This window comes from Rhinolophus sinicus, chromosome 14 (genome assembly GCF_057876585.1).
Source record: "Rhinolophus sinicus isolate RSI-liver-muscle chromosome 14, RSI-T2T, whole genome shotgun sequence".
NCBI classification, from domain to species: Eukaryota; Metazoa; Chordata; class Mammalia; order Chiroptera; family Rhinolophidae; genus Rhinolophus; species Rhinolophus sinicus.
Window position 1 is genome coordinate 72,674,719 of NC_142514.1, and position 72,089 is coordinate 72,746,807.

The following is a 72,089-nucleotide window of genomic DNA, read 5'->3' on the forward strand; positions in this document are numbered from 1 at the left end:
TCCAGATAACTGACCTCTATGGTCTTAAATCTATTCTTGTGTTAATTCTGACATTCCACCAAAAATAAAATATAAGATCCACATAATGAGTGTCTTGAATGTGACACTTTCCCTAAACATCACACAGATGCACGCAAACACACACACACACACAAGCGAAATCCATTACTGAATGAAGTTGTCCCCTTAATCAGCTCTTTCTCTCATTTCTATTTCTATCTCTATCTTTAATTTTTAGATTCAACATTTAATTCTGTGGAAATTATGCATAGAAAAACACTGAAAGTAGATATATACAACGTTAGAATGCACAATGTTAATATCGGCTGTCTGATAAACAATGTACTACAGGCCATTTTAATCTTTTTCTTAATGCTTCTATGAGTTTTCCAAATTTTTTACAATTTGTAAACTATTTTTATAACATATCATTATTTAATGAGAATATGTTGTGGGTGTTATTCTTATCCAAGTGGGAAGGAAGGTAAAACCTGCATTTCATGCAACAGTGACAACTTCTTAAGGCTCTTTGAAATCTTAGGTTTCAGTGAGAGTTCTCAATTTTTTATTTTATTTTACTTTTTCCTCAGCTTAAGATTTTATCTTAGAGATATCTAAACAATGCTTCCAAGACCGATCAGTGCTCTCTAGCTGCTTTCAGGAAGGTCAAGTTTCAGTACAAATTTCACTTACAAAATTTGTACAGATTGAGACACACGTGCTATTCTCTTATAACTAAAATTCTCAACTACTTTTAAAAATAAACCAACTCCATTTTCAGTATGCCAGCATGTTGGACCAAATTGAAAATCCATAGTCACAATAATTAAATTACATAAATTGTTTTTTAAAAAATGCATTTATTGATCCAAAAATTGAAAATGGAAAACTTTGGTTCAGCAGTTTAGCTGAATTTTAAAATGATAAAAATATGTCTGATATCTAATCCATATGAACATTACTTCACTCAGGAAGCTGAGTATCATCTTTTAAAGTATTTATAATATTCATTAAGGTGAAAGGGAAAGGGGAGATAGAAAATCTTTGAACATCTAAGAGTTCAAACAATTTTTTTAACCTTGTAATATTATTTATTAATGAATTTAGGATTAATTGATAGGCCTGTACACTGGTGAAGCCAAGTAAGCTACATCTATTTCTTTCTTTCTTTTTTCTAACTTATTTAAGGGAGAATATTGTAAGAAATCCTTCATCATCCTCCCTTTGTCCTAACACGTGCAGCAATGTTCTTTTGTTAAAATTTTCCCTTTAGGGAAGCTCTCAAATTTCATTTCAGATGGATATATATATATATATATATATATATATATATTCACTATATATATATTTTTCATATATATACATATACATTTCACATATATGTATTCATGTATATACATATATATTCACTTTATGTATATATATTCAGGTGTATAAAACATTTGAGAGAGTAAGGACAGGGTGCATCTAGTATAATTTTCCTTTAGAATATCATTGGCTAAAAGCCACGTGTTGAGTTACAGAACCAGGACATTGCCCCTGCATCTAAGACACTGTACCACTCCTGCAGAAATGTTCACTCCAACTGCATCTGTTTAAAAACAAAAGGGGGAGACACAGATGATGTAAAATCATGAGAAGAATCGAGATATATAGCTAAGGAGGTGAACAAGCTCATCTGCTCTATTCATATTACAGGCTGTAACATCCCACTTAAGGCAGATGGTCCACGTAGCCACCAATAGAGTCTTTGTGTGTCAGCTTTCTTACAGGAATGTTCCATCTCAGACAATCACAGAAGAGTGGCTGTTCTGTGATTTCTCTTTCTAACCTAATGTTACATGAGATCATGTGATGCTGACCAAGGGAATCACTGGCAAGTTCATTACATATATAAAATATTCAATGTTCTATTATTCTATATATTTTTTCTCTAACTACTAAGTTAAATTAATAACTAGTAAAGGTAGATGAAGCTGCTGGATTTTTATTTTTTTTTACCAGAGATTCATGAAATAAGGGTATTTTTTTCTAAAGTGTTTAAATGCACGAGTTAAAAACAGTGAAAGTGATATGCCAGAAGGTGATATTCTGGTGCTACTGTAAAGTACGCGTGTCCTTGAACTGGACTGTTGTTTTACTACTGTGTGGAAGAAAAATCACCAGGCACACTTAGAAATGAATTGCTCTGTCAGGCTGCTGTGTCAGGATGATCTAGACATTATGCATATCTTTCTTTCCTTTTTAAAAGGAAAAAAAAAAAAAAACATGAAAAGATTGTTCTCTACCATAAGGGAGAGATTTGGGTCACTAAGTTCCTGCCTGGGTATTCTAGCCCGGATTTCATAAGCTTTTCTTCAGACACTGAGGGAATGACATACTTCAGTAGTGTTGGAGCGAATCTTAGAGGTGGGCCCTGCATCGTCTTATCTGCTCTGATAGCAGTCCTCACTCCAAATCTGCCTTAGCAATTTTTCCTCTAGAATAGATGCTAACATTATGTCATGTTGATGGGAGTTACACAGGTCCTGATACCTTCTTACTATGAATTCCAACATTTATAAGAGTGGGGAGTCACATTTCTTCATTTTGTCAGCAAACTGCTGCTAAATGGCACCTTCCATCACTCTGTGTGGGGTGTGTATGTGTGTGTTTGTGTGTGTGTCTGTGTCTGTGTGTATGCACACACACATATCCCCACCTCCTCCTGGAGTGGTTCCCAATAAAAATATAAAAATATAAACTTTGCTGTCTTTGTTTTCACACATTCCTTCTAACAAATCTTACATCCAACATATAGAAAACAGCATAGAAATAACACATTGTTATATTGAGGAAAAAGCACAGAAGAATGTGGATCTCTGAAGGTGTTTTTTAAATATAAGAAAAATAAATAGAAATAGAAAGCAATAATTCTTCTTCATAATATCAAGAGGATAGGATTTGAAATAGTGTGTGACTCCAAATGAACTCTTTTAATTATTTGTCCTCCACAAATCATTATCGGAGCACGTTTGTCCTTTGAGTTGACAAGAAATCCGTCGCCAAAGCAAATAATGTCGGGAAGAGATTGGTACCTTACAAACTTTTGTAGTTATTTATTTATTTTTTAAGTTCATGATTTAGTACCTGTGAAAGTAGGAGGCTGCTATCCTAGCAAGTTCCAAGATTGATTTCTTCAAGTTCATCCTTGCCAGCCTTATTTGACATGTACAAACACAATCAATATAGTTATACCACAGGTAATCACTCATTAGAAGGACTCCATCCATTTCAAGCGCTATGTGTATCAATTTATCATTTCATTTTCATGCATGTCAGAATGGTGTGTTTTCCTTTCAGTGGCATCATTTGAATAGACAAGGTTAATACCAACTTAATTTTACTTTAATGTTAATTTAAATGAAATACTTTGATAAACATGAAGCTCTGGATATAGTCTACTGAGGAGATTCAATCACAAATTGTCTCACAACAGAACTGTGCTTTCGATGGATGGTTGTTCATACTATTTTATTTGTTCTCCTCCCTTTTGTGTGGTGTGGCAGCAGACTAATATGGGGCCTGAGGCATATTGATGAAACCGATATTCACCACGGAACTGAATTTTCTTTTGGTCAAAGCTTGTTGCAAGGGATGCCAATTTTATTACCCAGCACTTTTAATCACCTGTCTTTGCATAATATAATCAGGGAAATAGAGAATGTGAATTGTTATTCCTATTGCCTCTTCGTTTCCTTCTCTGTGAAACTCCTGGCATTATTCAAGAAGCAGTCTGAGTATGATTAGCTCTAAGGCCTTCACTGGGAATACCAGGAGATCTCCTCACTTCTCTGTGGCCCCAGAGCACTTTCTCTGGATTCCTCCTACTATGTATATCACTTACTATATCATGTTACTAGGATTATCCATTCAAGTGTCTATATTCCTGTCTAGACTCTGGTCTGCCTATTCCACAATAGCTGAGCTATAGGCACATCTCTTTTAGGTACATGCAAAGCTTAGCGGGCACATAAAAAACAAACAAAAAAAACCACTCTATTGATATTAATACTCATTCATAATTTATGTTTAATACGTTTGTATCCTGTGATGAACATGTATTGTTTTTCTCTTCTATTATTTTTCTTGTGTCCCTATGTTCTACTCATCAAATACAGCATTTGTTTTCAAGATCGGGATCATGGGTCATCACTTATGGAAACTTTTGTAGTAATTTCGGAGGTACTTTCAAAATAAGTTAGCTTACTTAGAGCTGATGTCAACCTGTGAAGATGGGACCTATAATCCGTGTTAGGAAAAAGCCAGAGAATGATGACAGAATGTAATAGTAGATAGTTTCCTTACATATTGTGTTTCTTATTTACTCCCCCAACTCCATGTGAGTGAAGCTTTTTTCTATTCATTGCTAATTCCTCAATACCTAGACAATCCCTGGGCATAGTAACTGCTCAATAAATATTTGTTGAATAATATTATATATTATTTATTTACTCATAATATACACATGAGTGAATAAATATTGCTATATGTTCATTAAATCAAATCTCAGCTAGGCCTTCTATACTTTCTTGATTAATATTCCTGCCTTTTCTCTCAGGCTGTTCTAAACCTTAACCACTCTGAGCAAGTCTTTCCCTTCCCTCACCTCCCTCCAGCTGATACCCTGGGAAACACCTTCACAGACAACAAAAAGGTCTTCAGGCAAGAACTCTCTCACCTTCTTACCTCCACACATTATGAGAGCACTGTAACTTCATCTTCTCACCACCCCTTCAAGGCTGGTCCTTCCAACTGTTATCTTGATATTACACTCCTCTCCAGTTTCTCCTGAACCTTTTCTCATTCAGTATTCAATCTCCCCTATTACATTAATCCATTTCCTTCTGGATTTTTTCTCAAATGCTGAACATGATGAAGTCACTTTTATTGTCCAAAGAGTATTTCTCTTGTTGGTATCAGCCTCCCTCTCTTCCTTCACAGACAAGACTCTTCTGCATTTATCCTTATTCTCTCCACATGTTTCAATCTCATATGTTTCTCCCATTCATTTATTTGGTTTCCATCTCACCAACGCCTTTCTATTGATAATCTATGACCTCTGAGCTGCTAAAACCAATGGACACTTTCAATTCCTATCTTTAGTTTTTGCGAAGTCTTGGGTTCTTTGGACCTTTTCCTAGATTTTAGAACACGTTTTTTCTTTCATGATTCTGCTCTCTCTGGTTCTACCTCTCTCTTTCTGACCATTATTCTTCCCCCTTTACATGCCCTTTAAAATGATAGTGCTTTCAACATTAGTCCTTGGTTCTCTATTGTTTTTTATTAAATTATTTTTTAATATGCCTCCTTGACAAGCTTATCTAGGACAGTGATTTGGTTGCCGCATAAATGCTAATGACTTCTAAATCTAACTCTGATGATGTACTTTACTTCTAAGTTATGAATCTCAAGTTATAAATTTTCCAAAAGTGAATTCATTATTTTCCCTGAAATCTGTTTAATTCTAAAATTTCATGTCCATTTTAAATGAGTGCTACTATCAACACAGTAACCTAAACCCGTTAAATCTTTCTCCCTTTTTTATGATCTATATATTAATTTGTCTCAAATTAATTTGATTCTTAATTTGTCTCAAATCATACTACTAAATAATTATTTTTCTTTCTTTTTCTCTCCATTTGTACTTCTACTGCTCTCTTGTAAGCCTTTATCATCTTTGGTCTAGACTATTTCAAAGTTAACATGAGGGGCACCTTTAAATCTGGCTTTCTTTCTCTCTCTCTTTTTTTTTTTTTTGCTATTCATCTAATCTTTATATTACTGCTGTAATTTTAGCGTTAATACAAAAAACTTAATATTATACACCCCTGATTTAATCTTTCAGTGCCTTTTTACCACCACAGAATAAATATTAAATTCCGTGGCCTACCTAATAAAACTGAAAGATCTAGCTTGTTCCCACCAGCTGCATTGCTTAGGAGTCACTGTTACAGCTTCTCTCCCCTCCTTCACTGCTATCCCAGTTCCAATCATACTACATCATTTGAAGACCCCTAACCATGTCATAGCTTCATGACTTTAAAAGTATTTTTGGTTAGTCTAGAAATCTCTTTACTTGCCAGTCCCTCTTTCATCTGATAAACTATTCTTTACTTTTTAAGACTCAACTGTCAACTCTGTTATACCTCTCTGACTCCTATCCAAGCATAACTGATGACTTAATTCTTTAAATATCTACTGTGACTTGTACATCAACTTAAACTCCTTGAACCAATGACTATTATATTTTATGTGCATATTTCTAGCGTCTTACAAAGAACACATAGTAACTGAATGGTAAATATTATTGGAATACACTTAAAATGACCTATATTATATTATGAGTCATGCCTTATTTATTTTCATGTATGATTACTCATTAGAAATATTAATTAGTGATTAGTATTAATTAGTAATCAGTATATTAGTCTGACTTCCTTGACTTGCTCTTCATTTTTGTATTATAAAAATCTGTCTTTAAGAAAATTTTCTTCTGGTAAGGACAGTTAATGTGAGATCTACCCTCTTAGATTTGTAATGTACAATAAAGTATCGATATATATAGGTACAATGCTATAAAGAAGATCTCTAGAACTTAGCGGCAATAGAAATGTTATGCTCATTGATTAGCAACGCCCACTTCCCCCTTCTCCCAGCCTCTAGCAAGCACAATTCTCTTCTTTGCTTCCATGCGTTTGATTATTTTAGATAATCCATATAAATAGAATCATGCAGCAGTATTTGTTCTTTGGTTACTGTCTTATTTTATTTAGCATAATGTCCTCCAGGTTTATTCATGTTGTCACATATTCCTGGATTTACTTCTTTTTAAAAAATCATGATCTCAGAGAAATGTTAGTTTTTCCATATTCATTCCAGTACTATGCAGAATAGCCAAAATATGGAAACACCTTAAATGTCCTTTAACAGACAAATGGATTAAAAAATGTATTAAATGGATTAAATAAATACAAAGGATATAATTCAGCCTTAAAGAAGAAAATCTTGCAATATAAAAATCGTATAAAAGGAAACACCATGAAAACTATGGCTTTGGATATATAAAATTATATTTTTAGGTGTTAGATAACTTGCTGTTCCTCTAGACAAAAATGAGCTCTTAGAAATTATAAATAAACCAATGTAATTGAAATGAATAAGGTCTAAAAGAACTAGCAATACACAGATTTACTTTTTGATACAGTTCAAAAGACATAAAAGTGAGAGCATAAGGGAAATTGGCAAACATCTTTCTATTGGCTAAACTCATAGTGTTTGAAAATAGCTGTGGGTATTTTGACAAACACCCTGCAGTCCACTTTACCCATCCTTGGTTTGATTTATTGTAATACACACCTGAAAGCTGGGACCCCCCAGGTCTGTGATCATTTATATTGCTATTATATGAAATTAAACTGGTGGAAAGCTCTGAAAGAAGAGTTCCTAATAACCTAGCTTTACCTATATATGGCAAAACAATATTCTGCAAATAATCCCCTAAGACTTCCAGAATAGTGAGGGCATATTTAAATAAATTACAGGGCATAGTCAAAATTCTCCAGGCTTATATTCTGTTCACTACTTAAGTAGTGAGAGAAATCTTGATACCAAATACATTATTTCCCTGACATAATAATAATATTTTTCTCATATTTTACCTAAAGATTCAACCATATATACTGCTGGAACAGTGCTACCACACTAATCTAGTGTACTTTTCTTGATAGAAAAACAATAGGGACATATTGTGTCCTCATCAAAATGTCAGGAAGTTGGGGTCATATTCCTACTTCTTCTACTTATTCATTATGTTCTCTTCTGTCACCTCACACACATTGCGATGAAATGAAACCTGTTTCTAATATTCCAAGGTCTCAAGTTGCAGGTGAGGTGGAGAGCAAATGTATTTGTTGGACATATGATAGGGCTATCAAAAATATATGCAGCAGTTATGTAAACTGTGAAACATAAGTCAAGTTCATTTCGCTATAGTATAAAAATGTAATGGTTTTCATGAGGATGAAAAAGAAAACTATGAGAAATTTTGCGTATTACTCAACTAATAATATCTCAATTTTGTGTCTCTTTCTTGTCCTCTTGAAACTATTTGTTGATCATAAAAAATGTATAGTTTAACATTATTTAGCTCACACAATTTTTAGCAGCATTGAAATTTAGTGGTTCAGAAAATATGACTTACAGTGAAAGCATCATGTGTGTGAGTTCTACTCCACACCTGCTTTTGTATGTTTATGGACAAGTTACAATCTGAACTTAAAGTCTGTTGAAGCTGAAAACGCCTGTAATAAAAATGCCAGCCTCGTAAGTATTGTATGTGGCAGTGAATGTAAAGTGTTTAATACATTGCAAAATTCATGGTAATTGTAACATTATCTTCAGGTTATTGTTATCCTAGAGAAACAGTTGTAAAGATAATTAATACCACCATTCTTTAAGGGACAAATTCAGGGCAGAGATAATTCCGGTTTTTACACCAGGTTGTATATACAGATGTTCCTTTGTTACAGCCAAACTTCCATAATCCGTTCATGAGAGAGCAGCAATACAAATGTAAGAATCCTAAGAGTTCTTCAGTAGACTTTCAAAAGGACTTGAATTTGCAAGGCTTTAACATGAGAGAAACAACTTTTGTGGATTTGCACAAATAGTGGAGATAAAATTAAGAGGGTCAGGATTTCCTTCTGAGCCCGTGGAGATGGAGCTTGCGATGCACAGTTTAGTAACAGTAGCACTTGGAAATTGGTTCTGGACAAAGGGACTCAAACTCCAGGATAATCTGTTATTAGGAAGTGGGAGAAAGTTGAGTAGAAGAGAGGCAGAAAATTCACTTACTTGAAGAATCATCTTTGTATTCAGTTTAGAGAGTTACTTAAACAAATTCAGTTATAGAAGAACTGGAGGCAAAAAAACTCCCAGTGCAGGGAAGGGACTAATAGATTCAGTAAAGAGTAGTTTCCTTGCAGCCGTTCTCCTCCCCCAAAGGCAGAAAACCAGTTGATCCAGGGTTTCTCTGAAGACCCACCAGCCTTCCTGCTTCCATGTATGCACATTGGTCATATTATTGCCTAGAATATCTGTTTGCTTCCTATCTCACAGGGATAGGGAAAGAATTACCGGTATGAATTTTGTCAAGCAAGCCAAGATCCCTGGAGATATGCAACATAAATATCTTATGACTGTATACATTATTCCTTCAACTTGTTTTTGACCTGGTAAATGGGAGAAAAAGATATATGCAAAAGATATATCTTGCAAACTTATTGATAATTCTTTTAAAATAAAGTGAGATTTCATTGACTGCATTCTCTGGATTTTGAGAAAAGCAAATGTTTCTAACAATTGGTTTTTACCTTTCATGTGTCCTCATCAGTGCTTTTTATGTGATATACATATTCTTACTACATATGCCCATATCTAATATATCTAATTTAATCATTGGAAATAGCCATCACAACCTTTCTGCATCAACATTATTTTTTTGTTCAAGCACATGTGTTCACTCCCTACCATCATATAGTCTCCTATCTCTTGTAAGATGTATATATATATATGTATATGTATATATATATATATATATATATATATATATATATATATATATATATAATAAAATAAGCTTATTTTATATAAATAAAATAAGCCCTATAAATTCCTACCGGTTCTTACTTAAATAAACCATTATATTTTTCTTCAGCAAAAGAACACATTTCATGCCCAGCTAATTGAGCCAATAAAATACCATTAACCTGAGTTAAAGAACAATGGCAGCAACATATTTTAATAAGATGAGCAGACTGCTCACCAGTAGGCCAGCTCCTTCCTAATGTATGCACTCCACCCAGATTCCTTCCGAAGAGGCTTACAGGAAGACGTGCTTCTGCATATCTGTGTTCAGCTGTTCTGTTTCTGAGGAAGGGAAACTTTCTGTAGCAGTATGCTGAGGGTATTTTTCCCCTCAGAGCACCAATGAATTATTTAGTACTTGATTTGTCCAAGAGAAGCTTGGCTACACTACAGTTACAGAGTTATGCTGTAGAAATAGAATATTGTTTAAGGAATTATTGGTGCAAAAAAAGGCAACTAAAGCAGAAGGCACAGTTGGTTTTCCAAATATACATACATAGCACTCACATTTATCATAATTCAAGAGCTTTATGGGGAAATTTCTAGCATGTTTTGCCTTTATAAAACTGTCTTTATGTTCTGTGTGCATCTGTTGGCTGGCTTTCTCCCAACCCCCTTCTCTGTAATCTTCTGTATTAATTTTTTTAATGGTCTCCTTTTGTCACTTATGCTCAAGTTAAGCAGGATATTTCTTTTACATCATCTATTTCCTAGTACTTCTCAGTATCATAGAGCATGGAATTATCTGGATAAGATGCAGTCAATAGCATTTTTACTTATCTTAATATTTTCTAGAACTTTATCATTACTTTTTTTTTAATACATCATTTCTTACCCCTCCCCCCATGTCTTTTTAAAACTGGCAATTTTCATTATTCAACCTTCTTGTATGCTTAGATCCCAATATAGACAGCCTTTGCTTTGCATGGTTGTAGTATGCACAGATTTCAGTCACCCTGTTTTAGTTAAATAACATCGGGGCCCCAGTAAGACATTCAGATTTCAGCTACCACGGTATATTAACTGTGAGTAATTGGATAAAGTACAAACTTCGCTGCTGGCTCTTCAGCCCACAAATCACCACATAGATAACAGATGAGCATCATAACTAATGATCAATTACGTCACTTCTTTCAAAGACTGTTGATGATTGGTCCTGTACAGCTGCTGTTCAGGTCACACACAGACAGCAAAGCATGTAGTTGTGTTTCTATTTCTTGCCACCTGGTGCTACAACCAAGTGACTATGTGCATCAATAGATACTTGAAGTTGGGGATTGGCCAACAGAGATGCAAGTGCAGCAAGGAGACGAAGCATGGTGACATTGGGAGTACAATTTTGCATTGAACATAAATGGAGGTCTAGAAGAAATCACTGACTTTAGGAATGTTGACCGTGCTTTCCTGGACTCTAGATTAGCTGCCTAGACCATAGATATGCAACCAGAGAAACTTCGTGAAGGCAAACTTACTGACATAAATAAGAAAAGTGGTTGTGGTAAAGAAGATGAAGATGTCCCAGAACAAATGACACTTATATAAAACTTCATACAAAAGGAATTCTCAGAGCTATTTCATATCATTGTCAGAGCAAAAAATAAAATATTGAAAGCTGATGGAAACTTAGAAAGCAGTGTGACAATTCACTCAGGCATAGAATATGTTCTTACTCCTGAATTCTTACTATAATTTATATCATGAGGACAAAAACAAGTGCTGTTCAAATGGATCTTGATAAGTGCTTTACAAAGAGCAAAAGCACCCATTTTCAATGTTTCTAGTGTTTGAAATTATGATGTACTAAATAAATATTAGTTTTATTATTTTTATTCCTCTATACACTGATGGCTGACATGAAGAGTTTTTAATGGTTTGACACAATTTTAAAGGTTACAGAACAATTGTATTTTTTTTTTCATTGCTTGCACAGTCATTTTTACAGTGCAACACTACTGTGCATAGTAAGGAGTGCCTATCCTTAAAAGTTGAAGATACAGTCATGATAACGATCCATTCTAAGAAATGTGTCACTAGGAAATTTTGTTATTGTGCGAGCATCATAGAGCACCCTGACACATGCCTAGATCGTAGAGCCTACTACACACCTAGGAGATGTGGTGTAGCCTATTGCTCCTAGGTTACAAGCCTGTACAGCAGGTTACTATACAAAGCAACATAGTGAAATAAGCAGAGGAGAAAATGATGCAATCAACAGACGTGGGAAACATGAGATGTCTGAGGTTGCTGCCTGCATAACATGGAATACTGTTTTACAGCAAATTATTGTTATAAGCAGAAAGCATACACTCTAAAATAATAATGCAAAGGATAGTATAATAAACACATAAACCAGTAGCAGAGTCATTTAACATTATTATCAAGCATCATGTGCTGTCCATAGTTGTGTGTGCTGTACTTCTATGTGAATGGCAGCACTGTGTTTTTGTGTACAGCAGCATCACCACAAATAAGTGAGGACTGTGTTGCACAACGACGTTACAATGGCTACGGCATCACTAGGCGATGGGAGTTTTTCCGCTGCCTTATAATCTTGCAGGCCCACCATTGTGAATGTGGTCCTTCACTGATCAAATGTCATTACACACACTGCATAGGAAAATTGTAGTTCTGTCTGTGAAGCCTCTTAGATCAAGAGCTTTATTAAGTATTTGTAATACTTAATGTATCTTAACGTCACACTATATACTTAATGGCGCACTGACTGAAACAAATCAGGAGTACGCTGTTCTGAGGACATTTTATAAACATGTTCTACGTAACTGATGTTCCAGAGAATTCAAATCAAGAAAGTCACTCACTGTCCAGGTGCCAAAAATCGTGACCTCAATCGAGAGTAGAATGCTTCCATTCATTTTTCATGTTCTTTAGTTGTAACGAATGATATTTTGTTGTGTCGGTTTTATTTTTTTTAATTTGGGAAAAATTACCTATTAATTCCTAAAGATCCTCCAGGTTTAATTTATGAATTACATCCCTCTTTTTTCATACTTTTTAAAAAATATTGTTTAAAATTTTTAAAACATATTAAAATTAATAAATAAAGTAAATAAACAGCCAAATGAAGAATGCTTCTACAATTTATATTTTTTGCAGTATTGCTATTGGGATCATTTTTTCATTAGGCTGTTTATTCTTTATAAAGCTTTTAGGTGCAAAGTTTTCTTATGCAGTTCAGGACAAAGGATACCAAAACAAAAACATTTTTTTTTTCTATGAACAGGTGTTTACCTCTGTATCTGTATTAGTTTCCTATTGTTACTCTAATTAATTACCACAAATTTAATAGCTTGAAACAACATAAAGATACTATCTTACAATTTTGGAAGTCAGCAGTTCTATAACTAAGGTGTCAGCAGTCCTCCATTGTTTCTGAAAAATCTAGGGAGCATCCATTTGCTTGCCTTGTCTAATGTCTTCAGCAGGGGTGTCCAAACTTTTTTCAACGTTTTTTACCAAGGGTCATATGCGGTAAGATACACAAACAGCCAGGCCACTCACTTGATGTGAAGTACGTATTGCCTCACCTGGTTTATTTAAGTAAACTAAATGTATTTTTGGAATTTGCTGCGGGCCAATAAAAAATGGATTGCGGGCCGCAGTTGGCCCGTGGGCCGCAGTTTGGACACCCCTGATCTAGAGGCTTCTTCCTAGTCCTTGCAAACCAGAATGAGCAACAGGGTATGGAATCCTCACACTGCCATTGTTCTGTTTTTCTGAAGCTGGGAAAGGTCCCCACTTTTAAGGACTCTTGTGATTAGATTGGGCCCATCCAGATAATGCCCATATCAAGATCTTAATCTTAATAATTGCAAGGTTCTTTTTGTCATGTAAGGTTCCAAGAATTAGAACATGGGCAGTTTTGGAGGCCATGGTCCCACCCGCCACAGAATGTGGCAATGAGAATAAGAAAACACTTACACTTCTCCTGACTTGATTTCTATAAAACTCAGAGCTACAAAATATACTCATTTGTCATAATTTCAAAGTATGCTTTTCCTTCTTGGCCTTTTCTCAGCCACTACCCCTTGACTATCTATGTTCTGATTTTATTGTGTGAAGGTCCTAATTGTACCTTTTACTACAGACTAGGAATCGTTTTATTTTTTCCTTCACTAACAAAAGAATTAAACAAAAATATTTGCACTGTCTACTTAATACTTCAACTTTTTAATTTGCCAAGTAGTGATAAAAGAGAACAACAGCATATCAATTTTAACGCACACAAAAAAATGGAGAATGGACATGATCATAGAATAAAAGACATGTCTTTCAAAGAAAATAAAATGTAAATATAATATTTAGCTATCTATATATTCATATCTCTAGTTTCATTAAAATTAAAATGCACATAAATAAGATTACATTTTCATTTTGCATTTGTGTATTTTTTTTCTTCATGTGAATACATTGACTTCATATACATTGAATGACAACTGAAGTGGAGATTGACCAATCTATTTTGGCGTCTTACATTTTTTTCTGTTTCACATAGATAAACTGATGAAAATGGAAGCAATGCACTTCTATATCACTGAATTTGGAATATTTGTTCTTTAAATAAACATTTAGTTGATATTTTCCTTAAATTTTCTGGATATTTTGGTATTATGTAGATACCACTTTATGAATGTTAAAAATTAGAAATTACATGAGGATACAATCATATTTCCTTACAATGAGATCACTTTTATGGCATAGTAAAGAGCCCAAACCAGTACTCCTTTGCTGAGGTGACTACAAAGGTATTAAAAATGATCAATTTTTTCTCTGCCAATTATGATCTCCACACCCCCACGCCCCCCCCCCCCTTTTTTTTTTTGAGCCACAGGCTGCTCCCTGCCCTCACTTTGAATTCTGGTTCCCAGGAATAGGAACATGGAGAGATTGAGTCAGTTAGTTGATTGCACTAAAGCTGGGACCTCACATAGGGACTGGGTTGGAGTTGTTTTCTGTTGCATGTATGAAGTAGCAGAAAAATCTAGACTCCTAAGGAAGAGAGGAATGAAGAAATGCTCAGAGGAAACCAGTGGTGATAAAACAGGTGACTAAAGTGAGAGAGAGAATCAACTGGGCTAATTTGCTTCCAGTGCCTGGTAAAACCCACTTTCATATTTTTGACCTTGAGTTCCATGTGGTCTTTCTAATAAACTCCTATTTTAGATAGAGCAAGGATTTATTTTTTTCTTTTTGTCATTTGCAACCCAAGTTCTTTCTAAAATGTTAGTTATTCCACGTGAATTCTCCTGCTGTACAAATTATAAAATAAAGTAGTTTAATGAATATGTTGGAGTCAATTAGGCATGTCTGATGTAACAAATATTTAATGAGTGCCTGTTGTGAATCATATTCAGAACTGAATCTATAAAGATGAATAAGATGTGGTTTCTATCCATGAAGTTTTTCTCTTTTTTTCCCCTAAGTGAATGAACATAGGTCCTGGATTGGGTCAGACAAAAGAAACTCCTTTAGTGGTCATTTCTTATAGCTGATAAACTTTCAGTATTCAATAACACTGCATATCCGTATTAATAAAGCTTGGATGTACTACGGCAATTTTTATGATCATTCAGAGATGTCCAATTTTAATTCAACTTTTTATTTAAATAAAGTGGAGTGAGCATAGTAAAGGAGTGATGGAAATGTGGTAAGTCCAATCAGAAGGATTTCTCCTTGAGGAGGATTTACAAGAGTTCCATGAAATCCGGTTATACTTAGCTTTGAGAAATACAGAAAATATATTTGAAGGGAGGGCCATTGGAAATAATTATGCTGTTTTCTCTGTCTCTGATGCCAAAACCCTTTTTGAACTATTGCACATTGGTTAGGAGCTGAAGCTCCTGAGACAGACCTACAGGTTTTGAATTTTGGTCCTACCATTTTATCAATGAATGGTTCAAGCTAACTTATTATTTGGTCCTGATTGCTCATTTGAAAAAAGGGAGGGGGTATAATAATATCCAGTTACATAGTCATTTTGCAAATTTAATAAGGTAAAAAAAAACATAATACCCTTAAAATAGTACCTGGTATATATTAGGGGTTGAATACATAACAGCTATTATTACTGTTTTAAAATACATACCAGAAACACATAGCATAGTTGTACACATGCAAACACACTCAGCCCAAGTAGAGAGAATCATGGGAGTCTAGGCTCATTATATAATTTAGGGCCTAAGAGTTAAGAAGTGCTACAAATTATAAATGTATGTATACTGAGGAAATTATGTCCAGTATCTTGGAGTTAAGTTAATGATGCAAACCATCCCTCAAAAAAAAAATAAAACCACATTATTTTTATTGTTTCTTTACCCAGCTTTGCTATTCAGTAAAAATCAATTTCATTGTTATTCATTTGAACATTCATTTTCTTCAGTACAATAATTAATGGCAAAGGGATGTCTATGGCTTACCTTTTTTTCAACCTTAAAAAAAAAAGAAAAGGTGATTGGGATACAGAGAGTAAATACAGATTTATTTCTGACAATAGTAGTTTAGCTAGAAAAGTTATATGCTAAGTTATTCCTTCCATGGGAAAGTTATAAAAATATAACTGAATTTATTTGATGGATTGAGGTTAAGTGAATGTGATATAAATATTTATAAAACACAATTGTATTATATACATAATATATGTATATATCTATACATATATATTCATATGTATAATGGAAAATGTACTGAGGAATAAATTTTGCACACAAATAATGCTGAAAAGTTTAAGCACCTCCTTCACAAAAGTTAGAAAATAAGAAGACCAGAAAATACACTGAAAAATCAGAGATAAACAAGTCTAACATGTGCTATAGGATTATTCAATGTATTTCCTTAATGAGAAGGGTTGGGATATTTCAACTATTAATTATCTATAAAAATGATAATTCTTATAATGATCAATACAATATTATACCATTAACATGTTTTATTGTCCAAGGAAACACATCCCTAGTGTTATCTTAACTTTCCCTCCTTGTATTAATCAAGTGTTGATGACCATGACTTCAGGCCTGAAAATATTATGGTAAAAAACCTTGGCAGAGGGAAAGCCAGATCGTACGTGTGTAGGATTATTTATCATGCTGTCACTGAACCCCAGGGAAGTGCAGTTCCAGCTAATTTATTACAATGTTGTTTTCATTTCTACTGGGCATGGGAAGGACGTACACTGAGGCCATTGCGCTAGATCTGCACTAGAGCAGTATCAGTGAAAATGCTACTTCCCTTGCACATTTTTATGGCACCTATTTTTCCCTGACTCTGCTCTCTTTCCCATAACATTTAAAAGCATTCATTAAACTCAGTTGAAGCCAAGGGCTATATATGTGTGGAGAGAACAGAGAGTGGAAGGTGAGGAGGTTGAAACAAATGAATGCTGCCCCAAAACTCTATGCATGTTACTTGCAAATGTGCTTGTTTAAGCCTCTAATGCCTTATGTAGGGTGATGCGATAAACAAGAACTCCAAAAGATGTGGCTCTCTATGAAGACGAGAGAAGATGGAAAGTGATATTGAACTACTAGAATTGCTAACTCTTTCTTTTTCTAACATAAATGTACATACAAGATCAAATTGAGGTAGTGAAGAATGATGGGTTGAAAGTCACAGAGCCTAAATAAGTGAAGAATTTGATTTAATCTCATGCAAACATTATATATGAGATGTCTCATTTCTTTTCCTCTCAAACAGTCAGAAAGTAGCTCATGTCAAATATTAATTTAGGATTTAGACTCCACAAATAAATGACAAACTAAGATCAGTTGTGGCTATTTCCTGAAAGGTGTCACACACACACACATACACACACCCACACACAGTGTGCCAAAAAAGGTATACAAGTGGACACTTTGGCCAATGTTGCTCAAGCAGTAGTTTGCCATAATCAGAAGTGTCTAGACGCTGATGGTAACCACTTTGAGCACCTCTTGTAATTGCAGAAGTCAAACGTGACTTGTATTCATCTTTTGTTATCAGTACATATTAATACAGTTTTTTCCTTTCGTAAAAGGTGTATACATTTTTTTGGAACCCTCTGTATTTATTTGTGTGTATACTTACACATACAGATGCAAAGAGAAATGCATACTGAATAACTAGCTCAGTTGTACTAAAAGGAAAGCACAAAAATATTTCTTATCCCCACAAGTGTAGTAGTATATAGCTTATGTCAGTACGTTCCCACTTTAGTACCTATGTACTGCTATAGACTTTGTCCAAATGAATGAGCATTTATTTCCATGAGAGAGTGATGTTTTTGTGCAAACAAAAATACAACTTCTAAGAACTTGAAATACTATTAATAATACATGCTGTGTGAATGTAAGACATATTTGTATATTTAGAAGTTGCTTTCACATCTGCTATTCTATTTAATATGTTTAACGATGTCTTGAAACATAGTAAAGTGGCTCATCTTTAGCAGCTAAAGTAATGGATAACAAAGTTAAATGGCCATTTAACTCGTCAGAGTCACAACTAGAACCCAGGACTAAGGTTACTAAATTGTGTATTATACAGATATAACAGGAAAGTTGGATCTATGCAGATGTTTGTGCAAATACGTGTCTCTGTGATGATTCACACCATTCAGCCAGCCCCTTGATCCCAGTATAAAGTCCAAGGTCTTAGACAAAGGAATGATACCCCTCTCGGACCTTCAGCTCGATCCACCATTACTCAGAATCCAGCAGAACTAAACACTTGTAGTTTATCCCACATAATTACTCTTCACAGATCTTTAAGTACACCTCTTCTTGGAAAACTTTGTCTTGCTTTTTTCCTTGTCTCACCTATTTACCTATCACTTAATCACTTTGCACGTCCTACATCCCATTCTCTAGTAATTGTCCCTAATGCCCATAACTGGACTTTATTGCTTACCCTCCACTAATCTCTCATAGTTGCTTTTCATTCATATATCTTTCTATTTCTCAGTATTATTCTAAAATTAGCTGTTAATGGGTATATCACCTGCACAAGACAGTGACCTCAAAGAAGGCAGAGAAGATATTCATTTTCTTATACTTTTAGCACATGTGCTAAGTGCCCTAGCATATATTAAAAATAGCTAGTGAATGTATCTATAATTTAATAAACAGTGGTTTTTCAAATGCAATTATTTAGCTGGTTAGAAGGCATACACTAAGAGATTCAGTGTACTTAGGGGCCAGTAATCATCCAAGACAGTAACCTAACTACAGCTATGTTTCTTCTTTACTAGGATGTATCGGTCAAGTCAATCACATTTTTATGGAGCCTCTCCTAAGTAGCAAACATGGTTCTAGGTTCTGGAGAGTTAGGTGACAATGTACATGAATGAGAAACAAATATTACAACTAGAAAAGAAATCCCCGTATCTCACATTTTACTGATAGTTGATAAGTAACATTAGCATAGTAAATCAAGAGAGAATATTCAGCATTAGAAAAAAATTAATATTCCTCTGAAAATATCAGGGTCTAATCTTTTTTATTACAGTATTAAAGAGTTGCTATAACCCTTTCACTACTTACTGAGTTCTCTTTCATTTTAGTATTCAAGTTCAGGAAATCTATGAAATAAAAGTCTTGGGAAATTATTTTGATAATTTATCCAATTATAACATAGTCTTTCTCCAATATACTCATTGATTAAAGGCATACAAATAAATGGGTGAATAGATGCATATGTATTTTACCTAGGATTACTATCCTATTTAACCATAATATAAAAACAAAAATAACTATAAATAAAATTATCAAAATTTTACGTAGGCTACCAAATATACACCATGATTCCCAAAGATTGTTAGTTATCTAAGTCATAGAATATTGAAGATTATAACTTCTTCACCAAGTATTTTCCTAACATATACATTCTAACCAAGTTTATTCATTTCTATGCAAGGGCACTATAAAGTTAAAAAAATACATTTGAAATTTTAAATGAATTTCAAAATAATTCCACGTGTTATCTTTTTCCCCCTGCTTTTTAAAAATTCTCCAAATTAAGCATATCAATTTCCTTAAGTGAGGTTTTTCATTATCTCCTTTTTCTTGACAAATTTATCTTCTGCTGAAAGCCTCAATGGACTATGTTGTAAAAATATTTAGAAAATGCTTGAAAAACCCAATAGAGGCCTAATGAAATAAAGAGAATCTTGTTTGCACAAATGCCATTGTACTGGACTCCTGTTCTGCCTTCGAAATCCTCTCTGCTCCATTTGTTAATCCCAGCATTTGTTGCCAAAACCAGTCTCATGCGAGCTCTAACCAGCTTCACACAGGTGCAGTTAGCTAGTACCTCAGGCCAGCATTGTATTTTTCTTGTTTCCTTCCCCAGGACTTCTGTAAGACATGGTAGGAAATCACCAGCAACCATTCTGCATTCATGTGTGAGCAATCTACAAGGTCAGGGATGTTAATGTCCATGGGTCAATCTTGGCCAATGGGATAGATGGGTTACTATATCAATATTTTCTTCTTCTATCCTTGGGGTAGACAGTTCTTAGGTATATTTAATAATGCTTCTCAGAAATTCCTGGAGAGTAGCATAATTACAAATGTTCTCATCTCTGGAGGACTGGGAGATGCAAAGGGTGGGAGATGAAGCATTGTTGTAACAATGGTTCTCCAAGTGTTATTCCTGAAACAAGCAGCATCACCGGATACCTTGTTACAAAGGCAAATTATTGTGCCCCACACAAGACCTATAAAATCAGAAATTCTGGGGGATGCAGTCCAGCCATTTGTATTTTAATAAGTCCCCCAAGTAATTCAGATGCACAGTAAAGTTTTCAAAGCACTAAGTTATATGATAGCTGTGGCACTTCAACAGTATGGGGGTATTCATAAATAGAAGGATTGTGAAGCTAGTAGTCTTTTGTTATTGTTTTGGAAACCCTGAAAAAAGAAAATGATAAGTCAAGTTTAGTTAAATATCATGTTTCTAAACCAGATTATTTTCACAGTGGCATTTTTGTAAACTCCCAGTCTCATGTACCCAAGGAGCTGACTGCAGAAAATAAAGCCCATGATCTAATTGTTAAGTGTGGGAGATCTTGTAAAGTAACTGAAACTGTCGCTTCATAGAGAGAAACTATTTTAAAAATCAGAGCTTTAATAAGAAAGGAATGTGACCCGGGGATCTGGAATGGCCATATTTAAGTGAAAGTCTGAGAATCTTTTACACACACACAGTTATGCTGGTAAATATACATATATGCATCTACATATGAATGCATATGTTTACTATGTATAAAAAGATGACAGATGATTGATAGATAGATAGATAGATAGATAGATAGATAGATAGATTCCAACAAGAAAATTTGATTTTATAAATTATAAATTATTTTAAAATAGAGAATTATATTTTTTCCTTGGAGGATTCTTAGCATGCCATGAATGCCACCAAGCTCAAATTCCTGAGGCACTGATTCCATCTTCTACTTACTGTGTAAGTTAAAGATGCTATTTTTGTCACTCTATTATCTACAGAAGCATCCATTTTCACCTCTATTTGGAAGAATAGAGACCTCAATCAGATAAGAGAACCCTAGACCTAGACCCCAGCAGAGATAGACTGTTATTTTCCTGTTCCTCTTCTAACATTTCTAAATCAAGTATATTAGTAAAGACAGAGACCTATGATGGGCTCAGGAAAAAGGAGAAGATCATCCTGCTCCGGCTATGCTGTCTAAAATGGTAACCGTAGCCACGTGTGCGTACTGAACACTTGAAATGTAACTAGACCAAATTGAGATGTGTTGTACGCGGAAAATACACATCAAATTTCAAAGACAGTAAAAAAATAATGTGAAATGTCTTGTTAATAATTTTATTTTGATTACACATTGAAATGATTTATGTTGGACATATTGAGTGAAAATATATTACTAAATCTAATTTCATTTGAAATTTTTATATGGATATTTGAAAAATTTTAAATTATATCTGTGGATCACAATATATTTCTTTTGTATAATATTCATTTTGTATAATATTCATGCAGATGATTTCCAAATATTTGGAAATTAAGCAAAATTACTTCTAAGTTATGGTCAAGAAAGAAATCACAAGAGATATTCAAAACTATTTCAAACGGACTGAATACAACATAAAGTAGTAGGGTAATAAATCAATGGTTTGAAGGAAATTTTAGCAGTAAGTATATTTATGAGAAAAGAAGAAAGATGTAAAAACAATGATGTCGGGTTTTACCTTAAGGAGTGAGAAATAATACAAATATTCGGAAGCAACAGGAAAATTTCCCAAGTCATTTTTATGAAATTTGTATAACTGTGAAACAAAGCCTGACAATGACAATTCAGGCAAAGAAAAGAATTTCAGTTTCAGATCAGAAACTCTCATGATACAGATGCAAATTTCTATAGAAATAATAGCAAAGTAAATCCTCTGATACTTAAAAAAAGAATATATAATGACCAGTGGGGTTTAACCCAGAAATGTATGGTTAGTTTAACATTAGAAAAATAAATTGATGTAATTCACCATAGGAGCAGAATGAAAGAGAAAAATCCTATGATTATCTCAACGATGCTGGCAAAAGCCCTTGACAAAATCCAACACCCATTAATAATAAAACCTCTCAGCAGACTAGAAAACTAGGGCAACTTCCTTAATGTAATGAAAGGCATTTATGAAAAACTTACAGCTAATTTCATAATAGTGAAACATTGAAAGCGTTTTCCCAAAATTGGTAATAAGAAAAGATGATTACTCTCAGACCTAAATAATGGAGATAAATACTATATACATGCATCTGGAGACTTAGGATTTTCAATATATCCTTTCTTCCCATATTTCCTTAGAGATCCAATGCTTTTCCAATCAAAATTTCAGCCTGCTTTTGGCAGAAACTTATAAGCTGATTCTAAAATTTACATAAAAATGTATACAATCTAGAATAGCTAAAACCATTTTTCTTTTTTTATTTTAATTAAAGTTTATTGGGGTGACAATTGTTATAATAGTAAAGTTATACTGGTTTCAGGTGTACAATTCTGTAATACATCATCTATATATAGATCACATTTTGTGTTCACCCAGAGACAGCTCTCCCTCCATCACCATATATCTGATACCTCTCACCCTCATCCACCATCCCCCTCACCCCCTACTCTCTGGTAACCACTATACTTATTGTCTGTGTCTATGAGTTTTTGTTTCTTCATTTGTTTGTCTTATTCCTTTGTTGTTTTCCGTTTTATATACCACATATCAGTGAAATCATAAGGTACTCGACTTTTTCTGTCTTACTGATTTCGCTTAGCATTATAATTTCAAGATCCATCCATGCTGTCGCAAATGGCACTATTTCATCTTTTCTTATGACAGAATAGTATTCCATTATGTATATACACCAGATCTTTTTTAACCAATCATCCATCGAAGGACACTTTGGTTGTTTCTATGTTTTGGCCACCATAAATAAAGCTGCAATGAACATTGGAGCACATATATCTTTATGGATAAATGTTTTCAGATTTTTTTGGTAGATAACAAAGAGAGGAATTGCTGGGTCATATGATAATTCTACCATGTTTTCCTGAAAATAAGACCTAGTTGGACCATCAGCTCGAATGCGTCTTTTGAAACAAAAATTAACATAAGACCCGGTATTATATTATATTATATTATATTATATTATATTATATTATATTATATTTATTATATTATATTATTATATTATATTAGACCTGGTCTTATAGTAAAATAAGAAAAATAAGACTGGGTCTTATAATAATTTTTGCTCCAAAAGACGCATTAGAGCTGATGGTCTGTCTAGGTCTTATTTCAGGGAAACATGGTATTTTTAATTTTTTGAGGAATCTCCACACTGCTTTCCATAGCGGCTACCCAGTCTGCATTCCCACCAAGTGTATGAAGGTTCCTTTTTCTCCACAGCCTCTGCAACACTTGTTATTATTCATCTTGTTGATGGTAGCCATTCTAACTGGTATGAGGTGATTATGTCTTTTTGGTTTTTATTTGCATTTCTCCAATGATTAGTGATGTTGAGCATTTTTTCATATGTCTATTGGCTATTTTTATGTCCCCTTTGGAGAAATGTCTATTCAGGTCTTCTGCCCATTTTTTAACTGGATTGTTTGGGGTTTTTTTTTGTTATTGTTTTGTATGAGGTCCTTATATATTTTGGATGTTAGCCTCTTATCACAGGGGTTGTTTGCAAATATCTTCTCCCATTTGGTTGGTTGCCTCTTTATTTTGTCAATGATTTCTTTTGCTATGCAGAAGCTTTTTAGTTTGATATAGTCCCATTCATTTATTTCAGCTTTTACTTCCCTTGCCTTTGAAGTCAAATTGATAAAATCTTTGAACCCAAGGTCCCTAAATTTAGTACCTATGTTTTCTTCTATGTAGTTTGTTTTTTCAGGTCTTATGTTGAGGTCTTTCATCCATTTTGAGTTAATTACCGAAAGCAATATACAGATTTAATGCAATCCCCATTAAAATCCCAATGACATTTTTTAAAGAAATAGAACAAAAAATCATTAGGTGTGTATGGAACCCCAAAAGACCCGAATAGCCAAAGCAGTCCTAAGAAAAAAGAACAATGCTGGAGGTATTCTACTCTCTGACTTCAGCTTGTACTACAAGGTAACAATAATAAAAACAGTATGATATTGGCAGAAAAACAGACACATAGACTAATGGAATAGAATTGAGAATCCAGAAATAAACTCACATGAATATGGACAGCTAATTTGCAAAAAAGGAGCCAAAAACATGTAATGGAGAAAAGACAGCCTCTTCAATAAATGGTAGTAGGAGAACTGGAAAGCCACGTGCAAAAGAATGAAACTAGACTGCTATCTGTCATCATGTGCTAAAATCATTTTTTAAAAGAACAAAACTGAAGGGTTTACATACCTAAATCTAAAACTTAATGCAATGCAACAGTAATCATGAGAGTGTGATAATAGAGTAAGCATAGACAAATAGATAAATGTAACAAAACTACAGATCACAAATACACCTACAGAAGTAAATTATATCCATAGCTCCAATTCAATTTAGTGGGGATTTTTTTTCTTTTTTTTTCAAACAAATGGTGCTGGAACACTGGATGTTTTGATGACAGACAAAAACTATGACCACTATATCACTTTATACACAAATTTAATTCAAGAAGAATCATGTCTTACCTCAAAGCTGAACAATATAAATCTTCTAGAAGGAAATGTAGGAAAATATCTTCACAGTATTGGAATAAATAAATATTTTTATAGGATGCAAAAAGTAAAAAAATGAAAAAGACAGAAAAGAAAAAAACGGTATATTGAACTTCATCACAATCAAATTTTTCTAGTCACAGAAAGGGATTACAGACTAGAAAAAATAGTGTGTGTTTTAATGTTTAAATGTTTAAAACAAAACTCCTACAGATCAACGATAAGAAAACAAGCGACCTATGGTTACCAAAAAACACCCACATCTTAATCCCTGAAATCTGTGAATATGTTACTTTACAAGGCAAAGGGAATTTACTGGTGTGATTAAATTAACTGTTTTGTAATGAAAATAGTTATCTGGATTATCTGGGTGGGCCAATCTAATCAGCAGGGTTCTTAAAATCTGAAAATCTTTTTAGTGCTGAGTTCAGAGAAAAAGGGAAATGTGACTTCAAAGAATGGATATAGGGATGTAATATTTCTGCCTTTGAAGATGGAGGAAGGGGCCATGGGTCAAGGAATGTGAGCAACCTCTGGAAGCTGAAAACAGTGAAGGGATTCACCCCTAGAGACTCCAGAAGGAACACAACCCCGTAGCACTTTGATTTTAGCCCATAGACACCTGCGTCAAATTTCTAACCTACAGAGCTAATAAGTAAAGCTAAAAAATTTGCATTGTTTTAAACCACTAAGTTTGTAGTAATTTGTTATAGTAGCAACAGGAAATTAATACACAACCCAATAAAGCGCAAAGTCTTCAACAGATACTTCTAAGAGATAAAAGAATGACCGATAAGCACTGATGGTGAAAACAGTGGTATATTCCAACAAGCACTCAAAAGGTGCTTGACTTCATTATTCTTTAAGGAAATGCAAACTAAACCCAGAATGACGTACCATTCTTCTCCCACTAGAATGGGTAGTATTACAAAACAAAATAGGTAATATACAATATTTATGCTATGGATTGAATGTTGGTGTTCCACCAAAATACACTGAAGCCCTAATCTTCAGTATGATAGTATTTGGAGGTGGAGACTTTGGGAGGCAATTAAGTCAGGAAGGTGGAGCCCTCATGAATGGGATTAGTGCCCTTATAAGAATAGATGGGAGACCCATAATCTCTTCCTCTGCCATGTGAGGATACAGAAAGGTGTCAGTCTGCAAACCAGAAAGAGAACTCTAACCAGAAACCAGATCAACTGGCACCTTGATCTTGGACTTCCTAGCCTACAAAATTTTGAGAAATAATAGTTTGTTGTCTAAGCTACTCAGTCTGTGGTATTTTAGATAGTAGCAGTTTATGCTAAGATAATGGGCAAGGATGTGGAGCAACTAGTGGGGCTATGAAATGGCACCATCATATGTAGAACTTCTCAACAATATTGTGGTAAAGTTGAATACATACTCTACAGCCCAGAAATTCCATTCCTAGGTATTTACTCCAAAGAAATGTAAACATATGTCCACAAAACAACTTGTACAAGGATTTTCATAGTAACCTTATTCATAACTCCTACAAACTAGACAACACAATGCCGTCGTAAGGGACTAGATAAACAGTGGTATATTCCAACAAAAAAAAACAACATTAACCAACAATAAAATAAATGTACATCTGATATACATAACAACATGGAAGAACTTCAGAAACATTATGTTGAGTGAAAGAAGTCATATAACAGAGTATAAATTTATATTTGATTTCTATTGTTATAAATCTGACTGACTTAAATTTAAGTTACATTAACTACCAATCTAATGTGATGGAAATCAGAAAGTAGTTGCCTTGAATTTAGGGAGAACTGATAAAAAGGAGACTTTAGAAAATCTCCTAGGGTGATAGTAAAAATAGTCATATCTTGTTTAGCATGATGGTTTCACTTGTATATAAAACAGTCAACACTCTTGGAACTGAACACTTAAGGTCTGTGCATTTCATTTTATGTAAATCATGCTTCAGTACTCTATTCTTGCTCAGGTATATTTGGACAGCACATTACCTCACTCCTCTGCTGCAACCCTCTCACTCTCTGTCTGGTAGCTCCTCTGAAATGATGAGGTGGACACTTCAGGAACTTGCTCTGCTCTTAGCGGTGAAACTCAGAAGTGAAGTGATGGGAGTGGCCGTTTGAACATCATCATCCAATGAGGAACAGGGTTTCATTCTCTCAGCAGAGAGAGCTGAGATCCATTCGGTTGGTGTCCTCAGAAGCTTCTGTTGGGATTGGGTGACTAATGCAAAAACTCACCCAGGTGTTGTTTTCCCCTGGTAATCTTTTATTTCACTCTCTGCTTCCTTAGAACATATTCTCTTAAAAACTAACTAAATGCAAGATTTTGTCTTCTGCTCTGCTTGGGGAGAAGCCAGGATAAGATGTCCTTATGTTAAATGCACCTCCCTCTCCCTGGTAATACATGTATTTTGTCTTAATACTGACTCTTATAGCTATAGTATTTTAAATAAAATGGTTGCCTGTATAGTATATTTATGTATAATAACTATGCATGTATTTCATATACATATATAGTGTAGTTATTACATATGTGTGTGTGTATATATATATATATATATATATATATGCACACACACACATATATATATATATTATATGGTGCCAAAAAATGTATACACATTTTAAGAAAGGGAAAAACTATTAAAATTGTAATACTCAATTTATACCAATAACAAAAGATGAATACAGTTAATCTTTGACTTCTGCAATTATAATAGGTGCTCAAAGTGGTTACCATCAGCGTAATATTAATACTGTTTTTCGTTTCTTAAAATGTGTATACATTTTTTGGTACCCTCTGTATATATCATATAATCATAATCAGAAACACTAACAGTTTTTTAAAGGTTAACTTTAATTCAGCATGCTTTATATTTTAGTTTGTTAGAGTAACTGCAGAAATGATTGTTTTGTCTCATGGAATTCCTTGCAAACTGGTAAATATCTCCTATCACATTATAATGTTTAGGTCCTGATTTGTTATAATATATACTTTGCCCATTCCATTAATATTTACATATTTAAATCAATAGTACAGTTTACACCTTCAGATACCTTAGCTATAATGTCTATCAGTTTAGAACTCAAGAGTTTTAAACTTGAAAGCTTCTTCATGGCTAAACTTTACAAAAACGCATTCAAGTGATATTTCCGTCCTGCAGGCCAGGCTGGTATAATGCCAACTTGATGAAGTAGAACAGTGTATTTTCATTTTTATCTTTTTTAAACCTTTACATCCCTGAAGATGTCACCTCCCCATTGAGGGCAGTTCCAAATCAGCTGGGGTTAATATTTCCTCACTGTTGTATAATTGAAAGAAGAAAGGTTTTGGCTATGAGAAAGAGGGATGGTTCTCTGCCTCACCCCCTGCCGGACATAGATCTGCTGACTAAATCTCTTAACTACTCTGTGCTTTGGTTTCCTCGTGGGAGTAAATTGTACTTCCTGAAAATGTCATAGCAATATTTCTGGTCCTTCATTCTCTTCCAGAACCTTGCCACTCCCCTTCCCCTTCTCCTGCTTGCAAGTGGGCAGGTTTCTGACTTTTTCAATAGATAGAGCATGGCACAAAAAAAGCCTATGTGACTTCCACAGCTGGCTTAGAAAAGGGAATATAGCTTCCTGTTGGCTTGTTTGCCCTTGAAATCTAGCCACTATGCTGAGAGGAAGCCTACACTAGCTTGTGTATAGAAGTCAGATGGAGAGGCCCACAAGGAAAGTGTGCTCCTAGCCCATAGTTGGCATCAACAGCCAGACATTGAGTGAATGAGCCTTCCGACGATTCTAGTTCCAGCCTTCAAGTTTTCCAGTGTGGCCCCAGAATACATCATGGAGCAGAGGATGTTATCTCTGCTGTATCTTGTCTGAGCTCCTGACCCACACAAGCCACAAGCATAAGAAACGGTTACTATGTGTCACTAACTTTGGGGTTGATTTACTATGCAACCACAGTAACTGGAAGAGATTTTGGTGCCTGAAGGTACCAAGGGGCCTGCCATTACAAAACCTAAAAATGTGGCAGTGATTTTGGGACCAAGTGGAAACCTGAAGTTGGAAGGGCTTTGGAAAGTCTGCCTGTCTTCCTACTCACAGCCCACAATAAAAACTAAGAACTCACAAGAGTCTGTGGTTATGATCATGTCTTGAAGTACGTCCTGATTTGATGAGAAATAGGAAGTTTGGGCATTATGTATTGGTTACTGGGAAAATACCATTCTCCTTGACAGCATTCGTGTTAGGTTTCCACTTTAATGTATTTTCCATTCTGTTCTCTCATTTGTCGGCTTTTGGTACAGAAGTATAGTATTTAACAAAGACAGGAGAAAGCATATTAATGCTCTAAACTAATTCTTATTTTGGAAAAATGAACATGATATTTTGAATGCTTTCTCAAATGATAAGAGATCTGTCCCCATATGAGATTCTACCACTTTCCCAATAAATATTTCTATTTCCTTTTTGTTCTCTTACTCGTATCCTTTAAACAAATCTACTTCAATGCCAGAGTTTACAGTAAGAAAATAGCTGACAGGGATACAATATAATTTATCAGCTTCACCATTTTCTGCAGTTAAATGCTTCATTTTTCTTTCTATCTAGGTAGTAACTAAGCTTGACTGTTCCATCTGTTAGAATTGAAGAAGCAATGGATACAAAACTCCCACAAGATTCCCAGTTCCTGGATCCTATCTTGGTGAAGGGCTAGCTGAAAGGACATTATTATGATGTTAGCAATAACTCAAGTTTGTGAGGTCTGTCTCTTGTTTTATCACCCTCTTTTGTTTTGATTTTTCTCTTCCATCCTTCTCTCTGTCTCTGAAGTAAAAATACAATTGTGTACAGGTAAAAATAAAATGGTTCAAAAATCACGTGAATAATGCCTCCTGTCTTTCAACTAAATGCAACAATAGCCTAGAGAGATTTATCATTGCACTTTGTAAAACCCTTCTGGTTCATTTATTTATTTAGTTTTATTATGCCTACCCCACCCCCTCACCCTCTTTACACTCTGTGGCTGCTGGTCCCTGTTTATCAGGGGTTACATTTTCATTCATTCACGAAAAGGTGACACCACATCCATTTTAAGTGACAGCTACCAAATAGGCTAGTCTAGCCTGATTAAGTACACAGGGAATTTCTTTTCTTTTTCCTTAAAAAATAATTATTCACATAGACTGGGGGGAGGGAGGTATAGGAACATATTAGTCTTTTACTTGGAACAGTTAATATTTAGTTAACTTTCAAGGAATATTGATTGGGGAAATTCTATATTTCTGCAAATATTTTCTTAATTGTCTGAAAAGTGAGAGTTGCATTTATTAAGGCAATCATTCAGTAAACAAAGATAACAATGAGCTATTTGCAGGGTTATAATCTTACCCTTAAATAAAACATGAACAGATCATTGGTCATGCTAAACCCAATAATCTATGAATCAGTCAAATGAAGATTCAGAATTAACAGGGTATATAGACTGGGTAAATATATATTTGTATATATTTTGTGTATATTGTATTATACATTATATAATGCCCAAACTTCTGTCTTCCTATTTCCCATCAAATCAGGGAGCACTTCAAAACATGATAACCACAGACTCTTGTGAATTCTTGCTTATTTTTCTGGGCTGTGAGTAGATAAAAGCAGGACAGTCTCTTTAAGGCCCTTCTAATTTCAGGATTCCTCTTGGTCTCAAAATCACCACCACATTTTATATACTGGCAAGTAACTGGGGGTACCAAAAAAAAGTACACTTTTTAAGAGATGTTATCTATGTATTACTGTTCAAAGTTGGATTGAATTGCAGTAGCAATGTGTAGTATGACATTCACTCAAAAGATGGCATTAATGAAATGAATGCTAATATCATTCATTATATTACGATTTGAATACAGTTTTTTCCTTTCTTAAAAATGTGCATCCTTTTTTTGGCACCCTCTCTGTATATTCTAATTCAAACAGATATAAAGAGCATAAGCACAATGATTGCTTAGGTCCTTAAAAAGTAGAATACTAGGACTTCCTCCTCATATAGAATTATAGTAATCAACTAATGATGCTAAAAAAGCCAAATTAAAATATAGCCTTACTTTCTTGCATTTAATGATTAAATTTTGTTTTAAAAACTCAAAATTGAAAAATGATAAATGTCAGCTAGAGAATGGCTGCATCTTTCAGCCATTCTGGCTGTTCTTACCTGAAGTGTCCAAAGAGTCATGGAGTCATACTCAGTTTAAAGGAGTTAGGCCTGTTTTCAAAAGCCAGAAGAGAATTAAAAAATGAAACTGGAATCAATGATTAGTGGTCTTGCTTCCATCACTTCCATCCTGGTGCTATGTGTGCAGCTGTGCGCTACAATGCCCTTGGCAACCCACAGCTCTGCAGAGGCCCCTGCAGTGCCCCAGAAGTGGGTGTGACAGAAGCAGGTCTTTTAGTTCATACTCATAGGCCTGACTGTTACCTCCCAAAGGTGATACTGTGGTAGGGTAGCTGAGCTCTGAGTGGGTACCAGCTGCAGACACACACTGCTGTTATCAGGCCTTCTCCTTGAAATGACAGAACCTGTTAGAAAACTCAGATGGTGCTGCTCTCCTCACAGTGACTTCTTCTCTGGGGACTTCCTTGTTCTTTCCTGACCCATATTTCAGTCAAGGCTATTTCAACCCATTCACCAAATCTCAGAGTCAGTTTTAAAGCCTTACACCTAGAAGGTTTCCTGAATACAAGAAAAAATTCCCTCATGGCTGCTGAGAACTATGTTAGGTAAGGATAGTTAGGAGTGATAACATTGGCTGAGCTTCAGAAAAGTTTCATGAGGGTAAAAGACACTTTCTACATTTGTATTTTTGTTATTTAAAAGGATCATTCAAAGATTTAGAATGAGTCAAAGAAGTTTTGCGCCTGGGTGCTCTTCTATTTACAATGCTAAACAGAGAAGCACTTGGCAGGATTTTGAAATTTCACCTTGCCATGAGAACTATTTTATTGGCCTTGTGGAGGTTTTGTTTCATTTTTAAATTTTGTTCGTCAAGAGCCACAACATGCGGTATAGACAGGTGCTCCTCTTCTTATAGACTCTGAATTCACACTTAAAAAAATAAAAAATCAATATATGAGATAGGGTATACAACTATATACACAGTGTGAATCAAATATAAAAATAAATAATTAGGAAAAAAAGAATGAAAAAATACACTAAATATTAGTAGCACCCATTTATCAATTGTGAGATAATGCATTAATCTTCCTTATTATTTTCAGAAATGAATGTATTATATTTATAATTAGAGAAAAATACTAATAATTTGGAAATCAACACACAAAAGGATAATTGTAAGTTTTCTTTATTGTTTTGTTTTTGAAAGCAGTAGTGATATATATATATATATATATATATATATATATATACACATATATTTCAAATTTATGAAATTCATTGGTCTAAAATATAGAACTTGTATTTTTTTTGCTCTATGGTGTAACTGTTGTAGAAGACTATCTTTGAAAATAGAAGAAAATTTGTATGTTAATAAAAAATAATGGTAGTTGCTCTTCACACATTTCTTCTCAAATATTCTTAACTTGTATTTACCCTCAGCTTATGTCAAACTTCTTAAATTTATATTTTCAGCCTGTAAGTCTTTGGATGGCAACATGTTTTAAGTTTTTTATTTTTTAACTATGTAAAATTTTACTGGCTCTAAAACTACCTCCCTTGCTGTGCTGCAAATGTTTTTAGTATTCTTGGATTTGGTCACTTACCATAATGTTTCATGCTGCTATTATATTTTCACTTAGTCTCTCACTTTCATTTTTCTGTGTAATTATATATTGTTCAAATACCTTCATGATTTTATTTGCTCTCTCTGCGACAATTTAAACATCTCCTGAAGGAGTGCTGATCAGATCTGTGTACGAAGAGGTTGTCCATTGTATTTTCCTTACTTTTTCAAATTTTGATAAGAGAATGCATTTAGTGTTATTTCTAATGCTTCTCTTAAAAATGCTTCAATGATTGTTTCCCAGATGCGTCCTGTCCGTCGAGCATCTATAAACTGAAATGACAGCCTGTAATGCATTGTGATGGCAGGTAGGTGGGTGGGCAGAGCCAGGGCCATAAGTAGAAAGCTGGCAGAGGCAGTGGCTCTGGCAGCTTGGGACTGAGTGCCAGTAGTAGAATCCCCATGATTCTTTAGAGGATGTTCACGTTTTCTTCTTTCATTTCCTTGGCAGTCACAGTGCACTTGCAGAGTAACATTGGTGTTACAGCAGTGGCATTTGATAAGAACTTGATCCTATATAGAAACTTTTCTTGGACTAGAAAATACAAATCCAAGCGATAGGTATCTGAAGGACCTGTTGATATTGTCCCAGTGTATCGGCAAGAGCTGGATGGGGGTCTCTTTTAAGCTTAAGCAAATGTACGGTAAAGTAGACATGGTGATGTTCCCTAACTTCATATTTGAAGATACCTATTTTGAAATCATGAAAAAACCCAAGTCTTGAAGAAATTCTACACAATTAATCTGGTAATTTGTCCCATATTAGTTATACAACTTGTCAGAAGTATCAGAATAAACATACATTTTACAACTGTCAAATGTCCCTTTAATTCTGATTCCAAATACATTATTCAATGATGTTGGGAAAAAAACAAACAAACAAACAAAAAAACCAAAAAAACCCAGAAAAGGTTTATAAATGGCCTTGACATTATAGCTCTACTGACCAGATGACCCCCTCTGCTTTCATTTTCTATCCAAATAAAAATAAGTAAATAAAATAAACAATCTGGACAGGACTTGAGCAAGTGAGAAACACAGAAAAACAATTCAGGTAATTTTTTAGTGATTTCAATGTGTTAATAATATTTTCCCACTGATAGATGCTTAATTTTTCATTAGAACTGGTCCATAAACAATGTAGCTCTGTTTCCCAAGGCTTTACCTAGTTCCATCTTTGTCTATATGTCAACAACTAAAAGTGTTTGTTGGCCTCAATATTTTAGGTTATCCTAGAGTTGATAATTTTATGAAGAAATTAAGAGTTTTATATTTAATCGTTTTATTTGGTGTGCATGTGTATGTTTCTGTTAAACTGCGGCATATGGATTATCTAACTTTGTAACCTGAACTTTCTTTTGATAAAGACAACTACCAATTATCAGCTGATGCTAAAACCATTGGGTAAATTATGTTGAATTCTGCCTATTCACTGAGTTTAAAAATATCACTCACCCATTGGTTACTTATGAGAAATTGAATGGGTACCTTTATAATGAATGGGCTTTGTACTGCCATCTTAACCAAATAATCAAATTTAGCATCACTAATAATGAAATAAAACTTAAATACCATTTTATGTGAAACAATTAAACAATAATACAACATCCCCTATGTGGTATTTTTGCTAAAACAAACAAAAAAAATGAAACAAAGAAAGTTATTATAAATGTAATCAGTCATGAGGAAATAGTTAAATAAAGGCAGACTATGGGACAGTCTACATACAAATTAGCCTGAACTCTTCAAAAAATTCATGTCGTGGACCAACATAATGGATTAAACTAGTTATAATTAAATTAATTTTAAAGGTCACATGTGTTTTAAGTGTGTTGTGATTATGTAGAAAAATGTTCTTATTTTCAAGAAATGCATGATAAAGTATTTAAAGGTGAAATGTTATGGTGTCTACAAATTACGTCCAAATGGCTGACTGCCACCTTTATTAACAACCTAAGGTATTAAAACATACAGATAGAATGAAAGCAGTAATAGCAAAATATTAGTGAAATAATTAGTGAAAACAGTGAAGGGTAGATGAATGTTCACTGTGTTGTACGAGTATTTCAACTTTTCATTTAGTAGATGCTGAGTAATATCTCCTACCCATTGCTGAAAGATTTGAAAACAAATGAACTTAAGCCAGCTCAGAGAAACTTATTTCCTTCCAGGGTTTCTCAGGGAGCTGTATGTGCAATTCATTCATAGTCAGGTGTCTATTAATGGCTTTACATTGTTTAGGGAGTAAGTACGGAATGGATATGGCAGTAAGACATCTGGAAGTGAAATTTGTGGCATATGTGAGTATAAAAGTATGAATATAAATGTGCATGGATGGATAAGAGAGAGAATATATATATACATATATCAGTATATGATGTTTATAGCTTTAGTAAATTTGGAAGGAGCTATTTATAATTAAGAGAGCACATCGAATAGCTTTAGCTCATCCATAAGAGTGTGCACATTCTTACTTATATATGACTTCCAAAGCCACGAGAATGATAGGACGATCAATACCACTCTAGCTGATTATAAGAGTCTGGAAAGATTAGGTTGAACATTTTCACAGACTAAATGACAATATAACAAATCAAAAACATAGAGGTCAAATAAAAGGCAACCTAATTCCCATATCTTTGTGGATAGTGTTGAGATCATTTCTCAGGCATGACATAGAACTAAGAAACACAGATGCTTGCTTGCATATTTCACCTCTTTATGCCACCGGTAGCTATTGTCCTCATTATGTCACACCCTGTCTAAGACCAGTGAACGAAAAGCTAATTTTCCAACTAACTTCCTGTTTTAATTTATTTTATGTTTAAAAGCCTTGATGTTACAAAGTACCAGCACAGAAATTAAAATCAACTTGAAATTTCTTTGGATAAAGAGAGAATCATGACTTGACCATCTGTTAAATATATTCGAACAGGTCTGGTGGAATATTGCATTTGCTCTTGTCTTTCTTTATAGCTTTATCAGCTTTAAAGGTCAATTGTGATGGTGTTTATTAAAGAAAAGGACAAGGGAATTTGCTTCACCTTTAAATCTTTCACATACACTGCATTAAACTATCTTCTCAAGACATATAACCCATTAAAGCAAATCTGGCCATATTTGTGGGTTATAAAACATGTATAATTTTTCCTCATTGCAGAGGGATTGTTTTATTTTTAATCACTACAAGTTAAATGAAAATATATGTATAATTAAACATTGAGAAAAGTATTAAGTACATGTATCTTGAATCTGTTTAAATCATTAACACTCAATGATATTATTCTTAAAGGACTGGTTAGCCAAGATAAATACTTCAAAATTTTGCAGATATTAAATATCATTCAATCAAGTTCAATAACAAACATAGGAAATGATAACATTAGTTGATATTTTGATTATACCGTGTGTGCCAGAAAATAAGACCTAACCTGAAAATAAGCCCTAGAATGATTTTTCAGGATGACATCCCCTGAACATAAGCCCTAATGCATCTTTTGGAGCAAACCTTAATATAACACCCGGTCTTATTTTCGGGGAAACACAGTATATTTTTTATTAAAAAATATTCATCCTAATTACTGTTACCCTTCAAAGCAGAAAAACAAATCATTTCAATTTATTGAATGCCTTCTATGTTCTAATACTAGATGCTTTTCTAAGTCAATTACCTTTGAACCTAAAGAAAACTTTAAAATTTAAGTGCATATTTTGTGTTGTACAAAGCCTTTCCAGAAATTATTATTATTTTTCTTTTGGAATCGAGGTGAATGTGTTGATAAAGGAGACTGAGAAGCAATGCCCAGATACATAAGCAAACATTGAGGAGAAAGTGTCATAAGGAATGTAAAAAATACAGGAAGCATTCCAGAAGTCAAAAAGGTCAATTGGGTCAAATGCTGCTTAGGGAATAAGATAACTGTGGCATAGATCCATTGGATTCACTTTTAAAAAGAGAGAGAGAGAGAGAGAGAGAGAGAGAGAGAGAGAGAGAGAGAGAGACAGAGACACAGAGACACAGAGAGAGAGACAGAGAGAGAAAAGAAGGAAGGAAGGAAGGAAGGAAGGAAGGAAGGAAGGAAGGAAGGAAGGAAGGAAGGAAGGAAGGAAAGAAGGAAGAAAATCATAAGTGGCCCTTTTGGAGGAATGGCGAGGACAGCAGCCAGACTAGAATGGCTTGAGGAATAAGGACCAGGAGACAGAGCTTGTTTCAATACTGAGAACTTCCTACCTTTCAGAACTGTCTTACAATGAAATAGACTACTTAGGAGATAATGTGTTTCATGTTAAAAGAAACGTTAAATGTGAGTTTCAATTTCTAGGATGTTATGTCATGGATTTAAACACTTGTTGGGAGGTTAGGAAGAAGAATGTGCTATATTCAATATCTGAATTCTTTGGGGGAAGCAGCCACTTTATGGGAGCTAGAGAAGATTTAGGAATTACGTTTACATTTCTATATATTTCCATATAGGCATCTTATTCTTTAAATGGTAAATTGGCTGTTACAGATTTGAGGACCTCCTGTGAGATTAAGCCAACTAAACTTTCAGGTAATTAGAAGGCAAAAAGGAATAAAAAATATCTGAGAAATCATAACAGAAACATCATCCCTTCAAAAGTATTGGGAAAAAATGATATTTTGATTGATAAGAGATATCCCTCCAAATATAATATGGAATAATAGTGCTTTCTATATAAAGTAAATCAAATTAGGGAGAATAACAAACAGAGGAAGCAGGAAAAACCTTTGGCCTGAAGAAATTAAGATATATCAGTAAATAAATAAGGTATTTAAAGTTATAAAATTAAATATATGTCTATGTAACCAAAAGATGGCTGTAACAGCTCGAAGTTGGAAAGCGAAAGTGTTAAGGTTATTCTGAACAATCTCACAATAGGAGAGATCCTATGTGAAACCAAAATATGTAGAGTACCTTGTCCAAGTCTCCCCGTATCACAGATGGCACCTATTGCTAATAGGTGCATGATTACAGGATTAACTCAACAACTATTTACAAATATCTATTATGTCCATGACATTATTCTGGGCACCAGGGAAATAGTGAGCAGACAGAAGTCCCTGACTTAATGGAGCCAGTATTCTAATATAAGAGACCAGCAATGCCAGGAGTGTGAATAAAATGGATAGTATGCTAGAGAGTGATAAACACCAAGGAGAAAAAGTAAAAATAAATGGTGATATGAAGTGTCAGAAGACAGAACCAAACATTCTCTCCTTGTAAATAATTTCAGTGCCAAGCAATGCCATATATAAGGGTAGGATACACAGCTTTAGCCTACCAGAGCTTCTATTTATTAGTCCTTCTGTAAACTTCCCCAATTAGAAATACAATACATTTCTTGAAGATGTGCACATTATGGAAGCCCAGGCTTGTGTTTCCTCTTCGGTTTCATACTTCCAACTACATTTCTATGCCCAATATCTTCTTATAGTGAAATTTTGAAGTGTGGATGAAGCAGATGCGTATGAGAAGGCAAAACTATGCAAATGTTGCTTGCTGAACATATAGTTGGAAGAAAGAGATCTGGGTGAACTAAATATTTAATATATAGTCTGAGTATATCAGGCTACGATGGCCAGATATACTCATTTCACAACAGAAATAATGGTGTCCATGACACAAGAGTAAGATTAATCTTGATTTAGGTTTTCCTCTGTCTGAGACAGTCATGAATTCATTTTGAGACTTTTTTCCATGCTACCGCCGACGGACCACCCTGTTTTGATGAACAGTTCCTGTATTTGTACATGGTAACGTCTCATTGGTCTGAACACTTGGCTCAAACTAACTGTGCTTTTGCTTTTACATTTTAATTGAGGGTAAATTGTTTTCTGTTTTCTAAGTTCTTCGGGAACAGGATGACTTTCATGTATGAACAAATAGCTTAAGCTAATAATCTTTGGCCTGTCTGAAGTCTTTAGAAAGTTCATCCTGTAATGCCCAAAGAGCAATGATGCCAGCTTCTATCCCATATATTTTGAAAGCCCATTCTTTTACCAAGTCTTCATGAGAAGTAATACTGTGAACTCTCAAAGTCCATGCTGGTGGTCAATTGTCACCTTAGTCTCCTAATCTGTGAAATCATTTCATTTGGCACCCTTGTGGATAAACTCTTCCATATTTCTGCCATTTGCTCCACCAGAAATTGCTTCACCCCAAGCATGGACATTACTAGTCTTTTAATTCTGCAAAGTATAATTTTCACTAAGCTATCTATAAGGCCACTTTAAAGACGGCTTGGGAATAAGAATAGTAAACTATAGGGAGTGATTATAACTGCTTGGATCTGTCTTCTGGGTCTAGCTAGGGGAAGAGGCAATCCTGCTGGCCACCACTCAAAGCCAACCTCCCTCCTTTCCTGCCCAAAATGATTGATATGAGATTAGCTATTCCCCTCAGGTGGAATTATTCATTCCAAAACAAAGAGCTCGGAGATGGCCTTCAAACAGAAACACATGTATATTTCCAAATGTCTGCCCTGTTCTGTTTAAATTACACCACAGACCTGATGCCAACACTTCAAAACATTTTGTGTTATGCTAAATCCTGTGTAGTTTCATCATTTTACAATTTTCCTCCGAGGTGAGATTGAAAAAAAGTTCAAGTCATCAGGATTTTTACGTACTGTAGATTCATTTCAATTCCACCACATAATTCTTCAAAACAGGGTAAATTTTTTTCTTTAGCTTCCTTTGCTGTCACTTTCTTACAGTTGGCAGGCTGTCAGGTTGCTTTGACCCTTTCATGTTGTTAACCTAAAAGTGTTGCTTGGGGTCAGTCCTATACTAACAAGAAGTCTACCCTCTACCTGTGAGCATCCCCATCTCTCGCTGTCCAAATATTCCAATCCATGGCTCTGGAAATTAAATTTGTTTAAGGGGAATCACAAGTTATTAGGAAAACCATAGACAGTGAAGTGCCCATATGCTTCAAGCACCACTATCAAAAATGCATGTGCTGTATGCCTGCAAGATGGAATATAATTTAATCTTTCTTTAAAAGGCAAGGCAAGGAAAATATTTTAATATCATTAAACTTTAGTGGTGGGAAAAAATCATGATTCCCTGAAATGTTACATAATGTTTTGTGTAAATTGGGGAGATTTACCAGAAAGGTACTGTAGTAATTTGGAGTCTACATACTCATAGATTCTTCTAATTCTAATTTGTCCTTTCCTGGTAGTCAGCAAGATACTAATGCTTTGCTTGAGTACTCAAAGAGGTGATTTCTTTTCAGTAAATTAAATCAATTTCCATTTGTTCTTGGTCTAGGAAATTTTATTTTCTCTTGTCTTTATTCAATTTTCAATTCCTTCTTCCCAGAGCATAAATCAATGTCTTCCTTTGATTATATGGCAGGTATTCCTATTTCTTTTGTATTATTGCAGAGCCAAAAAAAAAAAAAAAAAAAAAAAATACCTCATAATGTTAAAAGTCATTCCAAACTTTGAAGCTATAGTGGAGAAAAGTAATCAATATCAGGGCATTTCTAACTCTATGGAAAATACCAAAAGCTTAATAATCAAGGAGATGAATACTTTAGAGAAATAATTAGAGATCCTTGATGAGGTTTACCATTTCAGCATGATATTATGGAACAGATATAGCATAAACCAAAAAGAAAATAATTACTCATGTTTAAACTCTCAGAAGAACTTAGGTCATAGTGATGATATCATTAAAATTCTATTATTTTTTTCTGTACAAATCTATCTGCCTTGGCTTAGATTTAGAATTGGCACTGTATTAGTTTGTGTGGCTTACACCGAATTCTAAGATCAAAATGTAGGCAGGGTTGGTTTGTGCTGAGGCCTCTCTCCTTGTTTTATAGATGGCCATTTTCCCCATCACGTATCTTCATGTGGTTGCCCCTCAGAATACATGTCCTAATATCCTCTTCTTATAAGAATGAGAGTCATATTGAATTAGGACCCACCCTAGAGACCTAATTTTAATTCCATTACCATTGTAAATACTCTATCTCCAAATACAGTCACACTCTGAGGTACTGAGTGTTCAGACTTTAACGTACGAATTTTGGGGGTCACAATTCAGCCCACAATTGCTACAATGATCCCTAAAAGAGTATGTTGTGTGGTCTGGCAGAGATCGTAAAGACATTTTGCCAAGAAACCAAACACAGAAATGAAATTCAGGTTCATCTTTTGCATCTTCCCTGATGAAAGGTAAACACATAGACAATAGGAATGCGAACTTGTAACTATATGTATCAAAACACTGGTGAATAAGAGAAAACTTGAGTTTTAAACTTCTCTGCTTACTCTATATCAAGTGACTGAATTCTCTCTCCAGCCCTCTACTCTCTTATACTCTCCCACTAACAGTATCATTATCTAGAATTATTTGCATGACCATTAGGAACATTAAGCCTTGAAGTTTGTTGTATTATTGAAAAGAGCGATTTATTTTTACCAATTAAATCAATAGCCAATCAATTCCATGTACATTATTATTTAATTATAATTTAATTTCCTCATGATGAATAAACACATATTTATCTTTCTTAAAGGTTTTTACCTGGTGCAAAACTAATGGATTAAAAAATAACAAAATTTGTTTTAAATTGTTGTTTAGAGCTCATGATTAAATGAATTTTTAAAATCAGAATTTATTTATACTACTTGACATGTGCATGTAGTACTAGAAAAAACTAGGGTAATAACTTCTTGTCAGAGCCTTCTGTGTGTGGGCATTAGGAATTGACATATTTAATTCAGGTGACCGAGAGTAGTGATAAGAGGGACCAAGAACTAAAATGTTTGGACATGGACTTCAGTACTTTGAAAGCCACTTTAAAATCCTCTCAAATAAATTTATAATTGCAGCTTTTAACTGCGACCCTCAGAGGCAACAGCACTAAAGCACTTCACATTCGATGCAATGGCATTAGTGGAAAGTCTAACAATGCAATGAATAATTGCTAAACTCCAGTCTATTCAGTTGGAAAGCATATTACATGTTTATGTAACATCAAATATCCACATGTTTAAGAAAATCTATTGAGAACTTAATTAATGGTCAATAATGTAATTGATTGTCACTCCAGTTTGTGACAGAGTTTTCGGTATTTAGCATTATACAAAAATATAGATGACAGATATTTTCAATCAGCATTTTTTTTTATCAGCAATTCCACTTTAAACTCACTCTTCTTTTTTAGTTTATTTCTGCAGTTGACCTTGAGTTTCTTTGTGCTTGATTTTTGTTTTTTGTTTTTTTTAAAAGATAACTTAAAAAGGAGAGAAACACAAACTAAGGTCTAAGAAAATCTCCAAAGTATTTGATTCTATATCTTTACCAAATCATGAAAGTCAAGGACAATTATGACTTAATTCATTTTAATCTTTATAGAGTATGCTTTATATAGTTGTTGAAGTTAAAAAATACAGTAATCAACATTTTTCTTATAAAACATGCTGTTAAGATGCCAAGATATTTTAAAAGAAAGATAATTTCAGTAGAACTCTCATTTCGATGAAGGACAGTGTCAAACTTTAAAGAAAAGAAAGTAAACAGAGTAAACCAAATGGTTCTCAGCTTTCACAGCTCAATTATTAGACCTGCTTGAATGAAATAAACATGTCAGATCAAGACATTTGTTTTCTCCCAATTTATGTAGATGAGCACCTGGTAAACTAATAACAGTTTTACAGTGCAGATTCTCACAAATATTCCATTTAAAAGCTTTTTAAAATGTTATTTTTAAATATTATGTTAAAAGCATACATATACATATATAAATATATATATAAAAGATATATAGGTATATACACTCATATATGTATATGCATAAATATATATGTATATATACATGAATATATATCTGGATATATAAATATAAGAGGTATACATAAATAATATATTTATATATCTATAAATACATATACGTAACAAATCAGAAATGATAGATCTGATGTAAAATATAAAGAACCATATAACCACTCCTTTTAAGTGGCCTATTTAAAGAAAAAAATGCAGTATTTTCTGAGAGTACCTATTTCCTATAACCATATAGCATCCAGAATATTGTTTTATACATTTCAATACATATAATATACAACTGTTTACTTTTAATTTGAACAGGTGGGCATGCATATTTTGTAAAATGATGGATATGTTGTGTTTTTTTTTCTTAAAATTTTTCTGACTAAACAAAAAAGAAATGGCTTTTATCTCTTATATAAATGGATTTAGTTTATTTTGGTAGTTTTTTGCAGAAAAAAAGGACTCTGAGGTCTATAGCCGTCCTTTTTATAGCTTTCTCAAAAAACAGAATTAAAATATGGAGCAGTATGTAATAATTAAACACAATGTACAAGGTGTTGTTCAAGGTATTAAAAAAAATACTGAAAGAAAATCAAGTAACTATGTAATACATAATACAAAACATTCCATTTTAAATAAGCTATGCCATGCAACAAATGAGTTATGAATTTACTAGAAGATAGATATTATCAGGGTCTTCTTGTAAAACTTTAATGTTAATAAATTATATCCTATTATTTTATTCTCCATATCATAGTCAAGAAACACAGTTCAGCAGTTAAGAAAGTAATTTCAAAATAAAGGTAATTCTTCATTGTTTTTCAACAATATCGAAGGAAACATATAGACCACGACAATATCTAGTATCTTTTCCCATCTCTTCTGTTTTCCTCACAAACTGCCTTGTGATTTTCACTATTAATCATGTACATATTGACTAGAAGTGCATCATCTTTCAGGACCTGCCCTGGAAAGTAAAAATTTATACTATTCTGTCTTTCTCAAAACTATCTTCCTACCTAAGCAAATGACTCTTTTTCTTTCTATCTCTGTTCTTCTCTTCTCCTCTACCTACGATAGGGTCAAGAAAGGGAAATGAGAATGTGTGACCTGCATACAGGAAGGGAGATGGGGCCTAATAATGTAACACGGGAAGAGTAATCCAATGAAAATATCTGCTGTTGCTGGTGGTCTTTCTTTAATAACAACAACAACAAAGGAGGCTGGATGTCTTTTGAGTACCAGAATCAAGAAATTCCATATAGGCAACACCACCTGTTTTCAGATAACCAAACTGATTAAGGAGAAGACAGGATTCATTTATAATTTCTTTACTATTACATATTTTTTCAGAGACCAGGAAACAGTTTGACTTATGGGCCTAGTTGATGTATTTTGTCAAGAAACTTCTCAAAGCAAAGCGTGGGAGACTGGTCACATTTCAGAGTGAGGTTTCTTTTATTCTGATGAACAGGCCTGGATATCTTTTTACTTCAACTGTATTAGTCATCTTAGATAAGAAAGGACTATGATTGTATCCTTATGTCTCTGAAAATAAATGGATTATGACCGGGCATGATGTCTTTGCTGTAAGTGCTCTTGAATTTCTAAAACTTTGTTTATATTCAATATTTATTATTGATGACTATTTGAATGATTAGGATTATTATGTTACTGCATTATATTTACAAATGTCATTGACTCTGGGTAGTGAATGCACAATGTGATATATATATATATATATATATATATATATATATATATATATATATATATATATATATGATGTATTACAGAATTGTACACCTGAATTCTCTGTAACTTTACTAATAATTGTCACCCCAGTAAACTTTAAAAAAAGAAAAAGGAGATGTCAGGATATAGTTTAAAACCCTCTCCCATTTGGTCACCTAAATGGATTTTGGAAATTTCAGCTGTCCAAATACGCAATAACAGAATTGTGCAACAACCAAACTTGAAACTACATTGTACATTGTATATGAACATAAGAAATCACTTATTGGTAACTTGATATCTGAATTTCAACAGATGGTTAAAATTAACCTAACATGTTCTTGATGGATTAAAACTTTAATATTATTTCTTAAGAAGGAGAATCAAGAAGGCTACACTATGAGAAACATTACTGTTTAAAATGAAGGAAAAGAAAATAGTACCCTATAGTTCTATTAAGGAATCTGAATGAATGAATAAATGAGAGAGGATACATAAATAAAGGGATTGATGCAATTTAGAGTTTGTCTTCTCCAGCAAGAAGTGATAATCAAGTGATATTCATAATTATTTAACAGTCCTCTGTACTTAAAATAAATATTCACTACAGCTTAAAGAGATAAGATAATTGTTCAAAATTTTACTCCTTTCTTTTTCTACTCCATCCCTTCTATTACTTCCCGATTTCACTCACTCCCCACGTCAAAGCTGAGTTTTTAGTAGATCTTTAGATTTGTCCAATTAATTTAATAACAGAATAAATGGAAAGTAACATTTATTCCAAAATGGATGGGGATAAAGAAAAAACAGAAAAATTAACTTGATCTGATAATATAATATATGTATTTTTTCTTTTTAATTAAAGGCAAATATTGGAAATTAAGAAGCAACATATTTTGGGTTAAGGTAATGCTTAGATATATTATTTGATTTTCTTTTTTATCTCCCTCCCCCTTTTAAAAATAAACTATTCAGATCAGCATACAGGAGACAAACAAAACAAAATGATCTGCTTAGATTTTGGATACTATGTGAATTTCTGGAGTGTTAAAAATGGTTCACAGTGGAGTGAGTAGTAGGAAAGTTTATTAAAAGAAAATATATTCTGAATATAATGTATAACATAATGTTGGTAGGATGTAACATTCAGGGTTACCTGTGATGAAAATGGGACTTCCTCATTATGGTCTATTCTGGCAAAAGAACTAGGAGTTCATTATGAAGCAATAAGAATTTGAGATTAAGTTAGAACGGGTTTAATTGGAGTCCCACTATTCTTATAACAGCAATGAACTGCTGAGTCTGTAGCAGGTAATATGTATGATATGCTTCTAAATATCAGTGATTCCATATTCAGCAGAACAATAATGAAAGTCTGATATCTGAAATAAAAGCTTTCTCTTGAATATTGGTCTGTACTATGTTAATAGCCATGATCATATTATTACTGTCTATATGGTCTTCAGTATTGAAAAAGTCAGTTGATCCTAGAGGTACTGGAAATTGAAAAGTACCTAAGAAGGGTAGGGAAAGGAATAGCATTTAATACTGCTGCTTCATAAATCATTAATCTGTGTATTAGGATTCCATCACGAAAGTTTGCCTGAAACCATATTATGAAGTAGCAATTGTTGCCTTTGGCTTCATCTCATCCTCTCTTCTTTACTTCTAGTGTATATTTTGTTTTCATCTACTAGACCCACAAATAAGCAGTGAGTCTGATAGTCCTTCCTCATAATAAGTAGCTAGCAACAACAGAATCCCTCAAGACCCACCTTCCCTCATTGTCACATTCCCAGAGAGAGGTGTTATCTCATTGAGTTCTGTGAGAGAGAGCAACCTTAACAGATGAAAGATTTTCATACAGTATAAGGGAGACTTCATGAAATAATGTTACGTTGGCAACCATGAACTCTAGCTAGGCTATGAGCAGGACAAATAAATAACACAACATTATTCTACAAGGGCTAATTTACATTAGGTAAAATTCAAATCAGACTTAGTTTCTTCTTTCCAAACAGCTTAGACTTTCATCTCTGTTTCAACTTTACTTACCCCAAATGCAAATCAAGTCAAATCTAAACATTTGCTTTTTGGAAGTGAGAAACATATGTCAGTTCATGGCTTCTATGCACACTAGTTGTGGATTACGCTATCCAAGAACCTCAACAGTCATTTTAAATTCAGTGTCCTTTTGGTCAATTATATCCCCCCCAAACTTGTCACAACCAACTAACATGAAACAAAGTGATTGTTCCTCTAGGGAGACAACAATCAGGCTGGTGATACTGGTGATTTGGGCCACTCTTTAAAGTCCAGAGAGTGCTCTGGTTTTAGCATTAGACACTAATTCAGTTTGTTTGACTGTAAGAGTTGATCCTCCAGGCATAAAAGGATGTTTAGTCATCAAACAAACAGGATTACTGTATCTTGGACTTCTGCCACTGGAAACCATTAGCGGGGTGTGTAGTGGGAGGAGGGAGTGGAGGTACAGATGGGGAAAGTTGGGTTACTGTCCTTCAGAGACCTATTTCAATGAAATCGACTTAAACTTGCTAACACACTTTGAACACTCACCATTCTCTTTGTCCTCTAGCCATTCTATACAGTCTGAGTTTACATAAAATTGGAAGGAGGCCTAGAGTTGGTCCAAGCAACATCCCACCCAAGGCAGGCATCTTTTCCATAAAATATTTATGACAAATCACTACCATAGACTCACATTTAAAAATAAAAAAATCTGATTTTGAGAAAAAAAAATCACTTCTCAGTATGTTTTACCTCTTGCAGATAGTTTGCCCTCTGGAGCGATGAAGGTCAATACATTAAACCCCAATTTATTTTCGTCTGATCTGGCAGATGATGCAAAACAAGCATTACATCCTCTCAGTTCCCCTTTTCTAAGTTTAACATGCAGGGCTTTGTTATTTCCAGTTCTTTTGCATGAGCCAAATAGCTGAACCTCACCTATCTGGGCAGATTGCGTTTGGAATGGGGCTGATTGCGTTTGGAAATTCAGTGTCCTGGAGAAATACTGTAAAGCCTGTGACTGAGAAGGTGGTTGAGAGGATTGTGGTAAGGTTTGAACCATACTCACTGGTTTCAAAGTCAAATATTTTGACACCATTACATGTACTCTTTAGCACATATGACCCATTATTCAAAAGGACTACTTCCCAAAACTGTACCTAAAAGGTAAATTAAGACTTATTTGTGAGTAGCACTATCAAAGAAAAATAAAGCTTCCAAAATAATCTGTGAATGAATCAAACATTGAAATTCCTGATGCGGTTTCTTCCATTGCCCAAGATATCACAATCCTCTCTCTGATCCCTCAGGATGTTTTCACTTTTATTTTGAGATGTTTTTGGTAGCAGCTGTGCCCTGAAGCCCTCTTCACTTGAAGTGATAATAATATGGTTTCCCAGATTTAATTAGAATCCATGCAGAGAGATAGGAAGCTACGGAAGTATAATGTGTTTGTTGAAACATGTGAATTTGTAGGGAGGGAAATGGCAAGCCTGTGTTATATCACCAAATTAAATAATTAAAACTGTTTCCCCCATACATACATCCTACTTTCTTTATGGCTAATAATTATAACAATGCACTTATATATAGGCAGGGATATTATTAGGTAATGCCTGCAATTTGAAGTGACCTCATCAGCCACCCGGGGTGAAGCATAATTGCCCCATTTCTGTGCATTATCAGATAGCAGACAATGTTAGTGAATGTTATTACTTAAGTATTTTAATATTTCATTGCATAAAGAAATTAAATTTCAACTCTATAAGAGAGTAATCTCTCTTGGGTGAATGTGTCTGGACAGAGTTGGAGGAGACCTAGATGTGTCTTTGGAAAAGGTGAGGCTTGCGTATAGAAGTCACGTGTTTTCCCTCTCTCCTGACACACAGGGAAGAGGAGTTTCCAAGTCCATGTCTTCTATGGAAAATAAAGCTCTAGGTCCTTAGTTCACTGAAGACATAGTTATAACAAAAAACTTGCTGACAGTTTGTAAAGCTGTTATTTTAATTTGGATGGCAGAGAACTGTCTTCTTTCACTGGAAGGCAGAAAACATAAAGCATCTAACATCAACACAAGCCATCAAGACAAACAGATGCTTCCTGATCCATAGTGTTTTTTACTACTGCTGTTGATATAAGCCAATGAGTATTGGATATCTTGTCCATGCCAAAAGGTCCTTGAAATTTGGGTCTCTCAAAAATGCCCACACATAGAAAACATCCCTGCATTTAAATAGCCCATAATATATATTACAAGAAATTTGATTTGCAGGATTAATGCATAAGAAATGCTATCATGTTTAATTGGTCCAATAATTGTGTTGTTGCTGTATTACCAATAATAAACTTCTTGGCTTGGTAGGCTAAGTGAGTGTCTTTTGGTGTGGACCAAATGTCTCCATGGACATTTTAGAAAGGACCAGATGTTCCTGTAAGGGAGCAAGTAATGCCAGATGTGTGATCTGTGCTGGGATGGTAGAGTGTGTGTCTGCTGTAAGAGACTCAAGACAGGAACGAGACTGCTGTGTCCTTGCAATCCATTCTCTCCTGGATTACTCCATTAGGGTAGGAGGTCAGGTGGAACAAGCATCCAATTCTCCTGTCCCCCTGGCAATTTATAAACATTTCATTTTATTAAAGGTCACTACTTGGTATTGTTGGAGTTTAGTGTTGTTGTGGATTGTTTTTGGTAAATCACTTTCATCAAATTTTACTTTGGCTCATTGTCTTCATGATGAAGGTCTGATTCCTTAACATCGGTTACAAGGCCTTATATAATCTAATTAACTGCTTAGGTCTAGTCTCAGTTCTTAATCTTTCCTCTCTGTCCTCTATGTAAGGTGCATGCTTTCAGTTCTCAGAATGACCATGACTTTCTCCCCTGAGGGCTTTTGCAGATTTTGCCCAGAGGCTTAGAAGTCTCTTCCCATCACCACTCTCTTTTGCCCTCTTTGATAGGCTTCCCCAGTAATAGGACTTAACTGCCTGTATTTCCATATTTCTTCTAGGCTGTGAGCACCAAGAGGGTAGGGACAGGGTGTCTGCTTCACCATTCTCCCTTAACACCAAGCACTAACTACATATATGCAACCAATGGTTGTTGAATAAATAGACTATAGGACATTATAAGACATTATAATCATAATCATGGAACATTAAAATAAATCATAGGAACTTAATATCACATTTTTACCAAGATATTTTAAAGACTTACTCCAGTTCCCCCCATTGGAGAAAGTACTTCCACACCAAGAAAACTGGATCTTCCTTCCTCCTTCTCTCTTTTCCTCTCTTTCTTTCTTTCTCTTTTCCTTTTTTCTTTCTACCTTTTCTTTCCTTCCTTCCTTCCTTCCTTCCTTCCTTCCTTCCTTCCTTCCTTCCTCCCTCCCATCTTTCCTTCCTTCCTTTCTTTCATTTTCAAGTAATAAATTAATTACTATGACTAACTGGATATGTTTTCTTCTTTTTGCTGACTGCTATGAATCACTGACCCAAATTTGAGGCTGTATTTGCTCCACTAACATAATCCCCGGGTAAATCATATTTTACATTTATCCTTGATTTCTTGCTTTTTTGGTTTTGAGTGTTTCTTTATAAGACCCCCTCACTTTCGTTTTTATTTTTTTTTGTAGAATAAGACAAAACATAAATTGTTGGATGAATTTATTTTTCAAAGTCCTTAGAACTTTGTCCTATTAGAAATTAAGCCCTCTATTTTTCTCCCCAATCATGCTACAGAGATTAGAAAATTATGCTGTAAAAATATCTTTTATATATGAATAAATAAAGGCAGAGACATAAAATAAATTTTCCTGAGTTGTACAAATGGACACTATTGTTCCCTGAATTACCTAAGCTGCTTCTCAGCACAGTGCTTGTGGCCTATTTACATTAAAAACATATATAGTTGATACCCTAAACAAAAAAAACTATTATACTGAAAAATTGTATTTATCTATTTAGTGTTACATCTTATTCTTACAAAAGTTCTAAGTGATGAATATGGACTGATAGCTGCTGTTTTCCTAAGTGAGTGTCAAATGGCCCCTATAATCTTTTCTCTAATCTAGCTATTGTAGAGCTGATGTTTGCTAATAGGTTTGAGCCTACATTTTAGTCAAATAACATAAGCTCAGAAACATTCCATCGCTTCCCATGTTTAATTCAGCCTCAGAAAGCTTAGAGAAGATAAACCTTAAAACACACACTGCTGTGGGGTCATCTCTTGCTCTACTTTGCAGCTGATGATTTTCACAGATGTTATGAGGATCTGATTGAGAGTGAAGGAAAGGAAAAGCCATGTAGCAAATTATTTTCAGACTGCTTTGTAGAATTTTATGACTTCAGAGTCACCATAAAAAAGGTATGAATTTTAATTGTGTTTCTGTCATTCTCTTATTTTGCAAAGCAGCACGTGAATGGGAGTTGCAGGGATCATTTCATGACGAGTGAAATGACCTCACTCTTTTCTTAGTTCATAAAAATGCATATTTAGTTTTTACTGAAAAAAAAACATAACAAAACAAAACAGTTAAACAAGCCAAAGGTCTTAACTCAATGGATATTAAATCTTGGCTGACTGTATCTAGTTTCTTATAAGGATATGAACTAATAATACTGACATTTTCTATAAGAACTGATTTAAAAAACAATGACATTTTTGTTTGGTCTTTGTTTTTAGTATCTACAGATTATTGAATTGTGATATGTAAAATTTTTATGTAATACAGTGTTTTGATGATGAAAACCTTTCAATGTAGCGTACTTGATCAAAACGATCTGTGGTAGAGGTTGCCAGTGAATTCCCATTTGTGGTCCTTTCCTTCTAACAGGGCACACTTAGTGACCCTTCCCTTTGAACAGACTGAATGGCTTTTGTGTTGGCTCCCTTGGAGAGAGGTCAATTTATTATGTATATAGAATCCATTTAATGCATGGTTGGTTACCAGGAAGGATGACTTGTTAGAAAACAGTGAGAATAAGGCCTGGCAGGCCCATAAGATTTTTTAGCCAAATAGAGGGGTCCAAAAATGACATATGTAATTTTGGTCCAAGGTGGTTAAGAGCTGGTATGCCACCTTCATGGCTGCTTGCATTACTATATCCATACTGGAGTATATATATTGTATTGAGTTTAGAAAGGAGACAAGCCAAATGCATCAAATTTATGTGAACGATAAATACACTTTTGGTATGGGAAGTAACTGGCATTTGATTGTTATGTAGAGTAATAGTTCACTTTTAAATCACATGGTGTTCCAGACCTTTCAGTCTTGTAAACATGAACTTAGTTCTGAAAACTCAAATGTGTTCTAGTTTATTTCCACACCTTTTTTTTTGGAATGAATAAAATGAACTAATGCTCTTCCTATCTTTCCTTGGTGCATAAATATCAATCTAAATGAGTTTCATTATCAGTTTTTTAAAAATGGATTAAACTCTAAGCTATCTTTAAATGGTATACTTTTATAATATTCTGGAGGTAATTTAATTTCCACCAAGATTAAAGAACATCTCAAAGACAACTAAATGTAAACATAATAAATTGACATTTAGTTCATATATTTCTTTAGAAGGAAATTCAAAAATACAGAAACAAATGTTTTGAATAAAAAAAATAAACTATATAGTGAAATTAGTTCTAAATTTTGGTATTAGTCTAAGGAAGAATTTATTATCTTTTTTTGTTGATGTAGTTATTTAGAGACAAACTATTAATAAAAGAATGAGATTGGGTAAAGGCAATGATGGTAATAAATAAAACATCTTTATAAATAAAAATTAGCTGACATTTACTTATTTATACACCAACAAGTATTTACTGAAGTAATTATGGCCACTCAAATGCCGTGTGCTAAAAATAGAGTTGAATAAGATAGGATCCATGCCCTCAAGAAATTCACAGTTACTATGGGGAACAGGCTAGAAAAACACATAATTACAATACAGACGGAAAAGAATGCAATAATATAAGTACATTCAGTAAGCTAGGGGACCATTGAATAATAGTGGGGAGGTAATACGAGCTAGGTAGGTGGAGGTTTTCATAACAGTGGAGTGTATTTTGAGTCTGTAAAATTAGAAAAGGATAATTGTACATTAAAAGTTCTTTCCATTTAAAGTAATTAAAATAACCAAAGTAAATAGTTTTATATGAAGTAGACAATTACTTCAAATAAAGGAAAGGTTAAGATTATCAGAGAGAAAATGTCAAACTGACTTGCTACTTGATAAAATAATGTAGGAATACAGGAGCATTCTTATAAAACCATTCACTTGAAAATGTTTCAGGAAACAAAGGCTGTCTTCAACCAGCAATGCATAAGAAAAGGATAAATTACATATAGAGCATCTCTATTGATTATAGACACATTGTTATTTATTTATAAGCAAATATGAATAGTCATTTCTTTCTGCAGCCCACTCCTCAAAGCCTTAAAAGTCTGAATAGTATTCTACACATCTCCCTTTATTGAAAATTTTAATTTTAACTATGAAATGCTAGATTGTACGTGGAATGTTTTCCATCTAAAATCTTTGCTAAGGACTCAAGGCATGAGAAGGAAACGAAGGGAAAGGGATTTCAAAGCAAAACAAAACAAAATAAAAATCCATCCAGTAATTATTGAAAAGGTAGAGGGAAGGAAGAGAAGAGAATGATAAAATACACTTTGGTGTTTTAAGGATAGATGATGGTGAAGCATTGGTCAAATTAGAAAGGACAAGTTTGACTTCATTCTCAAAAGGCAATACAGGTAGAAGTAGGTACTTAGCTTATGTTACAAACTAATTTTGATAAATATATTTTGTAGTTAAGAAAACTGGAATAATGTATATAATGCATTCTGCATATAACATTCCTTCACAATCTCCTGAATTTTATAAATAATCTCAGGTATAGGTTCACCATCATTAGTCAGTGAAGGCAGAATGTCAGAAAGAAAAAGGAGCAGCTTTATAATGAGGAATGGATATAATTATAGTTATTATCACAGAGAAAATGAGGCAGAACAAGTTCTAAAAAATGAAAATATGATAAAGGATAAATGTAAAATGCATTCGCATCTTACTGTAAATACCACAAAATGTACCTCCAGAAATTCTTAATCACACATTTGGGTAGGCTCATTTACTTTTTTTTTTTTTTTTTAAGCCCTAAATCCATCGCTGATTTCAAAATGCTCAAAATAGAGATGCAAATTTATCTCATTTAACCCTTATACACAGGTAGCTATTAATATCCATGTCTTGTTTTTCCTTATCTATGAAACTAGATTAATAAGCCACTTGTCCATTCTATGCAGTTAATAGTTAACAAAGGTGGGATTTCAATTCTGATGCCCTTCCATGTTACAAGACTACATTCCAGATATATCCCTTTGTTATAGAAGATTTAACACAATTCTTCCCCAATTTCTTAACCTCCTTCCAACACTACAGAATAAAATAAATTTCAACTTAGTAAAAACGTGTTGTCCAAAAGCATATTTATAAGAAAAGGTTAAGGTGTTACAAAATCATATATGGCTACAGCCTCCCATCTCCATTCTGCTTCCTCAGTAGAAGTTGTTTTGATATCTTCATCCAATAAAATATGGCCTTGTTTATGGGGCATAGAGGTGCATAAGCAAGTCACCCAAGGGTTCTTGTATACAGAAAAGTCTGGAAAACACTGGTTGAGAGCCAATATTCTTCTCAAGTAGATAAATCCAAAGTGTCATTATTCACAAAGCAGAATTCAAAGGCAAGTGAGAAGGCAGAGTAAAAATATATCAGGACCAAAATCTATCAGTGTGACTAAACTGGTCTGGATTTTTTCTTTTGGTTACCTGATTCCTTATGTTTCATTGGCATTGGCACCATGCAATCTGACCCAGTTAAACAAAATTGGTCTTACCACAAAAAAAAAAAAAAAAAAAAAAAAAAAAAAATAGTGATAAGGTAGATCCTGATAAGCTGGAAGAGTCTCCCTGCTGGGTCAAACACAGAGTGGATTTCTTGAAGACATGCTTACTCAGGCATTAGTGACATTGAGGACATTGCCAAAATCTGCTAATTACCCTGGGAGCATTTAAGCCTCTTAGACTGTAAAATCATGTCATAGCATGCTTCCTCTAGTCTGTTTTGTATTTATAGAGTGCTTTTGCTTGGATTTTTGTTAGCTATGTGTCACAAGAGTCCTGTAAGACATGTCAGCCATCATTTCTCTATTTTTACAAGGTGAGGGGGCAACAGAGACATGGATGAATTAAATAATTTGCCCCTGAACGCCAAGTCTTTGCTGGCCTGTTACAGTACAATGTGAATGCAAGGGTATGAGGGTAGGGGTAATGCTAATCGCTGCTCCATTGTGCTTGCAGCCATTTTTCTGGATTACAGATACAGATGTGTTCAGGGCAAATGAACACATGGAACATGAACAAGGTTTTGTTAGGCCATTCTTGTACTTCAAGTCAGTTAGAAGATTAGATGACTTGATATTATCCACATTGTACTTCAGTCAAAAACAAGGCCTAAGCTTTGGATTACTATTCTGGGATTGGTGATGAATTTAGTGAGGGGACATTTTGCCTAAATCCCCTCATTGCTAAACAGTCAAATAGATAAGCTTGCTGGTGAGAATTTAAGGTATAGTCTGCAACCTACAGAGTAAAGTTTTTTATCCTTCAAAATACTTAGGTCAAAAAGTAAATAATAATTAAACAAACAAACAAACAAACAAACAAACAAATAAATAAATAATACATATTTAGGTCTACCTTAATTGTGTTCTACCCTATTCATAGAGTCTCAAATATTGATGTGGTTTTTCAGAAATATTTTTACTAATAGCTGTATTGAAGTATATGAAATTATTTAAGGAGAGATGATTCTATTGTTGTCATAGCATAATTTTTATTCACATCCATTATGAGTAGGAGAAAAGGAAGAAGTTATAGCTGGTGTTTGGGAAACTGATCAGCATTCCCAGGTGTACCCTTGAAGAGTAGGTATGCTAGTAAATGTCACAGCCCTGTGTGTCACCATGGAAAAACAATTTGAAGTTAATCCACTCATAAAAACAGCAGATGAGTTATACCATTAAGTGAATATTTTGTGAGGGTAAACTTCATATAAGAGGGTGAGGTTTTCACGTGCTTTTACAAGAGACAGGGAGCAGGTTTGATTGCAAAACAAGAAACGTTGCCTAGAAATCTCAGCTAATCCATACAATTCTCAGAAGTGGGATACGGAGGCCAGGCAGAGAGTGGGAGAGTTTTATACGAGGGTGGGGTGTCTTGCTAGGTCTGAGGATGTATACATGTAAGTAAAATAAAATGAGTGAAGCAAGGCATGGAGCCAAGTGTCCTGAAGAACTTAAGCTTGAGGAGAGGGAAAGTGGAGACAAATGTCTTCGTATCATGTCTAATTTTATGCAGTGAGAGAAGAATGTCAAATGAATGAGTTTAGGAGAAGAAAGGGAGATCAGGGCTCAGAAAGACATTAGCTCCTTAATATTCAGAAAAGAGAAACAAATGCAGTATGTGGGTGTGAAACCGTGACTACCTGAAAGAAGTAAGAGGAAGAGACAGACAAACCCCCCTCATAACCAAAAGCTACTGTTCTACATGTTCCCTGATCCTGGCCCTTGTATATTCACTTATTTCATCATTATCTCATTCAATAGTATATTCATTCAATCAATAAGGATTTATAGAGTGTTTTCTATCTTGCCTGTGCTTGCAAGCTACAACTGGCAACAAGACACATCTGGTCTTATACCCTCCAGAGATCTTCCTCCAGTTATCATCGTCCTTTTTAAAGTCTCTACTTCACCGCTCATCCCTTACTTAACCATAACTAAACAACTCCCAATAAAAATATAAATACATAGACATACAATTCATATTTCTGAATAGCTATTTCTGATATTTTTCTCCATCCCATGTGTGTGAAAAATATCATGGTGCTCTCACCTCATTTAACCCCTTAATTCTCCGCACTCTGGCTCTATTTCCACCTCTTTATAAGGTCATTAATAAATTCCCGCTTAGTGATCTATGGCATTTAAAGCAGTTTTCCGTAATCCCTTTCATTGTCTTTGACAACAACATTATCTACTTATACTCTGGAGCTTCCTTCTCAGCATCAAACGGCATCATTCACCCAGTGTTTGATTTAGAATTCCACTCTATGTCTTCTCTCATTTCCATTCCCTGTAAGAATTGATCGCATCCAAACACATCTTCTTCAACTACAATTCTGAATAATTAATCTTTTCAGAAAATATTTCGTGAGTGTCCACTGTGATCCTGGCACAGGTCTAGATGCCAAGAATCCAGAAATAAACAACCCATATTCTTGTACTCAATGATTTTATTTCTAGTAAGGAAAACCATGGACCTTGGGTTCAAAGAGCACTTTATGAATTTGACTCCAAAGGCAATGGAAGTAAAAGCTGAAATAAACGAATGGGACTATATGAAACTTAAAAGCTTCCGCACAGCAAAATAAACCATCGACAAAGTAGAGACAACCAACTGAACGGGAGAAGATTTTTGCAAACAGTACCTCTGATAAGGGGCTAATATCCAAAATATACAAGGAACTCATGAAACTCAAAACAAAAAAACAAACAACCCAACTGAAAAATGGGCAGAGGACCTGAAGAGACATTTCTCCAAAGAGGACATACAAATGGCAAATAGACATATGAAAAAATGCTCAACATCACTAATCATCAGAGAAATGCAAATAAAAACCACAATGAGATATCACCTCACTCCAATCAGAATGGCTATCATCAACAAGACAAATAGTAACAAGTGTTGGAGAGGCTGTGGAGAAAAAGGAACCCTCATACACTGTTGGTGGGAATGCAGACTGGTGCAGCCATTATGGAAGGCAGTGTGGAGGTTCGTCAAAAAATTACGAATAGAATTACCATATGACCCAGCAATCCCTCTCCTGGGTATCTACCCAAAAAATCTGAAAACATTTATACATAAAGACATGTATGCTCCAATGTTCATTGCAGCTTTGTTTATGGTGGCCAAGACATGAAAACAACCAAAATGTCCTTCGATAGATGAATGGATAAAGAAGTTGTGGTATATATACACAATGGAATACTATTCGGTGGTAAGAAAAGATGATATAGGAACATTTGTGACAACATGGATGGATCTTGAGAGCGTAATGCTGAGCGAAATAAGTCAGACAGAAAAAGCAGAGAACCATGTGATTTAACTGATATGTGGTATATAAACCAAAAACAACAAAAGAAAAAGACAAACAAATGAGAAACAAAAACTCATAGACACAGACAATAGTTTAGTGGTTACCAGAGGGTAAGGGGGGTGGGGGGTGGGACATGAGGGTAAGGGAGATCAAATATATGGTGATGGAAGGAGAACTGACTCTGGGTGGTGAACACACAATGGGATTTATAGATGATGTGATACAAAATTGTGCACCTGAAATCTATGTAATTTTACTAACAATTGTCACCCCAATTAAAGAAAAAAAAAATGTGTCAAGTGGCCAGGCATGCTATGATGAAGACCTTCATGATCTCAACTGTCTTTCTCAAGTTTCGATCTCTCTCTTAAACTCAATCTCTTATATTTCCAAATCTCCTAAACATTTTCCTGAGTACTTAACTCAACATATATCAAACTGAATTCATCATCCATTTGCCTCTACCTGCCACCTCCCTAGAAGTATATTTTCTTTTTTTGTTCTCTTTCTCAATGAATTAAACCATCATCTACTCAGTTGCTTGAATTTTGGTACACTTTCTGTATTGTCAGTGGTACTATTTTTCAAAACAGTATAAGACATGTCCTTTCCTTGTGTAAATTCTCTTAGTTGTTTTCCATACAAAGTCCAAACTCCTTAAGATAGCTCAGAAAGACTTCCACAGTCGGCTGCCTGGCTATAATCCCTTATGTATACCTTCTAGCAGACGCTTCCTTGCCCTCATCTCTTTGTTCAAGCTCTTCATTTTGCTAATCATATCCTTTCCCACTCAAACCCTTCTCCTCTAGCTAACTCCAATTTAGGTGTTTTCCAAGATTTTCCTGACCTGTAATATCCTCTCAGAAATATATACCATGCTTGCCATCTGACTTGAGATTGGTGCCTCCAATGTCTCCTTATGTTCTCTTAACAGTCTGACTTACCTTGTCATTGGCAATAACCACATTATATGGTTAATCTGTACACTTCTTGTCTTTCTCCCACATTCAATTGTAGCTTCCTTAAGAGCAAGGGCTGTTTCCTCCATCTTTTCCCCAAAGTTTCGCACAGTGCCACCCACAGAGGAAGCTTGATAAAGTGTTTACAATAATGAATGAGTTTTGTGAATTGCTCAGTCCCATGCCAGTCACTGTTCTGTACCTATATGATGCTTACTTATATTCTCACTTACTTACAGGGATTATCGTGTTGGAATAATGTCGTATTATTATCCATACACTGTTGTATTCTATTCTGCGATGTTAAACTTGGTGAAGTGTTCACTTAAGGAAGCACCCTCTCCAACCCTGTTGCTGGGTGATGTGTTTTCACTTTGTTTAATTGTACTTAAAAGGACAGCTATGTAGATCTCACACACAGCCATCTATTTTTAATCCCAAGGAAGCTTATGAGAATATTGTAAATCATTCTCCAGCTCCCCTACCTGTCCCTCACATGCTGTGGTATGAGCTTCTCTTATTTTGTTTGCCCAAATCAAAACAAAGCAACTGTTGTTCGCATTTTCTCTCGGAGACCATCTGTCATCTCCCTCATCTCCCTGTCATCTCCTAATTTATACTCTTTGTATTTATGAGAAAAAGAAAGAGGAGGACAGAAGTAAATTATACAATTTTACTTGAGAGAAAATAATGTTTAAAGTCTTCACTATGTTCCCCACCCTCCAACATGTTTTGCGTGTTTTGTGTGGCTTTGGTTTGCCTCTTCTCATTGCAGCAGTTATGCTGGACTTGTATATCAGAGGCTTCACTCACAGCCAGTGGTCACAGCACCTGGGAGAGTCACAGGGACCCAGACCCTGTCAGCTATGGCAGAAAAGTGGGTCCTCAGCTGACTTTATGTTGCAGGGCATAAAAAGGAGGAAAGTGGTTGCACTTGGCAAGATTGAGTTTTGTTGAGTTCCCACTCCCCCCAACCCCTCGAGTGAGACAAAGGAAGCAGTGTTTTTGGCCCTCTCGAATGCTCTCTCAAAGTCATTTCATAAATGCAGAGAAATAGGGAATGATCATGTTCGGAGGTAGCTGGAGGCTGTCTGGACACCTGACCAGCCTGTACCCCCTTGGGAAGAATGATTAACCTGTCATATACCAGAACCAGGGCAAAAATGATAGAGGAGATGGCTGTGAAGCAAGTCAAAAGGAGGTAAACTAGGCCAAATAATAATACAAAAACTCACTACCACTTATTAACTATTTATTCATTCATCAACTATGTCTTTTGAATACCTACTTCATGCTAGCACTATTGTAGATCTGAGAGATGAATTAGTGGGCAAAGCTGACACAAAAAATCTACCTTCATGATTCAACATTTATTGGGGGAAAATACAACAGATTATAAACATAACAAATCAATGATATAGTATGTTAGAGACTATCAGGTATTATAGAAACAAATAGAACAGGATAAAGGGAACCAAGAGGGCTAAAAGTGAGTTGGTCATTTTAACTGGAGCCTCATTGAGAAAATGACAACTGAGGCAGGGATGGAGGAGAGAAAGTGAACTATGTGGCTGTTTGGAGGAAGATTATTCCAAGGAGGAGACCAGGCAGTGTGATGGCCCTGAGGAAGGAGCGTGGCCATGATGTTTGTGAAGAATCAAGGAGAATAGGGTATCTGGAGTAGCCCGAGCAAGGAGTGTTATCGGAAAAAGATAAAGAAATAACAGACCAGGAGTGAGGGCAGATTGTGCGTGGTCTTATGAGCCATTGGAAGGTCTTAGCTTTCACTTTAAAAGTAATGGCGAGCCATTGAAAAACTTGAGTGGCATGAGATAAAATGACTTAGGTGTTTACAGCAGCTATGTGCTTGTTATGTCGAAAATAGTCTATAGGAAGATTGAATTAGATCTTAGTCACTAACGCACTGAAAAACATGGGAACTCATTTAATCCTTTTAGCAAAATGGGTACTTTTATCCCTTTACAGATGAGGAAACTGAGGTACAGAGAGGTGTAGCTGTTGAGCAAGGCCACATGCTAGCAAATGGTAGATGCAAGATTTAAACCACGAAGCAAGCAATAATGTGTATCCCCCAAGCACTGTAGCAATATTGATTCTGATTTAATTGCACGAACGCTTGGGGTTACTAATGGGATCTTAAGTGTGTCAGGAAACAGTCCATGGACTTCTGGACTTCTGGGCATTACTACTTGAACTCATTTCCAGACCATATATGACTGATCTGATTGAAAGCTTTGGCCAAAATTGCTGGAACATTTAATAGTTAATCAACTAGTCTTCTATTTAAAGAAGAAAGAGTTCCCTGTTGCTTCTCACAGATGCATCTGCAGATAGCATCAGGATGCCTGTATCCCTGAACAGGTACAACCCTTGTTACCTACTAATAATTGCCGAGTTGATACCTTACCAACTTCATGATAATAACTCCATCCTTCTTCTAAAACAGTGCTTTTTCAAAGCAAAGTTCAGGAAAAATAATTAAGCTAAATAAAAGCAAATACCACAGTGATGATCAATGGTTTCCAGTGAAGAGTCCCTATTGAAATGACTCCTCATGATTCTTTTCTGCATTCATTTTCACATATAATATCTCTGCCTTCGGTAAAGAAATATGCAGAAAAACTTGCAGCAATAAAATCAATAAAAGTAAAAACTATATACACTAATAACTGGCACATCTGAAAAGTGTGCTACTTACCATCAAACCAGAAAGTTGAAAATATAAGTAATGAACTGCGAGGAGTTTCCACTTAATGCAGCTGACCTTCAATTTGGGATGGATGACACAAAGCAAACGTGGGAAAAATCTTTTCTGCAAATTAATTAATTATAAATATTACAATCACTTTAGGAGGTAATTTAGAGGGTATTGTTAACTTGCCAAATTATCTGATTATTTAATTTCAGACATCAGTGTTCAAACGGTTTAAATTCCAGACTTCCTGAATATAATCATTGAGGATTGACTATCACTTTCTGGTGTTACATTTCCAAGGATATTATCCTTGTCATTTACTCAGAACCAAATGACTCAAAACATAGACTCATGGCATTCTCTTCAGGTCAAAGTCAAGTTTCAAAGGTTGTCATAACATTCAAATGAACTGAATCTTCGAAATGTTAAAGCTTCACTTGAGGGAGGAAAATCCAGGGTTCTGTTTTGTTTTTACCATATGAGTCTCAGAATCTGCATCCACACGCTATCACATGAAATGGTTTAGTATGTGATGTGAATCATTAAAAAAAAAAAAAAAGAAAGTAGCATCTGACTATTTGGCCTAACATTAGGAAGAACATCTGGATAATGATTTATTAAGAAAATGAATCTGAACGTCTGGGTGTAAAGAATAGTTCCTGTTCTTCAGTTAGAAAAGTGGCCATGAAGTCTTTAGGGAAAAGTTCCTCATGAGAAGAAATCTCATTAAACTTTCAGAGTGACCTATTTTAAGCTTGACTGGAAAATACATAATTGTTCCATTTGAAACCAGGAAGAGAGTAAGTCAACATCCTTTGTAGCCAAGTCAATATAAAAAGTGTCTGTTTATAGATAGGTGCCATAATGGTCCATAGGAAAACTGACAGTTTTCAGTTCACAGCATCCAAATGGAAACACATTTATGTGTGAGATTGGTTAAATAGGTCCCATTACTTTATAGTCACACTATTCCTGTCTTTGTGTGCATATGCATTTCACTAAATAATTTTACCAAATCATTTTATAAAATTCAAAAATCTGTATTGTGCCCTGATTCTGTCAATGTCCAGGGACTCTTTCAGTTGTTTTATTTGTATTACACTCTGGAGATGGCTCTCAGCCATTTACCCACCCCAATTTATTGTTTATGTTTTGTCCTGGTTTCTTATTGATTCATAGCTACATGCAATTGTTTTTAGGTATGCTTCTATATTAAGCAATGTGATCCATCTTTCAAAACAATTTTATGAAGACCAGTGGTATTGGACTCCTGAGTTCTCATAGTATTTTGTCTACACAGGGACAATAGCTACCTCTTGAAATTAATTGAAATTATGGTAAACATTTCTGCATTTAATTGACTTTCATCAAATTGCAATGAGATGTTGTAATGAGTGAGTGGCTTGACCAAAGTGTCTAATTCACTTTACTTGTCAGAAACACATTTTAACCCTACAGAAATACAATGGTTTTCTTTGTTTCACAACACATATACCCAACACACATATACATACACACATGCCCCATATGTAAGGGAATTAATTCTATGAGAAAAAGTGTGTGGGTTTTCTCTCTCTCTCTTTCTCTCTCTCTCTCTCTCCCTCATCTATCAATCTGTAATTTATATTTCTATATATAAATATTATATAATCAGATCTAGATCTAGATCTATGTCTAAATATAGACAGAGAGATGATAGGTAGATTGGTTAAAGATCGATCATTTCTTTTTCTTCGAGAAAGATGCGGACTTTTAATAATACAGGAAATACATTTCCGTTCTTCTGAGTGTGCTCATCTAATGTGACCTGTGGGACCCAGGTCCCAGGCGACTAATATAAATCCCTCCATCTTAAAGACTATGGTATAAAGTTTCCTTCAGAGGGAAAGACATATTTAAACACACATCATCTTATTTCTGTACATTAGTTGAAAATAGATTTGGCATTTGTCAACAATTACCTTTCTCCCTCTATTCCTACATTATGGCAATATCCTTGAGATCACAAATTTCCCAAAAGGTTTAGGGGTGGAAAAATAGATAAAAAGATATTATATCCATTTTACTACCTACAACTAGAAGCTCTAATAAAGAGCATAGTATAAAATGAAACATAGGCTCTCCATTAACTTTAATGATGATTGATTTGAGTTTTTGCAAATAGTTCTCAATTAAAAAAATTTAATGCACCGTGTGTCTGAACAAGCTCACAAAACAAGGGTCTTTGGCATCTGGTTAGTGTTTGAAATGGGTAGCCTCTAATTATCTATGGTGTTAAACTATAGGAACTCAACCTACATTATGTCATGGTAATGTCCTTTTAACCCTGTGATTATCAAACCATCTGGTTTACCTTAGCAATTCCAGTCTGAAAACAACTGCATTTATTAATGGTACAAGCTTCCGATATTTCAGAAATTTGTCTATAAACATGTGTTAGGGTACAGGCAATGGGTCTGAGGAATAAAAGTTATAGGCACCAAGTAGCCCAGTGTACAGTAAAACAGCAATAATGGAAATCATACTGTTACATAATCAAATCAAGTTTTGATGGATCTAAACATGCAACTGATTACCTTATCATAGAAGAGCAGAAAATCAGTTAACCTGTTGGGCTCTAGTTGAGAAGCCAGTTAGAGACTGGCAGTCAGAGTGACATTCTTGGGACACACAGAACCACATAAGGCAGTTAACGACTGTTCATATTTCTATTTGCATATAGCCAGAATTGCACTTAAGAATAAGAACATACTTCCCAATCGATTCATGTCCCTGAAAATATTCTTTCTTCTGGTGAACAGCAAACTACAGCTTTTGGTATAACAGACACTTTCTAGTTTTTATGAACAACTTCTAATTATTTTAATGTAAGGAAAAATGGTGAATCCAAATACATAAATGATACAAAGAAACTATGGGGAGTGAATTATTCTCCTAATATTTCTGAGTTGAACAAACGTGTCCATTTAGGAAGATATGAATGCATTTTTCCATGAATTACAACATTGCATTTGCCCCATCCTCAGAAGAAAAATATGAAAAATCATTTAGGAAACAATGTTCCTGCCCATATGGAAATGAATTACTGAATCTTGGACAGTGTAGATGATTTTTGACTAGTCTTACCCCATTTATAAAGCACCAACTGCAAACTGAAAACAGTATTTTCGATCTGCAGTTGAGAATCCATGTACAAGTATGTGTAGGGTCCACTTAAATTATATGCAGATTTTTGGCTGCTCAGGGACAGTCGGAACCCTTAACCCCATGTTGCTGAAGTTTCAGCTGTACTTTATTTTGTTTGAAAAAAAAAAAAAATACATGAGAAGTGTGTGGTAGGTAGAATAATGGCCCCTCCAAAGAAGTTTACTTCCTAATTCAAGGAGCCTGCCATTATGATGGTAAAGAGACTTTGCAGATGTGATTCAGTTAAAAATCTTGAGATTAGGAGATTATCCTGGATTATCTGAGTAGCCCCAATATAATCACAGGAGTCCTTAAAAGTAGAAAACTTTTCCTGGCTTTGGTCAGAAGGACATGTGACTATGAAGAATGGTTAAAGAGATGCAATGTTGTTGGCCTTGAAGATGGAGAAAGGGAGTCACTAACCAGGAAATGTTGGTGGCAAGAAAATGTATTTTCCTCTAGACCCTCCAGAGAGAATCATTGCTCTACTGACACCTCAATTTTCATCCAGGAAGACCCATGTCAGAATTCTAACCTACAGAATTGTAGGATAATACATTTGTGTTATTTTAAGCCACCAGATATATGATCATTTGTTAAGGCATCAATAGAAAGCTAATGCAGTGTCTAATAGTGATAACCTGTGATATGTTATCAGTGACAACTTCCAATGTTCTTCCACCAAGTCCTCATTCATGCATCTCCCTCCTGCACTATATTTGGGGATGAAAAAATATCCTCATCTACCCACCTAACTTTTAGCAAGGGATTTTCCTTTTAATGTAGCCAGTGACTTTTTAAAAATGATTTTAACAGCTCCCATTTTAAAGTTGTACAATTCTTCTTTCCCTAAAATACCCATTTCACTTCATTCCTTTTTAATGTTTCAATCAGCACCAAGGAGAAGAGTGGTTGTCTCAAAAGGTAAAACTCAAATACTAACACTGATGTCAAAAGACACATACATTTCAAATGCACATGTAATATTCTCTGAGACAGATAATATACTTGACCATAAAATAAGTGTCAATTTATTTTAAAAATAGTGGTCACACAAACACAAAAAAAATATGCTTTCTGGTTGCAATGGGATTAAATTAGAAGTCAATAACAGAAAAGATACCTAGAAAATCATCTAATATTTAGTAGTCAAATAATTCACTTTAAATAATTTATAGGTGAAAAAATAAATCACAGGGTAATTAAAAAAATGAACCAAATTAAGATAAACACAAAGCATATCAACATTTGTGGGATGAAGTTAATGTCATATTTTAAGACAAATTTATATTATCAAGTATTTCCTTAGAGCAGAATAAAAAGGCCTAAAACTAATTATGTATTTCTATCTTCTTAAGGTAGAATCTTAGATAAACATATTTAACTTAAAACAAGCAGAAGGAAGAAAATAAGACAAAATAAGAAATTAATCTAATAGTAAACTTCTGTTTTCTAGATAAATAGAAAAAAAACTCAATGAAAGCAAAACTGATTCTTGAGACTGATAAACTCTGGTCAGAGAAATAGAGAGAAGACAGAAATTACCAATATCAGGAATGAAGTGAGAGATATCACTTAGATTCTACAGACACTAAAAGGACAATAAGAAAATTTTATGAACAACTTTATGACAATGAATTAGGTAACTTAGGTAACATGGGCAAATTTCTTAAAAGAAACAATATACTAAACTTAATTCAAGAAGAAATAGATGACCTGAATATTTATATTGCTACTAAATAAATATAATTCATAATTCAAACAAATAAATGACCCCTACAAAAAAAAAATACCCAGGGGCAGTTGGCTTTACTGGTAATTCCTAACAAAAACAATGTAAAGAGGAAATAACAGTACTGCTAAACAAACTCTTAAAAAAAAATGGAAGAGAACACTTCTCAAATTATTTAATTAGCTAGCATTATTCAGATAAAATGAGACAAAGATATTATAATAAAACTACAGCTATAAAGAAAAAACTTAAGAAAATATAATCAAATTGAGTGCAGAAAAATACAATAAAATAATAATATAAAATGATCAAATGAGGTTTATCCCAGAAATAAAGTTTGTTTAATATTTGAAAAATCAACCAGTATATTTCACCACATCAGTAAACTAAAAGTAAAAATCGTACACTTATTTCAATAAATATGCAAAAAGCCTTTAATAAAATTCAACATCCATGCTAGTAATAGAGAACTTTCTCAACCTGATAAAGTGTATCTACTCGTATGAAAAACCTACAGCTAACATTATTCTCAAAGGTGATAAGCTGTATGTTTTGCACTGTAACTGAGAAGACAGAGGTATCCACTGTTACTACTTTTTAACTGTGTACTGGAGGTCTGGCCAAAGCAAAAAGGAAAAACGATGAAATAACAAGCACATGGATTTTAAAGAAGAAATAAATCTCTGTTTCTCCGCAAAGAACGATCATCCACTAAACAAAAGCTACCAAAACTAAGAAGTGAGTTTAGCTATCAGAGGATGCAAGCTTTATAAAAAGGTCATAAAAGTCAATTGCAATTCTATGTACTAGCAATGAAAAATGGGAAATTAAAATTAAAAAGAACATCTATAATAGCAATTTAATGTAAAGGTTTAGGGAGAGCTTTAAAAACCATGTGCAATACCTGTGTCTTACATTTCCAAAATATTGCTGAGGGAAATTCAAGACCTAAGCCAGTCAAGACGTAGACTGTGTTTATGAACTGGAAATATCTATATCAAGATGTCAATTCTCCTTACAGTGATTAGTGTTAAAAAAATAACCAATTAACTTTTGCAGATATTTTTGTATCAATTAATTGACAACCTAATTCTTAAATTTACATGACATAGAAGAACCCAAAATGTTTTTAATGAGAAGAGCAAAATTGGATGACTCGTACTACCTTGATTTCAGATCTTATGATAGATAAAGCTACTGTAATCAAGACCACATGGTGTTCACATATGATAGACCTATATATCAATGGAACAGAATAATTAATTCAAAAATTGACCCACACATATTTGGTCATCTGATTTTTTACAATATTGCCCAAGTAAATCAATAAGGAGAGAATAGCTTTTCAACAACCGGTGTGGGAACAATTGAATATTCATATTTATTAATACATGTACAAAAATTAATTCAAAATGGATCCAAAACATTAAATTCAAAACATTAAATTCAAAACTAAAGAACTTCTAGAATACATAGAGGAAAACATTTTTGATATCTGGGTAGGTAAAAAATGTATTTAATAGCACAAACCATAAAGGAGGAAATTTTGATTTTATGTATAGTGTAGGAAGTTTTATTATTTCCATATTTGCAGCATTGAAGAAAAGATAAATATAAAAATTCATTAAGATTTTGGAGAATATCCCATTTACAAATAACCAATCTGAAGCACCCATTTGGGATTTAACCATCAATGTTGAGGTAATGTTGAGGTCTAGTTTTCTATGTCTTTAGCTTATGGTTTTTATTTTTACTTTTATATATAACCTTATTCTCAACTAAGTCCAGACTCCTTGAGAGTCATCTTTGATGCATCTTGTTGACATGATTTATTAGATGAAGGGATATATAAGTGGGCTAACCGGCGTTTATCCATTCTTTTATTACATGATATCTCTCAGGAAACAGTAGATCACTGAAAAGACAGTAAGATAGGGATGGAGGTCTTAGCAATAGACAGGAGACATGAGGAAATAGAAGAGCACAGTGTTCCACCTCTTTTTCCACCACTTTTTCAGAATAGTGATGATCTGGTACAATGTTCAGGCTCTATCTGAACTATCTGGCTCTTTTCATTTCAGCAACCCAGGATTATAAAATATACATAAAGGCATACAGAAACTTTTTAAGATAGTGATTTGTCGTATTGCTCACGTGCATGTCTCTTGTTATTTTCGTTCTTCTATTCCTGCTCTAGTCTTTTACTGTTATCTTCAAATGTTAGTTGCTTTTATACAGACATTTTGTCAGCGATATTAAGACTGACAAAATTTCTTTGTATTAGCAATTGATTTTTAACTTTGAGTGTTATAATAACAATGGAGAGAATGCCAGATTTAAAAAAAGAAAAACTAATATTTACTGGACTCCAACCCCATCTATTGTCCTTTATAAACTTAATCTTGCTTAGTTCTCAAAAATAAATCTCATAAAATACTAATGATGTAGGTATAATATTATTTCAGTTTTAATGATGAGGAAATTAAGCTTCAGTGATATTAAGGCAACTTAACCAAACTCAAAAAGAAAGTATGCAACAGAGTTTTAATTTAAGCTAAGATCTGTCTGGATTCAGAGCCTATGCTCTTTTTGCTCTTTAACCTCCATCTAGAAGGTCAGGAACCTGTATTTCCTCTCTGGCCTTGCCAATGACTAGTGGCAAAGATGGTGTATCAGTCATCTATTGCTTCATAACAAATTAGCCCAATACTTAACAATTTAAAATAGAAGTAGATATTCATCATCTCACATTGTTTTTGTGGAGCATATATTAGGGGGCAGTTGTGTTAAAAAATACTCAGGAGATTTTAATTTATGGAGATGACTAAGTGACAACACGGAGAGGCTAACATTATTTAAATAATAATTTATTACTTAGATTTCCCAAGAGAAGGGGGTATGTCAGTTCACACAGGGCCACATGGAGAAGCACTAGTTTAAGTCAGGAGGCAAAAGCTGGAGCAAGGAGAAAGCAGACCTTTTATTGTGTTTTCTGTGGGAAAGGTGGGCAGGGGAAAGAGTTTAGGATTGGCTAGTAGAATAATGTCAGTGGGCTCTGGGCTGTAATTGTGGTCTCTAGTTGCGTGGGTTGATGTAGGGCAGGGGAAATATTGGTGTGGTGTGTGACAGTTACATAAAAGAGATAGTTAGGGGTACGGACTCCTAACCATATGCTTGGTTCGCATATGGAATACGCCTGTGTTCTGAGGTGAGTTGTTTATTATCTATAGGGATTAATAAGCCATGGAATAGGCAGTCTCTACTCAGACAGCTAGGCCCCTCAAGATGTTCAAACATCATAAAATAAATAAATAAATAAATAAATAAATAAATAAATAAATAAATAAAACATGATTAATAGAGCCTAGCTGGACTCTACCTTAGAGTCTCTCATGAGATTCCAGTTAAGATGTCAGCCAGGGTTGCAGTCTTCTAAGAGCTTGATTGAAGTTGGAGAATGTACTTCCAACATGGTTCATTCCCATTATGACAGATATTGGCAGGAAGTCTCAATTTCACTTCTGTATTAGTTTTCTATCTCTATGTAACAAATTACTACACATTTAATGGCTTAAATCAACACAAATTTGTTATCTCAGAGTTTCTGTGGGTCAGGATTCAGGATACAGGTTAGATTAGGTCCTCTGTTCAGAGCCTCTTCTGAAAATCAATGGTGACGGGGCTGTGTTCTCATCTTGAGCTCAGGGTCCTCCTCAAAGCTATACATGTTCTTTGCCAAAACCAACGTCTTATGGCTAAAGGAATGAGGTCCCTGTCTTCTTGCTGGATGCCAGCCAGGCATTTCTCTAAGCTCCTAGAGGCTGTCCTCAGGTCTTAGTCATGCGGCCCTCTCATAACATGGCAACTTGCTTCTTTAAAGGCAGCAGGAGAATCTCTCACCAGTCTACTAAGACAGTCTTAACTAACAATGTAAACATAGGGGTAGCTATCCCTTCACTTTTTAAATATAATCTTGGTCATGAGAATAATATCCAATCATATTTTGATGTCCTGCCCTCATTCAAGTGGAGGGGACTAGGCAGGATGTGTTCACCAAGGGTGGGAGGCTTGGCAGACATCTTAGAATTCTGTCCACCACACTCCATTGGCTCTCCACTGACAAGGACATGGCAGTTGGCTTCTCCCAGATCCAGGACAGCAAGCAAGGAGGAAGCTTCAATGCCATATATGACCTCGTCTCACAAGTCCTGTACTGTTATTTCAGCCACATTCTCTTCTTTAGACATAAGTCACTAAGTTTGTCTTACACTCAAGGACAGAACAATTAGGCTCCAGCTTTTGAGGGGAGCTTATAAAAAAAAAAAAAAAAAAAAAAAAAAAAGTGTAGGTGTATTTTAAAACCACCACAGATGGCACTTAAAAATTTTAGCTCTTTATCTCATCATCCACAAAATGAAGCGTTTAAACCAGTTGGTTACTGAGATTCTTGAAGTATATGTGTATGCATGTTTGTATATTTGCGTTTAAAGGAGCTTCATTCTTGTGCTTCCAGAAGGAATATTCATAGAGAGGAGATGACACTCTCTAAGGGAAGAATATATTTGTTTAGATATCAATTGGTCTGGATTTTATATTAATGCTTTTTCCTTCAAAATGAAGATTTTTTTTCTGATTTCTGCAATTTAGTTAATAGATAGGAATGCATATTAATCATTTAAATGTGTGTGCACATGGTGAGGGGGGAGCAATTTTCACAACATACTTTGCCACATTTCAACATGTCAGATTGTTGTTCCTTCTTTCTTTGCAGAAAAACTTTTTATAAATAATTTTCTTATGAAATAATGGTAATGTTAACTTTGTCTACCTTAGTGAAAGAAAAGGCAGAGTGAAAAAAACCAAGTTTTATTCATCCTGACTGCCCTGACATTCGGAGAAATATAATAATCTATGTCCAGTTTTTCCATCAAGAAATTTCTGTGGTTTATGGCATGTATTTCAGACCCATTACCTCATGGATTTAGTGGGTCATGGATTACCCAGCATATACTTCAGGAACATTACCTCATGAAGAAAACATCTTTATTATTAGACACCCATATTTCTGAAACATAACCTTGCTACATAGTGGCTACATGAGGCTGACTGGGAATATATATTAATAAAAAGCCTTGATCATAAAGATATCTGATCTCAGACAAAACAGTTTCTTGTGGAGGGCCAAATGAGCTAACACTATTTCTCTTTGACATTTTGTGAATTAAATGCTGCTATGCAATTAAAGAGTAGATTTGCCAGGGGAAAATGTTCCATTAGAGAAATGTACAGCCACTTTTTTCTCCTTTTCAGAGTTTCTAACACAGCAACACTCCAAAATTAATCCCAGAGATTATAGTCTTCTCAAGAATCTAATTGTTGATTTTAGCATTGTTTTTATTATCAAAGATTTCCAGGCCCTGACAGGCCAACCAAAACTAAAGGGTGAAAATCCAGGCACTTCCTCAGGGTGCCACTAACCCAGGGATACTAAAAGTTGTGGTGGCACAAAAATATCTCAAGCAACATAATGGACTCAAGAAGAAGGTTGGATGAAAAATTCTGAAAATTTTACTCAGGGTAGGTATAGAAAAGATGTGATCATCAGGTGTTGTCTAATTTTTAAACAATTTACTATTTTCCAGAAACTGTACTAAACACTCTATCTAAATTATCATAGTCTTCATTATCCTACGAAGAAAATGCTATTGCTACATGAAAATTAGAAAGAAAAAAAAAAAGAAAGAGAGAGAGAAAAGTCAAGTAATTTGCCCAATGTCCCCTGCTGGGAAGTAGCAAAATTAAAGTATCACTCAAGGAAGGTTGACTCTAAAGCTTATACTTTTTTTTTGTATATGGTATTGATAACATCTGATGCCTCAACTGCTAGTAAAACATTCTTATTTATGAATCCAGGTAATTCTGAACTCCTAACTTGCTGAGTGGAACATCTAAGCTATGATACAGCCATCAGTAGAACACCTCTGTTCTTCTCTGACATAACACT

General features: G+C 34.5%; 1 pseudogene; it reads left to right on the forward strand.

Annotated features, from left to right (window-relative positions):
* The first annotated feature begins 32,990 nt into the window (after positions 1-32,990).
* On the forward strand, positions 32,991-33,423 carry LOC109438489 (ATP synthase peripheral stalk subunit F6, mitochondrial-like; annotated as a pseudogene).
* The last annotated feature ends 38,666 nt before the right edge of the window (positions 33,424-72,089 follow it).